This window comes from Prenolepis imparis, unplaced genomic scaffold, assembly GCF_030444845.1.
Source record: "Prenolepis imparis isolate NDT839.2.m4 unplaced genomic scaffold, iyPreImpa1.0 SCAF_14, whole genome shotgun sequence".
Taxonomy (NCBI): domain Eukaryota; kingdom Metazoa; phylum Arthropoda; class Insecta; order Hymenoptera; family Formicidae; genus Prenolepis; species Prenolepis imparis.
In genome coordinates this window covers 9,554,715-9,626,803 of record NW_028141172.1, presented here as the reverse complement: position 1 = coordinate 9,626,803, position 72,089 = coordinate 9,554,715, and the positions used below count along the sequence as shown (strand labels likewise).

At 27.7% G+C, this 72,089-nt stretch overlaps 5 protein-coding genes across 6 annotated transcripts; 4 read left to right on the top strand and 1 right to left on the bottom strand.

The window, feature by feature from the left end:
- The first annotated feature begins 4,103 nt into the window (after window positions 1-4,103).
- LOC145944992 (proto-oncogene tyrosine-protein kinase ROS-like) lies at window positions 4,104-12,567 on the top strand. Its single transcript, XM_083053743.1, has 9 exons — window positions 4,104-4,650; window positions 6,181-6,331; window positions 6,701-6,782; window positions 6,903-7,559; window positions 7,795-9,227; window positions 9,395-9,496; window positions 10,191-10,384; window positions 11,192-11,662; window positions 11,980-12,567. Exons 1-9 carry the CDS (start codon window positions 4,552-4,554, stop codon window positions 12,310-12,312), a joined length of 3,522 nt encoding a protein of 1,173 aa, XP_082909869.1. The 5' UTR covers window positions 4,104-4,551; the 3' UTR covers window positions 12,313-12,567.
- Window positions 12,568-15,397: 2,830 nt separating this feature from the next.
- LOC145945107 (uncharacterized) lies at window positions 15,398-17,131 on the bottom strand. Its single transcript, XM_083053937.1, has one exon. It carries the CDS (start codon window positions 17,129-17,131, stop codon window positions 15,398-15,400), a length of 1,734 nt encoding a protein of 577 aa, XP_082910063.1.
- Window positions 17,132-22,082: 4,951 nt separating this feature from the next.
- LOC145945106 (proto-oncogene tyrosine-protein kinase ROS-like) lies at window positions 22,083-50,618 on the top strand. The gene is made up of 10 exons (XM_083053936.1): window positions 22,083-22,918; window positions 45,304-45,454; window positions 46,019-46,100; window positions 46,222-46,881; window positions 47,118-47,454; window positions 47,491-48,559; window positions 48,727-48,828; window positions 48,980-49,173; window positions 49,437-49,907; window positions 50,176-50,618. Exons 1-10 carry the CDS (start codon window positions 22,811-22,813, stop codon window positions 50,518-50,520), a joined length of 3,519 nt encoding a protein of 1,172 aa, XP_082910062.1. The 5' UTR covers window positions 22,083-22,810; the 3' UTR covers window positions 50,521-50,618.
- Window positions 28,579-32,148, top strand: LOC145944996 (proto-oncogene tyrosine-protein kinase ROS-like). Of its 2 annotated transcripts, XM_083053750.1 has the most exons (4): window positions 28,579-28,681; window positions 28,808-29,458; window positions 29,694-31,120; window positions 32,106-32,148. In XM_083053750.1, the coding sequence occupies exons 2-4, from the start codon at window positions 28,869-28,871 to the stop codon at window positions 32,108-32,110; spliced, it is 2,022 nt and encodes a 673-aa protein (XP_082909876.1). In that variant the 5' UTR covers window positions 28,579-28,681; window positions 28,808-28,868; the 3' UTR covers window positions 32,111-32,148. The 2 variants fall into 2 exon arrangements, with proteins under 2 accessions (XP_082909876.1, XP_082909874.1); XM_083053748.1 differs by lacking the exon at window positions 32,106-32,148 and having other exon boundaries at window positions 29,694-31,149.
- A 6,481-nt stretch (window positions 50,619-57,099) lies between the features above and the next one.
- On the top strand, window positions 57,100-65,691 carry LOC145944989 (proto-oncogene tyrosine-protein kinase ROS-like). The gene is made up of 9 exons (XM_083053739.1): window positions 57,100-57,436; window positions 58,956-59,106; window positions 59,684-59,765; window positions 59,892-60,551; window positions 60,784-62,216; window positions 62,384-62,485; window positions 62,636-62,829; window positions 63,638-64,108; window positions 65,254-65,691. The coding sequence occupies exons 1-9, from the start codon at window positions 57,329-57,331 to the stop codon at window positions 65,596-65,598; spliced, it is 3,546 nt and encodes a 1,181-aa protein (XP_082909865.1). The 5' UTR covers window positions 57,100-57,328; the 3' UTR covers window positions 65,599-65,691.
- Window positions 65,692-72,089: the final 6,398 nt, after the last annotated feature.

Genomic DNA, 72,089 nt, shown 5'->3' with positions numbered 1-72,089 from the left:
ACTTCGTGTGCGTGCGTGAATGTGTATAAATTACGAGTTTTTATATCAGAATATTACTTTGTGAAACTCTATTTCATGATTAATTATAATAATCTTTATGATCGAATTATAAAATAATTGATAAATCAATAATTACTGCATTTTCTTCGATCAAAATGTACGCAGTAAAATGTATGTAGTATATTCAATTGTATTAAAAATTGTTACACACACAGGCGTAATCAAATTTTTTTCGCAATTTTCAAAATCTACAAGTAGAAAAACGATAGAATAAAAAAACAAATAATATATTATTTATAATTATAAATTATAATTATAAAATATTATAATTATAAAATATTAAATTATAATTATAAAGTATTATAATAAAATTGCTTTCTTGAAGCGTAAAAATTCCTAAATTTATTTTGGATAATATAGATATTATTTTTATGCTTTCAATGTATAGTAAACTTACTTCTTATTAGCATATATTTGCATAAATTAATTTATCTTGCAATCCTATTTAGAGAATGAAGCTACTATAGATCGACGTGAATAGAATACCTACAAGCAAACTCAACTTGCCAATTATTTATTGCATTAATTATATTTCGGGACAATATTTGTCCGCATCTTTTAATTTAAACATTTGACCATTAACCCAGCGAGAAATGATTGGTTGAATCGATGTCAATTGCACGATCGATTCAATCACGATTTCTCTGGAAAGAGCATTTTATGATCATTTGCATGTATCAAAAAATCACTTAATGAATTACTGTTTCATTTAAAGAAAGGTCTATGATATGTGTAAGGCTGTATATAATTTTAAATACACCTTATGCACTTCCTTCACTTTTTTCACGAAGATTGTAAATATAAATATATTTTTTATTTTAAATATGAGGCAGTGCAATTGACAAATTAAAACTCTCTGTGAACAGTTTCCACGAATAATTATATTCTATATATATATAGTTTCATGGAAACTGTTCACAGAGAGAAATTTTTTCTTAGAATTTACTCTGAAAATCATGATAATCGTGAGACCATATGGTTTGAAAATAATTTTATGAAAATTTCTTTGATTAATATTTATCACAATAAAAAATAATAATATCCATTAAAATAAAATATAAAATATGTTTGATTAATTTTACTAAAAGGATAGTAAAATTAATCAAGCATATTTAAAAAATTTTTTCATACTATATTGTCTCACGATTACCATGATCTTCTGGGGTAAATTCTAAAGAAGGTAAATTCTAAAAGAAAAATATCTCTGTGTTAGAAAAAGTAACTGTTGGAAATAACATTGATTGTGAGTATCATCGATCATGCAGAGCGTAATGAATCATACAGAGCGCAGCAAATAAAGCACGTCCAAGTTCTCGGACCGACTTCTAGCATCATCAGATTAAAGTTTTATTTATTATCATATTAATTCAGTATCATAGCACGAAAATGACAAACGCTTTTTAATTAGGCCAAGTCAATGCTTTATTAGAAAGTGGTAGAGAATTCCGTACTCCGTAAAACCGCTAGTTGCATAGATGCTATCTAAGAGAAGAATCAAATGACTTCTTGAAAAACGATTCCAACTTATCTCATTATGGCATTGCATGTTTATTTAAAACTTTAAACAGGTAAGACATTTTTTTCTCTATTTTTTCTTTAAGTAAGAACTATTTTTCTTAGTAAATAAATCATGAGAGCTTGACTTTCTTCGATTGTTGAAGGACTTTTGTCTCATAATTCAGTTTTTATATTAGTTTCAAATTAATTAATTAATTTCTTCTGATAAGTAACTCTATCTTAACTTGACTTTCTTTTTCACGAGTGCGTTTGTTATCACTAAAATTTCAATAATGTTTATATTTTAATATATATATATGGTATATATGTATATATTTTTATTATCATTTTCTTCATGATCATAAAAATTTTATAAATTCCTGTATTTAAAAACATCTTATATAAATTTTCTGGAGAGCACAATGCTATAAACTTTTGATTTATGTCTGATAAAAATATGTACATACATATATAACACACACATATATATATATATATATATATATATATATATATATATATTAAGTGATAAATAGTGTATATAAATTCTCACATATAGCAAAAGTGACAGCTTATTGCGCATATTATTCATAGATTGATTAATTGTCCCCAATTCGAAGTTCAATTGCACCAATCTTTCACTTCGATGTTTAGTAGCTGTTGAACATGCGAATTTATTTAACTCAAATTTTCTGATTTTCTATATAAATTTCGTTAAATAAAAAATAATTTACCCTGCAAGTTTTAAATAAAAATTAGTAAATTTAAACATATCTAGAGAAATAAAAATGTTTTAGAAATTACAAACAATTTATGTAAATGTGTCACAAACTTATTAAGTAACAAGAAAGATGAAATCAACGAAATCATTAATTTTTTTAATTCTTTCTTTTAAATCTAACAATTATATTATAATAATACATATTGTTTAAAAATTTTAATATATTGTCTGAATTAAATTAAATTTTAAGTTTTAATTTGATTACATAACATTGATTTTTGAATGTGTGACGTAAAATTAATAAACTTTATATACATTTTTTTAAAAATTAAAACTCTTTAGTTTTACGTATTTTACAGTTTTAATTACATAAATAGTGTATTATCTGCAATATATAACATTCAATTTTCTTCATGAAAAAAATCTTTTATTTGTGTAAAGTATATAAATTAGAGTATACGAGAATACTTTTCTTCGTAACTTCTTGGACCGAAGCTTCAAAGATCCTCCAGAATCCCTAGATTTCCTGACGAAAACGTTATGGTCATTCTCGTTAGCGTTAACAGTTTTAGTAAAACACATAATGTTTGTAACGTTTCTAACATAACAATTTTCTCTTCTTGTAGATATTTTTATACTCGATCGGCTTTCATACGATTCTCGACTATGACCAATGTTCCATGTAATCTTCACAATGATTTAAATACCACTAATCGAATTGATGTTCCTCCATGTATCTCGATAAATTTTGAGTTTTCTCTTACTTAATAAAACTCTTAGTTGATAAAACTATTTCAAGATCGATTATAATGATTTATATAATCAAGCTATAAAACTATATAGTATATTTTCTTCGATTAAACTCAATGTACAATGTAACGAGTGTAGTATATTCGATTGTATCAAAAACAATAATATAAGCGTAATTAAATTTCGCAATTTTCAAAACTTTCAAGTAGAAAAGCGATCAAATGAAAAAGAATATATATTATTATTTTACAACATATTTTACTTTCTTAATATTTTTAATATATTATTATTTCAAAATTTAACTAACAAATTATCGTTTCATTAATATTTTTTTGACAGAAATCAGCTATTTAAGACGTTTATACGGATTTAATGAACGTATCAACGACGCACGAAAATCCAATACCTTAATTATTGATTGTATTGCATAAAAGTATTCAAATGGGATCTGCATTTAAGAACCTACGTTAATCTCTTTAATCATTATTTTAATACGATGTTTGAATTCGCTTGTTCGATAACAGAACACAAAATTTATTGCAATAAAGTAAGCTTGTAGAAGTTTTTGATTATAATAAATTATTTTTATATGTTAAGATCTTTTTTTTATTTCAAACCGGACCCTACTATAAAAATGAGCCTCATATAGGATATATATATATATATATATATATATATATATATATATAGAATATAATTATTCGTGAAAACTGTTGGAATAAGTAACTGTTGGAAGAAACACTGATTGTGAGTATCATCGATCAAGCAGAGAGAAATGAATCATAAACAGAGGGCAGCAAATAAAGCATGATCAGATCGGTCTAGTCTGCGGAGTCAGTTACGATTGCGATTGCCACGAGAAAAGACAATGATGCGCGTTATTTGATTCAAATAATATACTGTCATATAAACATCACACATCAATATGCACAAATAGTGGATTCTAAAAACATGCATAGTATACAGTATACAATATGCATAGAAAAAGTAATCATAATTTTTTATATTTTTAGTGAAACAAGAAATGACAAATATCTCAATGTGGATAATATTTTTATGCTTGAATAGCGGTGAAAGTGATAGAAAATCTAAAATTCTATAATTTTTGCATTGCTTATAAATTGTTCCATTATCTTTTTATTGATTATCTTTTTACGAAATATTAAAAGAAATTACAACAAAAATATATTATTATCTTCGATACAATCAAGTGAATACGTGTTGCTTCGTGCTGTTATTGGTTCCCATCGAAAAATTATAAAAATTACTATTTACTAAAAATTCCTTCATATGATCTAAGATATATATATTGTGATTGATTATAAAAAGATATATTAAAATGTAATATTGGAAGACAGTAACGCGGTTCGGAAACTAGATTCTAAAGAATTCATCGATTCATAATAAAGTATCGAGTCGATTAGATCAAATCTGAATCATCCATAGAATAAAAAGAAAATCAATACTGGTGACTAAAAATTGAGCGCCAACATTCACCGAAGGAAGTAATTATTATCTTTAAGATGAGATTATGCGTTTTATTGAAATGTTTAATGCTGGTGAAAGCAGCTATTGCGATTTTGACAAAGAATCATACCGTCCCGGACAATCTTTTTACGCAAGTAAGAAATTTTTTTTGCCCTATTAAAAAACAATTAAATGTTATTACAAGTAATTGTGCAGTATATTTGAGTAACTCAAACTCATGTGTAATATAATATATTACTACAAAATGTATAATAAAATAAAACTATACATAAAACTAAAAAGTATAATGCAATGAGAAAGGATAAATAAAGCTTGAAAATTTTATTTTGTTTTTAAATGGATGTATAAATATAGTTAAACTTAATTATGACGAAATATTAAAATTTGACTGTATTATGTTTGTGTTTCTATTCCTATTTTTAAGAATAATAATTATTAATATTAATGAGATTCTGTTAATTTTTCACTATTTTGATACATACATTCATACATACACACACACATAAACATATATATATATATATATATATATATATATATGACACTTGAATTGAGTTTCATGTGATTTTTCATCAATTTGTAATAAAAACTAATTTACTTTATTAAATAATTATAATTATTTAATGATATAATAAGACTTGTAAATTAATTCTTATTTAACTAAATTAATTCAAAGTGACAGCGTCATTTTGATGTATCAAGGATAGTTGCATTTGTCCTATATACATATAAAGAAATGTCGACTATATTGGTATAATAAAATTCAAATTGTATCAGTTAACTTTATAGGGCCAATAGTTAAATGGACAATATACGTAACAGCAATAACCAGCTACCCGTGTTTAAATTTATTGATGTATGTATATAATATTCATAGTATATCCATTTATATAGCCATATTTATATAGCCATATATATTCTTATATATCGTGGTAAAGTCAATCGAAAGTTTTTGGTATCAGGTTTTCCAGAATTTGTTTGGGTTAAAAGATAAAACCATAATCAAAAAGAATTTCGACAAGATTTTAAGTACAAAAATTAATATAATTTCTATAATCACACACATGCACATAAATGAAAATATTTTAAACATTTTTATTCTTGAAATACAAACGTTATTATATCGAAATTTTAATTAAAACATACGGATTATTACAAAATAAACTCACTTATTTTAAAAAGTTAACTAACAATCGCAAAAAAACTAAATCATGAACTTTAACTATCAGCAAAATCGCTTCAAGAATCGAAGAGAGTAACATTTTCATATAACATTTATTAAAAAAGAAACAATTATGAATTCTTATTAAATAATCCTTATTCTGCCTATTCTGCGTGAGTTTCTTTTTAATACAAGAATCATGTTTGATATTTCGCAAGAAAATATAATGAAAAATAATAAGAATAAATATTTTAGAAATAAAATTACATAATATTTAACGCATTATAAATGAGAAATGGAATTATAAAATATCAAGCTAAAATTATTACAAAACAACAAATTTTATGCTTATTTTATTCATTTTGACATACGATGTTATTTTTTATGGTAATCTTATTTATATATATTTTTATATATACTATTTTATTTATAATTAATGATACCGTGGAATTTCTGGCCTAGCTGTCTAACTTATTTTTTTTATATGTTATATTTTATTAAGGATATTCCAATGCCCGAAAACAAAAATTATCTCATTTTACAAAATCTCCAGCCGGATCAGAATTATTCTGAAAGCGTGACTATAAGAAGTGAAGTCAATGAAGTAGATGAAGTTACATTTGCAAATATGTCCATGAATCCAGAATCTATTGGTAAGATGCAATGAATATATAAAACATTAATAAAAAATTTACAAAAAATTTACAAGTTGTAAGCAAAATGTAAATTCAAGAGAGAGTAAAAATTATAAAAAAAAAAATATTAAACCATTTTCTAATAACAAGGATAATATAAAATGCATTCTGTCGAAAAGAGAGAAACAATGTAGACTCTGTATGTAAAATAAAGCAAAATTCAGATAACACTATCAATTTCATTATTTTTCTTGTTTGTTTTATATCTTTAATTTTTTTTCTTCTTTCTTTATTTTCGTTGCACGTTAAATTATTATTTTTTTTTTAATTTACCGAGATAATCAACTTCAACATACATATAAATATGTACCATCTTAAAATCTCTAGGAAAAATTCCGAGCGAGCCAAGAACATTCGTAGAGTTCAATGGATTTCTAAATGAAAAAATCAACATTTCTGTGACATTCAGGTGAAGAATCTAAGTTTTTAGTCTATATCCTTTTTTCTCTAAAATTTAACATAGAAATATAAAAATATTGATACTGTTAAAAATTTATTAAATATGAAAAGGCTAAATTTTATCTAACAGGTGGAATCAACCTACACTTGAAAACAAAGTGATACAAGGATATACAGTGCAATGTTGGTTCATCGAGAACCTAAAAAAGATTCAAATCTTTGACGACAAAACTATTTTAACTACAATGGAGTGCACAGAATATAATCTAAAGTCTAATACAACGTACTATTATCGAGTACGAGCGCATACTAAAGCTGGTGCTGGTCCTTATACAGATTTAATGAACGTATCAACGACGCACGAAAATCCGATACCTCAATTATTGATTGCAGTGAATAATACTATTGCAATATGGGATCTGGATTCAAGAACATACGTCAATCTCTTTACCCTTAATAGCAATGTTAATGCAATAGAAGTGGTTTATTCTGTAGCAGAACATAAAATTTATTGGATCCAATTGGATGAGCATGATTATATACTACGAGAGTTAATGATAGGGGATATGAATAAAAATAATATTACGAAAATAACTAGTTTAAAAAAAAATACACACACTCTGTGCATCGATTGGATAGGAAGAAATCTATATTGGATGGAATATGACGTCTCAGGGAAATCCATTATAAAGCTGGACTTAACAATGTGGCAAAATGGCACAATCAAATATGATAAAATTTTGAGCAGAGAAAATTATTTTTATTTTACTGTACAACCGTCTGTGGGGTACGTTAACTTTTATTCACTTGAAAAAATAAACACTTTTGTGTCTTTCACTTAAGAATTTATATTATTTTCTAATTTTGCAATAATATAATATGATTTTGTAATAAAGATATAAAGAATCATAAAATCATTAATTATCATAAAATTGTAAGAACTTAAGCTTATTATTTTTTTAACTTCACGTTTAAAATTATGTTTTATAATACACATATATAATAATATATATATTTTCCAGATTTTTATATTGGATAGAAGGGTTAGATGCAGAGTCATATATACAGTATGTAATAATGAAATCGGATCTTGACGGAAGAAATGTGCAATCTTTTTTAAGAACCGATATGACCTGTAGTCCATACAAAACACCATTTTTTAAAACTTTTTATCAAATTAAGCTTGACATCACAAATACAGAGGAGCCGCTAATATTCTGGAGAAAAAACCTTGAATTAATTGTGGAGAACATTAAAACAAATAAATGCAATTCGATTTCAACTGCTGAAATGGGCGCAAACTTTGTGTCACATTTTATTAATGATAAAACAAACATTTATTTAAGTGGACCTTATGCAAATACATCAGATTTTTATCTTTATATTTTAAAAAAGAAGTATGCACTTGTCGACAGTGAAAAAAACGCATCTAAACACGTGCAAATAATAAACAGCACGGATTACTTTAATCCTCTAATATCGTTTGGTAAATCATCCTCCTTACAACCATATCCTCGGACGGAATGCCTTACGCCTGATGAAAAGAATTATAATATTACAATAGTAAAAATAACAGCGCACAGTATTGTTTTGAACTTTACAAAACCAAATCGCAAGCACAAATGCAAAAACAACATACCTACTATTAAATATATCATCTACGTAAGCTGTTTGTATAATAACCTTAATAACAAGTTCGATGAATTCTATATGCAGACATACGAGCGGCATTATGAAATTCAGAATTTAACACCGTTTACAAAATACAAGCTGAAGCTAGCTGTGAGCAATTTTTACTCTGATCAATTATCGATGGACCTGCAATTCCGATCGGAAGTCATACTAAGAACTAACGAAAGCAAACTCAATGCACCAGAAAATGTGAACGTTCAGGTTCTGACGCCGACTATAGCGGCAGTTTATTGGATGCTACCCACGAAACTGAATTGTGCGACAGTAACTTATAGAGTATATTGGGAAACAATTAACTCGGTGAACAGCACGCAACCGATAGAAAAGCCATCTATTAATAATAAAGTAGACAACAAATTTTTTACTATAATCCAATCGTTGCTGCCAGAACAGAAATACTTTGTATATGTACGTGTGTATCCAGCCAACTTCACCAATCTCTATAATGACAGTTTGACCAAAACCGTGTACACGTACTCGGAACCGAACAATATAACTTTGAGCGGAGTTAACATAAACAATATGAATATTTCGTGGATGCCTAGCGTTAATTTGACGATCCATTACGTACTGGAATACAAAAATGATGTGATGCAAAAGTGGCAAATCGCAGATAATTTTGAGACGAATAATAAGACAGTAACGTATTATATAAAAAGCTTGCTACCGGCAACTTTATACAAGTTTCGTTTAATACTGACATATCCTGAATACGAGAACTTTACATGGCCATCTGATGAAAGATTTATTTTTGAAACACTTGGTAAGCAAATATGATAATATGTAGATATTTTAATATGATCTGTTTATTTTACATACATATAAATGAATTACATAATTTTAAGAATAAAATATTTTTAATGATAAAATTATAAGTAGAAATATTCAAATAAAACAAAAAAATTAATACTATATTTTTATGTAACAAAGGTGACGATTCGATAATTCGAGCTACGCAATATAATCTAACATTGATGTTAAGCCTTGCTGCTATCGTTATTGTAATCTGCATCTCCTACTTTATTTATTGTTGTAAGTATATTTGATACACATTTTTTAAATTACAAATTATGATTAATGTAATAAGTGGAGAGATTTTTCAAAAAACATTAACTTATTTAAAACAAGGTTAAGAATATTTATTGACCAACACTGGCTAAGACTAATTCTTATATTATAAGACTTTATTTTGAGAATAATCTCAATTCGAGATTTATTTCCCGAATCCCCCCTAACCCCCTTTCAGAATTATAGGCGAGAAAAATATAGATCCGAAAGTCGCTGAATCGGGAACCCGAGACCTTTCGCTTGCCGGGCGACTGCTCTCACCAACTGAGCTATTCAGACCCTTCGATTCTATACTTTTCTCTGCCTTGATAAACAATTCCAATCAACAATCAGTTGGTGAGAGCAGTCGCCCGGCAAGCGAAAGGTCTCGGGTTCCCGATTCAGCGACTTTCGGATCTATATTTTTCTCGCCTATAATTCTTTAAGGGGGTTAGGGGGGATTCGGGAAATAAATCTCGAATTGAGATTGTTCCCAAAATAAAGTCTTATAATATAAGAATTAGTCTTAGCCAGTGTTGGTCAATAAATATTCTTAACCTTGTTTTAAAAATTCGACTGGCAAATCACATCTTACATATTAATTTATTTGTTTAAAGAGCAAAATTTAAAATTTGCAATGCATAATATTATTTAAATATATTATAACTTTATATAACAGTATACCGACAACGCAAGGAAGATAACGAGCAAGTTTTGACTAGGATTCTACATGAGGTACTTATCGGAAACGTTCAGCATAATGCGTTATACAGTCCTGCGTTGCATTATAATCCAAATAAATTTATGCTGACTAAAATCAAACGTGAGCAAATCACACTAACGAAACTCCTTGGCAGCGGCGCATTCGGATTGGTAAATTTTTCGTAACGTCATATTTTAAGTCATTAATGTTTAGATGTAGAAATGAGAAATACACATTTCTTAGTCAATCTTACACCGAAAAAATTGTTTTCTTGAAATGCATTAATAAGTCTTCTTAATAGATAAGAATATTTCCATTTTTTAAATTGAGAATATATTTTCAATTTCTTTTGCAACTTCAGCGCCGCAATAAATAAATATAATAAATTAATAATAAATTTAAAATAAAAATTAATAAAATAAAATTATTTAAATTTATAATAAATTTATAAGTTTACAATTAATATTAAAAATAATAACATAATAAGCAAAAATGTGTATTTAACTATGTCAAACACATAAAACATATATTCAATTATATGTGAAACATTTAAATATACATGTAATAAGTAACAAATGTCCATTTGTAAGACTGTTTTTTGTTATATCGATTAATAATTTTAATAATACACGGATAAAAAGACATCTCATCAAGTATATATTCTTGCATGTAAAGAATATCTCTTTAGAGATTTTCTCTCCTAAATTAAGAGGATCTTTTTAGCGCTTATTTTATTGGAAGATATTATAAAGATAAGTGACATATACTTAAGATGAGAATACAATTTTTTCGGATATATAAATCAACTTTTTAAAAGAAATAGTAATACACTAATTTTCATGAGACATACATATGCACTTTATTTTTTATCGTTGAATTATTGAAAATAAATTAAAATATATATGTATAATGTTATATAAAATTAAATTATCTTTTCTTATTTAATAAAAGTTACATTAATTTTCAATATTTCGCAGGTGTACCAAGGGAATGTCAAGGATTTAGAAGAACCGGGATCAGAGACATCCGTTGCCATAAAAATGTTAGAAAAGTGTGCTTCTGTCGAAGAAAAAAAGAAATTCTTGCAAGAAGCTAAGCTTATGAGTCACTTTAGACACGAACATGTGTTAAGATTACTAGCTGTCTGCTTAGACGAGGATTCTCCATTACTCGTGTTGGAATTAATGGAAACTGATCTGCTAAAATATTTGAGAGAGTGTCGAATATTACAACCTTCTGATTTACACGCTTTGCGTCTACAAGACTTGCTCGCTATGTGCGAAGATGTTGCGCGAGGCTGTTGCTATTTAGAAGAGCTGCGCTTTGTGCATAGAGATCTCGCGTGCCGAAATTGTTTAGTGTCTGCGAGAGATCGTAAGAATCGTATTGTCAAAATCGGTGATTTCGGACTTGCTAGAGATATTTACAGAAATGACTATTACCGCAAGGTAGATATAATTAATAAAAAAAGATGAAACTTTTTGAAAGTGTTTTTCTATTGTAATAGCTTTTTATAATATTATATATATCTTTAATAAAATATATATATATATATATATATATATATATATAGAATTTAAGAAAAATGAAGACTATGCATATATTTTTGTATATATTTCTCCAATATATATGTATATAATGTATAATGCAAAAAATTAGTAAACAAAATGTATAATGCAAAATATTAGTTTCTTGCTTAAAAATACTTATTGCAAAAATGGATAATTAGAATAAGATATTTATCTTTGCTAAAATTTTATTTTAGGAAGGTGAAGGTCTGCTTCCTGTTCGCTGGATGGCACCGGAATCCCTAGCGAACGGAATATTTACTTCTCAGAGCGATGTTTGGTCATTCGGAGTACTAATGTGGGAGATTACATCATTGGGTGAGCAACCTTACTCTACAACAAAATCTAATCTCGAAGTGATAAGTTACGTACGCGAGGGAGGCAAGTTGCAGATGCCTCTCGATTGTCCATCCTCATTATATCAGTTGATGCAGCGTTGCTGGGGTGTAGCAAATGCCAGACCAAATTTTAAACTTTGTCTGAACAATATTATAGATCTAAGAAGTGACGCAGAATTGCATCCAATATAAATATTATCTAGTTGGCACAATTAATTAATTATTTGAACATGTGTATATTAAAGCGAAACAAATTTTTGCACATCTATTTGAGATATTTGAAAATATGTCTGTATTATACGTCTGTATACATATTTGCATAAAAAAAATTTTAAACTTTAACATATATTTTGTTTACTAACACTGAAAAATAAAAAAAAAACAAGTAGTTATACCAGTGTTCAAATAGATAACTACTTTTGATTTTAGTTATAAATGGCATTTAGAGATAGGTGAAATTACTATAAAATGTGTAATGTACTAAATTCTATACAAATCACATTTTTTAAAAATTTGTTTTTATATATCTGATCAAAATTCTTCATATCAAAAATATTTTGTATGTCAAACAGGAAATAAAGAAGGACGCGAGAGTGGGTTAATAAAGGTTAATAAAAATTTACATATATCTGTTTCTCTTAGCAAATAAGTCATGGAAAGCCTGACTCTTTTGTTGGATTAGCTTAGTCTAATAATTCGTCTAATAATTATAATTTATATTCTAATAATTTGGTTTACGTATTAGTTTCAGATTACTCAGTTAATTTCTTTAAGTAAAAGTGGCTCTATCTTTATTCAACTTCTTTTTCCATGAATGCGTTTATTATCACTGACACTTTTAACAATGTTTATATTTCAACATTAAACGTTTTTATTATCATTTTCTTTATAATCATAAAAATTTTATTTTTCCGGTATTTAAAAACATCTTATAAATATATTTTAATGTAAACAAATGTTCTGGAGAACACAATGCTATGAACTTTTGAGAATGATATATCTTTCGATTTATGTCTGATGAAAATATGTACATACATATATGACATATATATGTATATGTATATGAATTAAATATATATCTATATATATAATTTTTTTATAGTCAAATCAGTATAGAAGTGGTATTAAATATGCTTATTAATAATGCGTATACTGGTAAACAATTATTTGGCGAGGTAAATTTTATACCTTTTTTATTATGAAATTTTCGTTATAATTACTTATTTTTTATCACAATGTATTACATATCATATATTGTAAATGATATACGTATTTTTCTGTTTTTTTCGGAGATATGTTGTATATCAATATAATTTATGCTAATTATTTAATAAACTCGTTTTTCGTGATAATTAATTACAAAATTTTGATTGATAAAACAATCAAAATTAAAATAATATTAATTTTAGATACGTGAATTTGCGGGAAAAAATATAAGACCCCCATATTTAAAATATAGTATTCACTACAAGTTAATAACACGTTCTCATGAAATGGACGATCAGATGCAATTTTTTCACCGTTTGTTCGAATCAGAAAATCGAGAAGCTCAATACGTATATAATATAAATACAGTAAAACACTCATTTTTATTAAATGTCCAATATTATATCATAAATATTTAAAATAATTTTTTACATATTTTAATGTTTTATATATTTATTATTTATTTATAAATTACCTGTTTCTTACGTGAGCACTTGATTTCAATTATTTTCTTGATTATTTCTAATTATATTGTATTATATTGTAAATGTGTTTAAATGTATTTAATGTTAAATTAGTTTTTATATATTATTCAGTTTTATTGTTTATATAAAAATTAATAATATTTACGTAATGCTTATTATACACATATATGTATATGTATGTGTATATGATATTATGTATATTAATTATACTTATAATACTCTATTAAATATTAATATAAAGATATGTTAAATAATATAATATAAATATAAGATATGAAATTAAATAATATAAATATAAGATAGAAAATTTAATATACATATAGGATATAAACATTAATATTTGATTAAGAGTATTTTATTGACCAACACTGGCTAAAGCAATAATTCTTTTATTACGACGTTTCGACCCTAAATTGGGTCCTCTTCAGGCTACAAAAATTGATCACAATACAGAGTCGTTAATACATTTAGATAACACTTTTGATTTATAGTAGTAATATTGTAATTAGTAATACCTATTCTTTAATGTAACGTGGTAAACCCTATACGCACATGATGTTATGTTAAAATGTGAGTTAAAATTGACAGAATCATAGTCAGTATCAAACTGAGATATGGTGTTTATTTTTGACGTGTATAACTAACAGTAAGTCAGAGACATTGTTTTGAGAGCATTAAAAGTCAAATAATTAAAATAGAAATAAACACAATTACAATAATAAAGCTAAAGGACTCTATAAACCCATAATAGGATATGTATCGTATAAGTAATATTAAAATTGAATAATTAAAGGTAATTTGAATTAAAAATATAATTAAAAAATGCTTTGGATGGGACTAAAATAATTTGAGAATAGTGTCATAAATTGAATTTAAATTTTCCGTGTCCCTTTGCGAATTTATAGAATTCTTTTGCTTTTTAATAAAAATCATTTCGCTTATTTCTCTCTTTTTCAAGTTAGCTTCATTATGTAGGATCGATACATTAGACCAATCGAAATCATGATTAAGCGACGATCTATGTTTACTAATCACCGAATAATTACTTTCATGTTTTTTGATGTTAGAGTTATGTTCTTTTATGCGCGTTTCCAAATGACGTTTGGTCTGCCCAATATAACAGGAAGTGCAATTCTTACAAGAGATCCCATATACGACATTAGTTCTCTTATAGGGATGAAGTTGGTCTTTCCCTTTCTTAATTAATTTGTCTAGTCTGTTAGGAACAGTATATACGACTTCAAGGCCACACTTTCCCAATAATCGCTGTATATCTTCACTTAATCCCTTGACATATGGAAAAATGATTACATTAGATGTGTCAAAAGATTTTTTTCCCCCGGATGGATAATTATCATATGACTTAGATTGTAAAAACTTAAGTCTTCTATTAATGATTGAGTTAATTAAAGTAATTGGATAGCAATTATTGGAAAGAATCCGTTTGACCAACGAAATATTCTGTGAATGAAACTTCCTGTCCGAAAGAATAATAGCCCTATCAGTGAGGCTAAGAATAGTACTGATTTTGTATGAGGATGGTTAGAATAAAAGTTAATATATCTTCCCGAAAATGTAGATTTCCGTTACCAATTAGTTGTTAATTTCTGATTTTGCCTTATAATGGATGTGTCCAGAAAATTAATACAATCATTTGATTCTATCTCGCAAGTAAATTGTAGTCTAGGATGATAGCCATTAAATTGCGATAAAATATTGTCTATCTGATTTCTCGGAACAATAGCGAAGATATCATCAACATATCTGCAATAAACCGACAGTGAAAAAGATAGTGCATTCCGGCAGTATGACTCCAAATCATCCATAACCAGGTCTGATAGAATCGGAGAAAGAGGGGACTCCATAGGCATTCCGAAAATTTGTTCGTAATAACCATTTTCAAAGGAAAAACTCGTGGAGTCAATAACAAATTCCAACGCGTACAAAAATTGATTCAGGTTAATGATCGTATTTTGAGAGATATCTTTCCATCTATCTTTGATTGCCGAAACAACCAAGGATTTAGGAACATTTCTGTATAAAGACTTAACATCCAAGGATATCATGCATTCATTATCTTTAATATTAGCGCTCTTAATGCCTCTTCCAAACGACCAGCTATCCCTTACATGTGAAACAGGCCTCTTAACAGACCGAGATATAATGTCCCTCAAGTATACCGCTAGATTGTACGTAGGACTGCCAATAGAGGATACAATAAGTCGCAATGGAAAGTCTTTTTTATGCACCTTTGGTAGGCCATATATTCTAGGAAGATTCCCATTACTGCAAGCCAAACGCTTGAAGGTCATTTCATCAATTATATCGTTTTGTCGCCATGATCGCATTAAAGAGTTTAAGTTATTAGTCAATTTTTTTAAAGGATCTTTATCAAGCTTCTTATAAGTACTAGTGTCCGCAAGTAAAGATGTCATATTATTTACATAATCAATTCTGTTCAAAACGACCGTGATCTGACCCTTGTCGGCCTTTGTGACAAATAAGTCTTTGTTATTTTTAAGGAATCTATCACATTGTTGGTATTGAAAGCGAATTACGTTATCAATATATTTTGGATGTTTTTTGCTATGCAAAAATTTTTTAATAGAGTTTACAAATCCATTTTTTATAGTTTCCTTAGATTCATCAGATATCTTGTTATTATTCGTTTCAAAATTTTTTATATGTTCTATAGCTACGAAGGCACGATCTTTAGGATTCTGACAATTAAGATTAAGACTAAATTTTTCACCCAAGCACAGTATATTTTGAACAGAATTGGGAAGAGTTTTATCGCTCAGATTTATAAGCCATTTAGATTTGTCAATGTTTTCCAGAAAATTATCCTTAACTATATGTTTGTCTAAAATATTATTGAATTTATCGACAAGTCTGTTTTTCTGAGTATTCATTAGCTGAGATAAACCTTCATAGTTATAAGAGTAAAATTCATCAAGAAAAGAATCAGATAACAAGGATGACAATTCACATTCGATATTATATCGTTTATTTTTTAAAAATCTAATGTTAAGATGTAGATCTTTTATTTCAAAATTTAATAAAGTTTTCTTGTTCTTTTCCATCAGATTATGATTTAATCTAGAGACCCAGTTACTATGAAACGTGAGATTAAACCGTAAATTGCTGATATGCGCCGGAAGAACATCATAACTGCGACATTTTAGTAGGAATTTAAGTTGTTGTTCTGATTCCATGATCTTCCTGTTCGTGTTCATCCAATTTTTTAAACAGATAGTATGTTCCTTTCCATATTTTCTCGAGATTTCATCAAAAAAACTTCTTATTTCAATCAACACCATTATTAGGTCCAGGTGTGTAAATAACAAAATGTAAGATGTGATTGCCAGTCGAATTTTAAAAACAAGGTTAAGAGTATTTTATTGACCAACACTGGCTAAAGCAATAATTCTTTTATTACGACGTTTCGACCCTAAATTGGGTCCTCTTCAGGCTACAAAAATTGATCACAATACAGAGTCGTTAATACATTTAGATAACACTTTTGATTTATAGTAGTAATATTGTAATTAGTAATACCTATTCTTTAATGAGAACATAACTCTAACATCAAAAAACATGAAAGTAATTATTCGGTGATTAGTAAACATAGATCGTCGCTTAATCATGATTTCGATTGGTCTAATGTATCGATCCTACATAATGAAGCTAACTTGAAAAAGAGAGAAATAAGCGAAATGATTTTTATTAAAAAGCAAAAGAATTCTATAAATTCACAAAGGGACACGGAAAATTTAAATTCAATTTATGACACTATTCTCAAATTATTTTAGTCCCATCCAACGCATTTTTTAATTATATTTTTAATTCAAATTACCTTTAATTATTCAATTTTAATATTACTTATACGATACATATCCTATTATGGGTTTATAGAGTCCTTTAGCTTTATTATTGTAATTGTGTTTATTTCTATTTTAATTATTTGACTTTTAATGCTCTCAAAACAATGTCTCTGACTTACTGTTAGTTATACACGTCAAAAATAAACACCATATCTCAGTTTGATACTGACTATGATTCTGTCAATTTTAACTCACATTTTAACATAACATCATGTGCGTATAGGGTTTACCACGTTACATTAAAGAATAGGTATTACTAATTACAATATTACTACTATAAATCAAAAGTGTTATCTAAATGTATTAACGACTCTGTATTGTGATCAATTTTTGTAGCCTGAAGAGGACCCAATTTAGGGTCGAAACGTCGTAATAAAAGAATTATTGCTTTAGCCAGTGTTGGTCAATAAAATACTCTTAACCTTGTTTTTAAAATTCGACTGGCAATCACATCTTACATTTTGTTATTAATATTTGATTTATTATTAATATTTACTTAGTACAGTCAACGTAATAGTTAATATTAATATTAGCAATACTATTTTATATTAATGTTTACAATAATTAGTATTTTATTATTAATATCTTTATAATATTATATATTAATGGTGTTTATTTTTCTTGTAAAATAACGAAAATTTTAATAACGAACTTTAATGTAATTATAATTTCAACATGCCAAAATATATAATTTTACATATATGTTTATTTCGTATTTTCTAAAAAATTTTTCTACAACTCCTTAAATATATCTATGACATTGTGCAATAATATTAACTCCTTTTTCACATTACAATTTTTTAATCATGGAGAAAGATAAATAAAGTAAAATAAGAATGTATAAATGAATAAAATATGTATATGTATATTAATTACCATTAGTGATTTTCTTTTATTTTTTCTAAAGAGGAAGGTAAAATACAAGAAGATAATGAAAAATAAAATTCACACCTTGAATATATTTATAATTAGGTATATTATTTACTATGCGCGTTTTAATAAGATGATTATAGAAAATAGGAAAAAATCAAGATAATATAAAATAAAAAAATAAATCAAATTGTGTGAGTTACTAATTTAACTACAAATTAAATTTCACACATTAAATTTCAAAATTAAAATTGTTTAAGGCTTTAAGAACTAAATGATACTGATTAAATTAAAAAAAAGCTATTATTTTTTTTTAAGAAATTAAATAATTATGTACAAGTGCACAATTTCTAAAAATTCATTGTATAAACATCTCTATTTATGTACATTAATAGAATTGTGAAAAAAATGTTTTATGTTGAAGAAAAAAAAAATCTTTTTTAAAAAAGTATTGTGTTTCAAAATATGAATACGATGTTTAAATAGATGTGTTTTTACTATAAAACTTTTGTACTGCGTAAAAAGGTAATTAAATTGTGTTTCTCATATGAAAGCCACATGGATTTTACTTTACTTGTAAAAAGTTGAATTTTGCATTACTGATTCCGTATCATTAAAACAAAATTTTTAATTCTTCTCACATTACAGTAGAATAAAAATTCAGTAAAAAGATAGAAAAAATGTAAAATAATGTACTTATTTCATACATTATCCAATAAGTTGAAATTCATTGTTAAATATAAATTTTTATTTTTATGTAATTGCTCGTCTACAAAGTTCCAGTTTCCCGAAATAAAATCCTGAATATGCCGCTGCTCCTAAGATAATTTATTTTGATGCAAAACTTCGTATTGCTAAATAATTAATTATAATTTCAGACAAAAATTATCTCACAAAAAAGTCGTTTTTAATTAAGTTGGTAATCATCGATATTTTCTTGTCAATATGAAAACGGATTTTTTAGATACTTAATTATACAAACAAAGATTTAAAAAAATTAGTATTTTAAAAATATGTTTCAATTTTAAAATAGAAATCGTTGAATTTGTAGAAAATCATTCATGCAATATTGCTCGATTGCTATAACTATGAAAGTAACACTAGCTGTTTATTTCGTTTTTTCTATTTGTATTTTGTCTCTATGTGATCTAATTATTAATTTTGTCTTATAAATTCCGTATTGCGACTTGTCTGATTTGAAATTTCTGTGAATTCCAGATTATTTTGACATACGGTATAATACGAGGGTGGTTTGAAAAGTCCGTGCAAAAATGAAAACTACTTAATTTTTCGGGATAAACTTTTTTTATTTTTCAACGTAGTCTCCTTTTAGGCTTATACACTTCGTCCAACGCTGCTCCAGTTTGTTGATCCCTTCCAAATAATAAGATTGGTCCAACTCTGCAAAATAGGCATTCGTTTCCGCAATCACCTCCTCGTTTGAATAAAATCTCTTTCCCCCCAGCCATTTCTTCATATTGGGGAACAAGTAGTAGTCCGAGGGAGCCAAATCTGGAGAATAGGGGGGATGCGGAACGAGTTGGAACCTTAATTCCATCAATTTTGCGGCTACAACTACAGATGAGTGAGCTGGTGCGTTGTCGTGATGGAAAAGGACTTTTTTGTGGGCCAATCGTGGACGTTTTTCTTGCAGCTCGGTTTTCAAACGGTCCAATAACGATGAATAATATGCACCTGTAATAGTTTTGCCCTTTTCCAAATAGTCGATGAGGATTATTCCTTGCGAATCCCAAAAGACAGTCGCCATAACTTTCCCGGCCGAAAGAACGGTCTTCGCCTTCTTTGGTGCAGACTCCCCGCTGGCAACCCATTGTTTGGACTGTTCCTTGGTCTCAGGCGTGTAGTGGTGTATCCATGTTTCGTCCACAGTGACGAAACGACGCTTAAAGTCCTGTGGATTCCGCCGAAACAGCTGCAAACCGTCCTTGGAACACCTCACACGATTTCGTTTTTGGTCAACTGTGAGCAATCGCGGCACCCATCTTGCGGATAGCTTTTTCATGCCCAAATGTTGATGCAAAATATTATGTACCCGTTCACTCGAGATGCCCACAGCACTAGCAATCTCGCGCACCTTCACTCTTCTATCATCCATCATCATATCATGGATTTTATCAATGATTTCTGGAGTAGTGACCTCAATAGGGCGTCCAGAACGTTCAGCGTCATTTGTGCTCATATGGCCACTCCGAAAATTTTGAAACTACTTATAAACTGTTCTAATCGAAGGTGCAGATTCACCATAATGTTTATCAAGCTTCTCCTTAGTCTTCTGAGGCGATTTGCCTTTCATAAAGTAATGTTTTATCAACACACGAAATTCTCTTTCATCCATTTTTTGGAAATCACTCGACTTTCTCGATTCAAACGAACGCCAAACACAGAGAAATAGACCGATCTGGCTGAAACTTGGTGTGTGTTCTTCCAAGAGATGCTACTAACTAAAAATAACCCCGATACGCACCAGTGGTGCCATCTCTCTGACTTTGCACGGACTTTTCAAACCACCCTCGTATACAAATAAGTTGTTAAAAGCGTTCAAATCAGCTGATTAAAGCGTTAATTTGCTAATTAAATTTTAAAATAATAATCTGTTATAAAAACTAAAATAAAAATGTTGTAAATAATATGTTATAATATTTTAAACTCGATTAATATTTCTTTGACAGTTATCAATTAATTTCTGTAAATTATTAATTTCAATTTAATTAGCAAATTAATGCTTGAATCAGCTGATTTCTGTCAAAAGATACACTCGGCCAAAAAAAACGGTACATTTAAAAAGTAGTAAAAAATTGTATTGTGATCTGTTACAAAAGGAAATATTTAAAAATGAAAGATAATAACTTGCAATTCGTAGATTAACTTTAAAGAATTTACCGAATATATATAAAGATTTAATTTTTTGGATATTCAAGTTTTAATTATTGTCGTATTAATTCAGTATACATATTAAAATCACGAGCGCTTTTTAATTATGTAAGGGCTAGTCAATGCTTTATTAGAAAATGATTATGTGTTACCTCAGGAAAGATTCAAATGACTATGAAAAACGATTCCAATTTATCTTATAATGGCATGGCATGCACGTATAATATATAACTAAAAGTATTAATATTAATGGACTGTCACGTACTTCTCTGAAAGAATCCAAAATATATTGCAGTTCCGGTCAGCTTCCAGAAAGCCATTTCACTGTGTTCGGATCTAAACTTTATATTTAAGTAGAAGATTTCTTTATTAAAAAAATTAAATTGCGTAAATCAGTTGACGTTTATTTATCACAATAAAAAATAACAATATTTATTACAATAAAATATAAAATATGTTTGATTAATTTTACTAAAAGTATAGTAAAATTAATCAAACATATTTTTAAAATTTTTTTATACCATATTGTCTCACGATTACTAAATGTGTTTCTGGCGTAAATTCTAAAGTAAATAAATTCTAAAAGAAAATTCTCTCTGTGTTAGAAAAAGTAACTGTTGGAAATAACATTGATTGTGAGTATCATCGATCAGGCAGAGCGAAATGAATCATACAGAGCGCAGCAAATAAAGCACGATCAGTCTAATCTGCGAAGTCAGTTACGATTGTGATTGCCACGAAAAAAGACAACGTTCCGCATCATTTGATTCAAATACTGTCATATAAACGTCACACAACAATATGCACATATAGTGGATCCTAATAACATGCGTAGTATACAATATGCATAAAAGAAGTAATCATAATTTTTTATATTTTAGTGAAACAAAAAATATAGCAAATATCAACGTGGATAATATTTTATGCTTGAATAGCGGTGAAAGTGACAGAAAATTTATAATTCTATAATTTTCGGATTGCTTATATAAATTGTGTGATTATATTTTTATTGATTATCTATTCACGAAATATTAAAAGAAATTACAACAAAGATAAATTATTATCTTGGATACAATCAAGTGAATACGTGTCGCTTCGTATTTATTTTTGTTATTGGTTCCCATCGAATAATTATAAAAGTTACTATTTACCAGAATATTGTGATTAATCATAAAAAGATATATTAAAATGTATTGGAAGATAATAACGCTATTCGCAAACTAGATTTTAAAAAATTCATCGAGCACATAATAAAGTATCGAATCGATTAGATCAAATCTGAATTATCCATAGAATAAGAAATAATCAATACTGGTGATTAAAAATTGAACGCCAACATTCACCGAAATTATTATGTTTAAGTTGAGATTATACGTTTTATTGAACAGTTTAATGCTGGTGAAAGCAGCTATCTCGATTTTGACAAAGAAACATACCGTTCCAGACAACCTTTTCACGCAGGTAAGAGATTTTTTTCGCTTCATTAAAAAACAATTAAATGTTATTACAAGTAATAGTGCAGTTTATTTGAATAACTAAAACGTGTAATATAATAATATTTCATACTGTATAATAAAATAAAACTATACAAAAAACTATAAAGTATGATGCAATGAGAAAGGATGTATAAAGCTTGAAAATTTTTTTTGTTTATAAATAGATGTATAATATAGTCAAAAATTAAACTAAATTAAGACAAAATATTAAAATTTGACTGTATTATGTTTGTGTTTCTATTGCTATTTTTAAGATTAATAATTATTAATATTAATAAGATTTTCTGTTAATTTTTAACTATTTTGATACATACTTACATACATACATATATTTTTAACACTTGAATTGAATTTTATGTGATCAATTTCATCAATTTGCAAAAAGATCTTATTTATTTTATTAAATATTTATAATTATTTAATAATATAAGACTTTTGTAAATTAATTTTTATTTAATTAAATTAATTCAAAGAGTTCGCGTCATTTTGATGTGTCAAGGATGGTTGCATTTGTGTCATATACATATAAAGTAATGTCGACTATATTGGTATAATAAAATTCAAATTGTATCAGTTAACTTTATACGGCCAATAGTTAAATGAACAACATACGTAACAGCAATCTATTCCAATCTAACTAATAAAAATTTATAAATGTATATATATAATATTCATAGTATATCCATTTATATAGCCATATGAATATAGATATCCATTTGAACAGTTATATGTAGAATATGCACATATTCTTATATATCGTGGTAATGTCAATCGAAGTTTATGGTATTTTGTTTTCCAGAATTCTTTTGCGTTAAAAGATATAACCATAATCAAAAAAAATTTCGACAAGATTTTAAGTACAAAAATTTATATAATTTCTATAATCACACACAAACACCTATAAAAGAGAATATTTTAAACATTTTGATTCTTGAAATACAAACATTATTATTAAAATTTTAATAATAACGGACGGATTATTAAAAAGTAAACACGCTTATTTAAAAAAGTTAACTAACAATCGCAAAAAAACTAAATCATTAGCTATAATTATCAGCAAAATCGCTTCAGGAATCGAAGCGAGTAACATTTTCATATATTATTTATTAAAAAAGAAACAATTATGAATTCTTATTAAATAATTCTTATTCTGCCTATTCTGCGTGAGTTTTTTTTTTAATATAAGAATCATGTTTGATATTTCGCAAGAAAATATGTTGAATAATAAGAATAAATATTTTAGAAATGAAATTACATAATATTTAATACATTATAAATGAGGAATGGAATTATAAATAAAAATATCTAGCTAATATTATTACAAAACAAAAAATTTTATGCTCCTTTTAGTTATTTCGACATATATGTTATTATTTATGGTAATCTTGTTCATATATATCTCTATATATACTATTTTATTTATCATTAAAAATACCGTGGAATTACTGACTTAGCTGCATTACTAATTTTTGTTATATGTTATATTTTATTAAGGATATTTCAGAGACCGAAAACAACAATCGTCTCATTTTACAAAATCTCCAGCCGGATCAGAATTTTTCTGATAGCGTAACTATAAAAAATAAAATCAAACAATCAATAATAGGCCAACTTGCGAGCCGAATAATCAAGATGTTAAACAGATTCTTTATTAAGGAATAAATTAAGTTATTAAAAAAATATGTAAACGTTTCGACAGTACAACTCTTTTTCAATACAAAAACTTAAGACATATTATTACCTTGAAAATGACAAATTAAAATTTGTTTATAAAGAGACTATATCTAACTGCTAGATTAATTAACAAATTACTATAAATGTTGAATATATCGCAATGTGACACATACATGGTTATATTAGGTAACAAATATTCAACTGAAACCGGACGCTGATAGATCTAATTTTATCGCTGGTAAACGCATAAAACCGACAATCAGGTTTTTCTCGATGTCACATTTTGAACAACGTCTAATTTTATGATCCGATATTCGTCAGTGTGTTAAACATGTGAAGAGTGTCAAGTCAAGAGAAACTCGCGATTATTATCCTCATTATAATTGTTCTTGTGTAACGTAACTGTTATAGAGCATGATGATAAGTCTAAGGGACAACGCCAACTAATATTTATTTAGTTATTACAAGATTATTATACATATTTCTATGTTATGAAGACTCAGACAATTTAGATAAAACATCAAAATAAGAACTGTCAAGAAGTTCGGTGTCTTTTTTTAAATTAATACTGTTCTTTTGCTCTTTAATGTATAACATTTCTGAAATTAATCTTTTATGATAATTTCTTTCATGGTCTAGAATTTTGGTATTGCCCCAATCGAATGTATGTGTTAAATTTATAATGTGTTCCGAGACAACCGAATGTCTCGCAGAATCCAATTTTATGTTATTCTTATGTTCATTTAATCTTGTGTGTAATTGTCGTTTTGTCTGTCCTATGTAAGTTGCATCACAATTATTGCAACTTATTTTGTAAATAACGCCAGCATTATTCTGAATTTCATCCTTGTCTTTCTGCGTCTTAATGATTCCGTCCAATTTTTTTAAAATTCTGTATCCCACTTTTACATTGGATTTTTTAAGTTCGGAGGCTATTAGATCAGAAATTCTTTCCACGTACGGAATAGCAATAAATTTTTGGTCTCTATCATTACAGACGTTGTCACCCCTCGCTGTGTTGTTTTTTGCTATTGTATTAGATTCATTAGCAATGATATATTTAATTCTACGGTTGATTTCTGAGAATGTTAGATCGAGAGGATAGCCGTTGTTTATTAAAATATTTATGACTAATTCTAAATTCTTTTTGTGAAACATCGGATGAGATAATAACAGAGCTCGGTCTACTAAGTTATAAATAATGCCTGTCTTATGACATCTAGGATGGTTAGAATGAAACGAGAGAAGTCTCCCCGAAAACGTCTTTTTTTGAAACCAATCAATATGTATCACGTTATTAATTATTTTGATTGATAAATCTAAGAAACTTATGCATCGGTTATCCTCTCGCTCCAGCGTAAATTTTAATCTATTGTGATAACAATTGAATCTATCTAAAATGAGTGAGACATAATCTTCCGGAATACACAACAGAATATCATCAACGTAACGGTAATAAAACGGAACCCCGACATTCAGTGTGTTAAGTATTGATGTCTCCAAATCCTGCATGACGATATCAGCCAAGATGGGAGATAACAGAGATCCCATAGGCATACCATGGATTTGCTTATAAACTGTGTTATTAAATGTAAAAAACGTTGAGGATAAAATGAATTTGATAGTCAAGATAAACTCATTTTTGTTAATGTGTTTTTCTATGTGTTCCCATCTTCTGCTGATACCCTCAATTACAAGATCCATAGGTACATTTGTGAACAGCGACATTACATCTAAAGATATTATAGTCTCAGAATCATTTAAACAAAAATCTGACAATGCGTTGCACAATTCAAAACTATTATTTATATAACTCATAGCCTTGGGTAAACTGCCTATTAAAATATTATGCAAATGAGATGCCAAACGATAGAGTGCTGTATTAACAGAAGATACTATTAATCTGAAAGGAACGTTGTCTTTATGTATTTTTGGCAAACCGTATGCTTTAGGAAGGTGAGAGTCGCTCGAGTGCAAAAAATAATATTCTTGCTTCGTGATAATGTCGTTTTTCAACCATTTTTTACAAATATTGTTGAGTTCTCTCTCTAACCTCTTTGAAGGATTATTGCTGACCTTTGTATAATTATCTCTATCATTTAATAATTCTTCGACTTTTTTAATATACATGTCCCTGCTCATAGCTACTGTAGCATTCCCCTTATCAGCATTTGTAAACATAATGTTTGGATTTTGACAGAATCTTTTAGTTTTTTTATACATACCCAGCAATTTATCATGTAACGTGTTCTTCTTATTGTTGTTATTTAGAAAAACAGAGAACTGAGGAATAGCGATGTTGCGTATTCTGGTAAGATTGATAATGCTGTTGGAATTACTTTCTATATCTTTAATGAATTCATGGACTGCTATTTTTTTGTCCAAATTAATAGGTAGACTGAAATTACTGCCTAATTGTAATAAGTTCCTCACCTCGATTGGAATGTCTATGTCTGATAAATTGATGAACCATTTTTTGTTGGTTTGTTCTAGTGGGTTAAAATTTCTATTTCTGAAATTATTGGCACTTATGTGATTGTTAAAGTGTGTATAGCTATTATTTCGTGAGCCATCTCCATTATTAAGAGAACAGAAAAATTCAATAGGTTTAATGTTGTTAAAATATTCTTTTTCTTTTAATTGTACTAACCAATAAAACTTTTTTTTGTGAATATCATGTGACCTGAGGACATATTTATTGAAAAGTGTATTGTGATGTTTGGAAATCTCATGCCAAATTTTAACCGGAATGTTCTGTTTAAGTATCAGTGAATATTTTGTTATGTTCTTGTTAAATGTTTCTATGGATCTGTATAGATCAAATATCTCTATGTTTAGGATATCTAGTCTGAACTTGTGCATCACATTGCTTAATTTTTTCACCGATCTATGATGATAAACGCTGAACATATTATTACAACAATTTGCTAAATGTTTGGGTGTAATATACAAACTCCTGCATTGTTTTAAGAAAATTAATTTAGATATAGCTCTTATCTTACCATAGTTCGCATCTAACCAGAATTTTAAATCTTGGAACGTTTGTTGTCCGTAATTAAGATGTACGAAATTAAAATTAAAACGATGATATTTGTAATGTAGATGATAGCGACGCATTATAAGGCCAGCGTGAAATAAAATTAATAATATCAAAATTAAGATAAGGCTCGTGTATAATTAAAATCAAACAATCAATAATAGGCCAACTTGCGAGCCGAATAATCAAGATGTTAAACAGATTCTTTATTAAGGAATAAATTAAGTTATTAAAAAAACATGTAAACGTTTCGACAGTACAACTGTCTTTTTCAATAAACAAAAACTTAAGACATATTATTACCTTGAAAATGACAAATTAAAATTTGTTTATAAAGAGACTATATCTAACTGCTAGATTAATTAACAAATTATTATAAATGTTGAATATATCGCAACGTGACATGTACATGGTTATATTAGGTAACAAATATTCAACTGAAACCGGACGCTGATAGATCTAATTTTATCGCTGGTAAACGCATAAAACCGACAATCAGGTTTTTCTCGATGTCACATTTTGAACAACGTCTAATTTTAAAATCGTTAAAAGATTAAAAATTTTGTCTTATCGTTTATAAGATATGGTTTATAAAACGTTTGAAATTAATTAGGTATTAATATCGTTGCTTATAATAATCTTATTTAAAAAGTGTTAAAGCATTAATAATTTTTTAGTCAGCATAAATTTATTTGGATTATATTGCAACGCAGGACTGTATAGCGCATTATGCTGAAAGTTTCCGATAAGTACCTCATGTAGAATCCTAGTCAAAACTTGCTCGTTATCTTCTTTGCGTTGTCGGTATACTGTTATAAAGTTATAATATATTTAAATAATATTATGCAGTGCAAATTTTCAATTTTGCTCTTATAACAAATAAGTTAATGTTTTTTTGAAAAATCTCTCCACTTATTACACCTCAAAATCTCTAGGAATAATTCCTAGCGAACCAAGAGCATTCGTAGAGTTCAATGGATTTCTCAACGAAAAAATCAACATTTCTGTGACATTCAGGTGATGAATCAAAGTTTTCAGTCTATATCCTTTTTTTCTCTAAAATTTAACATAGACATATACAATGAAAATATTAAAACTTTTAAAAAATTATTGAATATGAAAAGGCTAAAATTTGTCTTACAGATGGAACCAACCTGAATTTGCAAACAAAGCGATACAAGGATATACAGTGCAATGTTGGTTCATGGAGAACCTAAAAAAGATTCAAATCTTTGACGACAAAACTATTTTAACTACAATGGAATGCACAGAACATAATCTAAAACCTAATACAACGTACTATTATCGAGTACGAGCGCATACTAAAGCTGGTGCTGGTCCTTATACAGATTTAATGAACGTATCAACGACGCACGAAAATCCGATACCTCAATTATTGATTGCAGTGAATAATACTATTGCAATATGGGATCTGGATTCAAGAACCTACGTCAATCTCTTTACCCTTAATAGCTATGTTAATGTAATAGAAGTGGTTTATTCTGTAGCAGAACATAAAATTTATTGGATCCAGGAGACTAATAATGACCATGAGTATATACGAGATTTAATGATAGGGGATATGAATACAAATAATATTACAAAAATTACTAGTTTAAAAGAAAATTCCCACAATCTCTGCATCGATTGGAAAGGAAGAAATCTATATTGGATGGGAGATCGGGAGTCAATTTTAAAGCTGGACTTAACAATGTGGCAAAATGGCATAATCAAATATGATAAAATTTTGAGCAGAGAAAATTATTTTTATTTTACTGTACAACCGTCTATGGGGTACGTTAACTTTTATTCACTTGAAAAAATAAACACTTTTGTGTCTTTCACTTAAGAATTTATATTATTTTCTAATTTTGCAATAATATACTATGATTTTGTAATGAAGATATAAAGAATCATAAAATCAATAATTATCATAAAATTGTAAGAACTTAAGCTTATTATTTTTTTAACTTCACGTTTAAAATTATGTTTTATAATACACATTTAGAATAATATATATATTTTCCAGATTTTTCTATTGGATAGAAGTGTTATCAGATATGCAGTTTGTAATAATGAAATCGGATCTTGACGGAAGAAATGTGCAATCTTTTTTAAGAACCGATATGACCTGTAGTCCATACAAAACACCATTTTTTAAAACTTTTTATCAAATTAAGCTTGACATCACAAATACAGAGGAGCCGCTAATATTCTGGAGAAAAAACCTTGAATTAATTGTGGAGAACATTAAAACAAATAAATGCAATTCGATTTCAACTGCTGAAATGGGCGCAAACTTTGTGTCACATTTTATTAATGATAAAACAAACATTTATTTAAGTGGACCTTATGCAAATACATCAGATTTTTATCTTTATATTTTAAAAAAGAAGTATGCACTTGTCGACAGTGAAAAAAACGCATCTAAACACGTGCAAATAATAAACAGCACGGATTACTTTAATCCTCTAATATCGTTTGGTAAATCATCCTCCTTACAACCATATCCTCGGACGGAATGCCTTACGCCTGATGAAAAGAATTATAATATTACAATAGTAAAAATAACAGCGCACAGTATTGTTTTGAACTTTACAAAACCAAATCGCAAGCACAAATGCAAAAACAACATACCTACTATTAAATATATCATCTACGTAAGCTGTTTGTATAATAACCTTAATAACAAGTTCGATGAATTCTATATGCAGACATACGAGCGGCATTATGAAATTCAGAATTTAACACCGTTTACAAAATACAAGCTGAAGCTAGCTGTGAGCAATTTTTACTCTGATCAATTATCGATGGACCTGCAATTCCGATCGGAAGTCATACTAAGAACTAACGAAAGCAAACTCAATGCACCAGAAAATGTGAACGTTCAGGTTCTGACGCCGACTATAGCGGCAGTTTATTGGATGCTACCCACGAAACTGAATTGTGCGACAGTAACTTATAGAGTATATTGGGAAACAATTAACTCGGTGAACAGCACGCAACCGATAGAAAAGCCATCTATTAATAATAAAGTAGACAACAAATTTTTTACTATAATCCAATCGTTGCTGCCAAAACAGAAATACTTTGTATATGTACGTGTGTATCCAGCCAACTTCACCAATCTCTATAATGACAGTTTGACCAAAACTGTGTACACGTACTCGGAACCGAACAATATAACTTTGAGCGGAGTTAGCATAAACAATATGAATATTTCGTGGATTCCTAGCGTTAATTTGACGGTCCATTACGTACTGGAATACAAAAATGATGTGATGCAAAAGTGGCAAATCGCAGATAATTTTGAGAAGAATAATGATGAGACAGTAATGTATTATATAGAAAACTTGCTACTGGCAACTTTATACAAGTTTCGTTTGATACTGACATATCCTGAGTACGAGAACTTTACATGGCCATCTGATGAAAGATTTATTTTTCAAACACTTGGTAAGCAAATATGATAATATGTAGATAATTTAATATGATCTGTTTACACTGCAAAAAATGGGCGTGTTCGATGTGTGTTCAACGTGTGTAGAAATAAGACATAACACACTTTGCTCACGTGTACTGAACGGCTGCTGTGTTGATACTACACACTTTGAATAGAATATTCGTTTTACAATACACGTAAATGTGTAGTTTTAATATGGTTAGGTGTTATACACACTTCTCGATTACAACTCATTAACAACACGTTAATTCAAACACACTTAAAGCGTGTTGATATAATACAGAAAGTACTATGTTACACATATTGTACGGTACAACACACGTTGATAATAACGCACGAGCGAAACTAACACGGAAAAAAGAAACACATTTATAAGTGTGTAAAAAAAATTAATTGAAAAAAAATACAAAGAACTAAAGAAAATATATAATGACTAACTCTGTAATGGGTGACTAACCATGTAATAAAAATGTATAATATATAAGAACTAATATATAGACCTACCTATATAACATGCTACCTAACTAAAATATATATATGTAAACACAACTCTATACAAATATATGTATAACAAAATATTATAATTTATAAAATCATTAATAATTGATCAGATCAGTATTAAAAGTTTGTATTTTGTGTTTAAATACGTATAAAAGAAATAAAAATTTAATATAAACATATAAATAAATTAATCCTACGGAAAATCCATACGAAAAATGAATCAAAAAAATTAGAAATCCCGCTGTAAAACAATTTTAGGGGTGTTCGACGGCCGTAGAAGTAACGTGCAAAATGTTGTATCATGTACATCGTATACACATAATGCAACGAATACGCGTAAAACGTGTAAAAACAACACGCATAGATGCATACATTCAACACACGTGTGTTCTTATTTTACACACGATGAAACGTGTAAAAAGTGTCTACAGAATAACACGCTTAAAATGTGTAAAAGTAACACACTTGTTTTTGCAGTGTAACACCCCTACAATTTTGGCGGCAATTATCCATCACGAACACGCGTAAAACGTGTAAAAACAACACGCATAGATGCATACATACAACACACGTGTGTTCTTATTTTACACACGATGAAACGTGTAAAAAGTGTCTACAGAATAACACGCTTAAAATGTGTAAAAGTAACACACTTGTTTTTGCAGTGTTGTTATACCAACTATTGCAGCGTTGCTGGTGTGCATCAAATGACAGACCAAACTTTAAATTTTGTCTGAACAATATTATAGCTTTAAGAAGCCACACAGAAGACGCAATATTGAATCCGACGCATCAATGAATATTATATAGCCGGCAATTAATTAATTATTTGTATATGTGTACTTTAAGAAGAAACGATGAGTTTTACATCTATGAGATATTTATAATTATACTGTCTGTATTATACGTTCATTTATATACACATATATATATATATATATATATATATATATATCTGTATGTGAACTGGTCATTGTCATTTCATAATATATTTTTCAAAGATACGTAATAGACTATATATTTATTAGAAGTTCTATAACTGCTCGAATGCAAATGCCTGATCTGTCACAAAGGGAAATCTTAATACGTAAGAGAAAGATATAACTTGCGATTCGTAAATTAGCTTTAAAGAATTTACCGAAAGATAAATAAAATGTATATCATTTTAGAGATTAAAGTTTTATTTATTATCATATTAATTCAATATCATAGCACGAAAATGACAAAGCTTTTTAATTAGGTCAAGTATATGCTTTATTAGAAAGTGGTAGAGAATTCCGTACTCTGTAAATTCGCTAGTTGCATAGATGTTATCTCAGAGAAGAATCAAATGACATCTTGAAAAACGATTCCAACTTATCTCATTATGGCATTGCATGTTTATTTCAAACTTTAAACAAGTAAGACATTTTTTCTCTATTTTTTCTCTAAGTAAGAACTATTTCTCTTAGTAAATAAATCATGGGAGCTTGACTTTCTTCGATTGTTGAAGGAATTTTGTCTCATAATTCAGTTTTTATATTAGTTTTAAATTAATTAATTAATATCATCTGATAAGTAACTCTATCTTAACTTGTCTTTCTTTTGCACGAGTGCGTTTGTTATCACTAAAATTTCAATAATGTTTATATTTTAACATATATATATGATATATATATTTTTATTATCATTTTCTTCATGATCATAAAAATTTTATAAATTCCTGTATTTAAAAACATCTTATTGGGTATTTTTCGCGTATATATTGCGAAAAAAAAAATAGCGCGCGCTTGTGTTGTTCTAGTCCCTTTATAAAAAAAGACATGTTAAGTCGATTCTCGAATGTCTCGAAGTATTGTTGCTTCTTTTCCGCAATGCTGGCTGTCTCAATTCGCGTTGTGCGTTATATTCGTAGCATCGAGATTATCAGCTGATAACTGTCAAAGATATTAACAGAGTTTTAAATACTGTAACATTATTTAAAACATATTTTATTATTATTTTATTTAATTTTATTTTGAACAAACTGTTAAACTATTAATCCTCGCGATGACAACCTTTCGATGCTATGGATATAACGTACAACGCAAATCGAGGCAGTTAATCAACATCGCAAAAAAAGGCAACAATACTTGCGAGAATCGACTTAACATGCCATTTTTAGAACGGGACTAGAACGACACAAGCGCGATTCCTCAATTTTATGTTAAAGAGAATGATACAGAAATCAGCTGATCACTGTCAAAAAATATTAATCGAGTTTAAAGTACTATAACATTATATTTAAAACATACTATTATTTAAATTTTTACAACATAATATTATTTTAAAATTTAATTAGCAAATTAAGTTTCATCAGCTGATGTATGTCAAAAATATTAATAAAGCGTTAATTTGCTAATTAAATTTTAAAATAATAATATGTTAAAAAGATTAAAATAATAATATATTGTAAATAATACGTTATAATACTTTATCTTCGATTAATATTTTTTGACAGAAAACAGCTGATAATTGTCAAAAATATTAAAGTTTAAAGTAGCTGATTTCTATCAAAAAATATAAATAAATCCTTTCGTCAATAAAATCATAATTAATTTCGACGTTGTGATTATCTCGATTATCAATGGATTCTTATAGAAATCCTATTTCTTTGTTCGCACTTTCTGTTTCAGATTTAAATACTGAATTTTTCAAAATATCTGCGCTTCTATTATATTCGCGCGTTTGTACCGCGCGAGACTGACCGCAAGACTCTTAGCAGCGGTATGGTTAAACACAACCCATACATCCGCCACGCTGCGCGTCTCGCGCGAGACTGACGCTGACGATCAGTCTCGCAATAGCAATGTCTCGAGATCGAGAATCAGTCTCGCGCGAGACGCGCAGCGTGACGGACGTATAGCTGCGCTTGGCGATACCGCTGCTCTGAGTTTTGCGGCTTGCGGTCAGTCTTGCGCGAGATATGCAGCGAGATGGATGTGTACAGACGCGCGAATTAAATGGGAGCGCAGATATTTTGATCGAAAGTTTCTTGTAGAAAATTCTATTTTTTTGTTCTCTGTTAATGATTTAAATAATAAATTTGTATGCATTGCATAATTAAGTCACATATTTTTATGCATGTATTGCAATCAATGCTTAAAAAAATATATTAATTAATTATTAAATAATTATGCTGTACAATAAAAATTTAGTATTTATATCATGAACAGATAGTGTTAACAAAGAAATAGAATTTTCTACAAGAATCATTTGATAATCGAGACTAATTACGATTTTATTGACGAAAAGATTTATTAATATTTTTTGATAGAAATAAACTACTTTAAACTTGGTTATTATTTTTGACAGTTATTTGCTGATTTCTGTCAAAAAATATTAATCGAGGATAAAGTATTATCAACATTACTACTTTAATTTTTATAACATTATTACTTTGTAATTTAATTATCTAATTAACGCTTTAGTAATATATTTTGACAGAAATCAGCTGATTAAAGTTAATTTGCTAATTAAATTTTAAAATAATATTATGTTGTAAAAATTTAAATAATAGTATATTTTAAATATAATGTTATAGTACTTTGAACTCGATTAATATTTTTTGACACTTATCAGTTGATTCTGTCAAAAAATTATTATTATTTTAATAATTATTCTTTTTAATATAAAATCGAAGAATGTCGCGCTTGTGTTGTTCTAGTTTATAAAAAATTATATGTATCTATAGTATAATATAATTGAGAATATATGCATTCGCGAGTGTATGTATGCTTGTTTATATATATGTTAATTTTTATTTGCGAGTTCTAAAAATTGTTCGACTTCCTTTGGAAATACGCAGTGCTTTTTAACATTTTTCTAATAACGCAATATATGAATCTGAGCTTAAAAGCTCTCTTTTAAAAAGATCTTCATTACTGTCCCGTTTACTGGATTTCTTCGTGTGATGCTCACGATAATATCTGATATCTTTATTGTAAGCAGCCTCAAGAGCCTCCTTTGAAAGTTGGTCAACGAATAATATATAATAAAAATTTTATTTTAGTCCCTGAACTAAGTTGTCAACATTTTTGCATTTATTGAGCAGTTTATAAAAGTCAATAAAACTATAGTCCATTGCTAAATTGTTAAATATGAATTTTTTTTATGTAATTGCTCGTCTACACCGTTTCAGTTTCCCGAAACAAAATTCAGAATATGCCACTGCTCCTAAGATAATTCCTTGTGATACAAAACTTCGTATTGCAAAATATATGTATAATTTCAGACAAATATTATCTCATAAAAAAGTAGTTTTTAAATCAAGGTGGTAATCATCGATATTTTCTTGTCAATATGAAAACGGATTTTTTAGATACTTAATTATACAAAGATTTAAAAAAATTAGTATTTTAAAAATATAATGTTTCAATTTTAAAATAGAAATCGTCGAATTTGTAGAAAATCATTCATGCAATATTGCTCGATTGCTATCAAACTATGAAAGTAACACTAGCTGTTTATTTTGTTTTTTCTATTTGTATTTTGTCTCTATGTGATCTAATTATTAATTTTGTCTTATAAATTCCGTATTGCGACTTGTCTGATTTGAAATTTCTGTGAATTCCAGATTATTTTGACATACGGTATAATATACAAATAAGTTGTTAAAAGCGTTCAAATCAGCTGATTAAAGCGTTAATTTGCTAATTAAATTTTAAAATAATAATCTGTTATAAAAACTAAAATAAAAATGTTGTAAATAATATGTTATAATATTTTAAATTCGATTAATATTTCTTTGACAGTTATCAATTAATTTCTGTAAATTATTAATTTCAATTTAATTAGCAAATTAATGCTTGAATCAGCTGATTTCTGTCAAAAGATACACTCGGCCAAAAAAAACGGTACATTTAAAAAGTAGTAAAAAATTGTATTGTGATCTGTTACAAAAGGAAATATTTAAAAATGAAAGATAAAAACTTGCAATTCGTAGATTAACTTTAAAGAATTTACCGAATATATATAAAGATTTAATTTTTTGGATATTCAAGTTTTAATTATTGTCGTATTAATTCAGTATACATATTAAAATCACGAGCGCTTTTTAATTATGTAAGGGCTAGTCAATGCTTTATTAGAAAATGATTATGTGTTACCTCAGGAAAGATTCAAATGACTATGAAAAACGATTCCAATTTATCTTATAATGGCATGGCACGTATAATAAAGGTATAACTAAAAGTATTAATATTAATGGATTGTCACGTACTTCTCTGGAAGAATCCAAAATATATTACAGTTCCGGTCAGCTTCCAGAAAGCCATTTCACGGTGTTCGGATCTAAACTTTATTCAAGTAGAAGATTTCTTTATTAAAAAAATTTAATGTTTTTACATATGTTTATTTACATGTATAACTGTAAAACTGTACAAAAAAGACGTTAAAAAATTTTATTTAAATAATTAAAACTGCATAAGCAAAAAACTTGATATAAAAAAGCAGATGTATGTACCTATAAAGTTTATTAATATTACATTTAAAATTGCCACATTTATAAATAGATATTATGTAGTATAAAATTATGCTTTTATAATTATAAATGTAGTCGTATACATATATTAAACGTAAACATAATATATGTTATGAAATTTTTATATTTAAAAATAAGAATTTTTTATATTAACGAGTCCTTACTTCCTAGAAAATTGTTAAAGTAGCATCAATACTTTTAGTAAAACACATAATATTTTTAATGTTCCTGACAACAATTTTCTTCTCTTTTACGCGATTTTTACGAGATTCTCGATTATGAGTAATCAATACTGATCAATGTTCCATGCGATCTTCTCAATGATTCAGATATACTCGAATCGATGTTCCTTCATGTCTCTCGATTACTTCTTTGTAACACGTCAACTTCGTGTGCGTGCGTGAATGTGTATAAATTACGAGTTTTTATATCTGAATATTACTTTGTGAAACTCTATTTCATGATTAATTATAATAATCTTTATGATCGAATTATAAAATAATTGATAAATCAATAATTACTGCATTTTCTTCGATCAAAATGTACGCAGTAAAATGTATGTAGTATATTCAATTGTATTAAAGATTGTTATACACACACAGGCGTAATGAAATTTTTTTCGCAATTTTCAAAATCTACAAGTAGAAAAACGATAGAATAAAAAAACAAATAATATATTATTTATAATTATAAATTATAATTATAAAATATTAAATTATAATTATAAAGTATTATAATTATAATTATAAAATATTAAATTATAATTATATAGTATTATAATAAACTTGCTTTCTTGAAGCGTAAAAATTCCTAAATTTATTTTGGATAATATAGATATTATTTTTATGCTTTCAATGTATAGTAAACTTACTTCTTATTAGCATATATTTGCATAAATTAATTTATCTTGCAATCCTATTTAGAGAATGAAGCTACTATAGATCGACGTGAATAGAATACCTACAAGCAAACTCAACTTGCCAATTATTTATTGCATTAATTATATTTCGGGACAATATTTGTCCGCATCTTTTAATTTAAACATTTGACCATTAACCCAGCGAGAAATGATTGGTTGAATCGATGTCAATTGCACGATCGATTCAATCACGATTTCTCTGGAAAGAGCATTTTATTATCATTTGCATGTATCAAAAAATCACTTAATGAATTACTGTTTCATTTAAAGAAAGGTCTATGATATGTGTAAGGCTGTATATAATTTTAAATACACCTTATGCACTTCTTTCACTTTTTTCACGAAGATTGTAAATATATATATTTGTTTTATTTTAAATATAAGGCAGTGCAATTGACAAATTAAAACTCTCTGTGAACAGTTTCCACGAATAATTATATTCTATATATATATAGTTTCATGGAAACTGTTCACAGAGAGAAATTTTTTCTTAGAATTTACTCTGAAAATCATGATAATCGTGAGACCATATGGTTTGAAAATAATTTTATGAAAATTTCTTTGATTAATATTTATCACAATAAAAAATAATAATATCCATTAAAATAAAATATAAAATATGTTTGATTAATTTTACTAAGAGGATAGTAAAATTAATCAAGCATATTTAAAAAATTTTTTCATACTATATTGTCTCACGATTACCATGATCTTCTGGGGTAAAATCTAAAGAAGGTAAATTCTAAAAGAAAAATATATCTGTGTTAGAAAAAGTAATTGTTGGAAATAACATTGATTGTGAGTATCATCGATCATGCAGAGCGTAATGAATCATACAGAGCGCAGCAAATAAAGCACGTTCAAGTTCTCGGACCGACTTCTAGCATCATCAGATTAAAGTTTTATTTATTATCATATTAATTCAGTATCATAGCACGAAAATGACAAACGCTTTTTAATTAGGCCAAGTCAATGCTTTATTAGAAAGTGGTAGAGAATTCCGTACTCCGTAAAACCGCTAGTTGCATAGATGCTATCTAAGAGAAGAATCAAATGACTTCTTGAAAAACGATTCCAACTTATCTCATTATGGCATTGCATGTTTATTTAAAACTTTAAACAGGTAAGACATTTCTTTCTCTATTTTTTCTTTAAGTAAGAACTATTTTTCTTAGTAAATAAATCATGAGAGCTTGACTTTCTTCGATTGTTGAAGGAATTTTGTCTCATAATTCAGATTTTATATTAGTTTCAAATTAATTAATTAATTTCTTCTGATAAGTAACTCTATCTTAACTTGACTTTCTTTTTCACGAGTGCGTTTGTTATCACTAAAATTTCAATAATGTTTATATTTTAATATATATATATGGTATATATGTATATATTTTTATTATCATTTTCTTCATGATCATAAAAATTTTATAAATTCCTGTATTTAAAAACATCTTATATAATATTTCTTAATGCAAACGAATTTTCTGGAGAGCACAATGCTATAAACTTTTGATTTATGTCTGATAAAAATCTGTACATACATATATAACACACACACACATATATATATATATATATATATATATATATATATATATACATTTTTGCTATATGTGAGAATTTATATACACTATTTATCACTTAATATATATATATATATATATATATATATATATATATATATATATATATTAAGTGATAAATAGTGTATATAAATTCTCACATATAGCAAAAATGACAGCTTATTGCGCATATTATTCATAGATTGATTAATTGTCCCCAATTCGAAGTTCAATTGCACCAATCTTTCACTTCGATGTTTAGTAGCTGTTGAGCATGCGAATTTATTTAACTCAAATTTTCTGATTTTCTATATAAATTTCGTTAAATAAAAAATAATTTACCCTGCAAGTTTTAAATAAAAATTAGTAAATTTAAACATATCTAGAGAAATAAAAATGTTTTAGAAATTACAAACAATTTATGTAAATGTGTCACAAACTTATTAAGTAACAAGAAAGATGAAATCAACGAAATCATTAATTTTTTTAATTCTTTCTTTTAAATCTAACAATTATATTATAATAATACATATTGTTTAAAAATTTTAATATATTGTCTGAATTAAATTAAATTTTAAGTTTTAATTTGATTACATAACATTGATTTTTGAATGTGTGACGTAAAATTAATAAACTTTATATACATTTTTTTTTAAATTAAAACTCTTTAGTTTTACGTATTATACAGTTTCAATTACACAAATAGTGTATTATCTGCAATATGTAACATTCAATTTTCTTCATGAAAAAAATCTTTTATTTGTGTAAAGTATATAAATTAGAGTATACGAGAATACTTTTCTTCGTAACTTCTTGGACCGAAGCTTCAAAGATCCTCCAGAATCCCTAGATTTCCTGATGAAAACGTTATGGTCATTCTCGTTAGCATTAACAGTTTTAGTAAAACACATAATGTTTGTAACGTTTCTAACATAACAATTTTCTCTTCTTGTAGATATTTTTATACTCGATCGGCTTTCATACGATTCTCGACTATGACCAATGTTCCATGTAATCTTCACAATGATTTAAATATCACTAATCGAATTGATGTTCCTCCATGTATCTCGATAAATTTTGAGTTTTCTCTTACTTAATAAAACTCTTAGTTGATAAAACTATTTCAAGATCGATTATAATGATTTATATAATCAAGCTATAAAACTATATAGTTTATTTTCTTCGATTAAACTCAATGTACAATGTAACGAGTGTAGTATATTCGATTGTATCAAAAACAATAATATAAGCGTAATTAAATTTCGCAATTCTTCAAAATTTTCAAGTAGAAAAGCGATCGAATGAAAAAAAATATATATTATTATTTTACAAAATATTACTATCTTAATATTTTTAATATATTATTATTTCAAAATTAACTAACAAATTACCGCTTTATTAATATTTTTTGACAGAAATCAGCTATTTAAGACGTTTATTTGCTAACTAAATATTTATAATAATATTATATGTTACAGAATTAAAAATATTATATTTAAAATAATATGTTATAATACTTTAAACTCGATTAATATTTTTGACAATTATCAGCTAATTTCTGTGAAAAAAATAATAATCCAGGATAAAATATTATAACATATTATTTACAACATATCACTATTTTAACATATTATTTTACAACTTAATTAGCAAATTAACGCTTAAAATTAACATTTAAAAAAACAGCTATTTGATGCGTTTATTTGCTAATTAAATTTTCATATTAATATATTACATAAGTAAAAGTAATGTTTTAAATAATATGTTACAATATTTTGAACTGGATTGATATTTTTGACAGTTATAAACTGATATTTCTGTAAAAAAAGTATTATTCGCGGATAAGATATTATAGCATATTATTTTACAACATATTACTATCTTAATATTCTTAATATATTATTATTTTAACATTTAATTAACAAACTAACGTTTCATTAATATTTTTTGACAGAAATCAGCTATTTAAGACGTTTATACGGATTTAATGAACATATCAACGACGCACGAAAATCCAATACCTTAATTATTGATTGTATTGCATAAAAGTATTCAAATGGGATCTGCATTTAAGAACCTACGTTAATCTCTTTAATCATTATTTTAATACGATGTTTGAATTCGCTTGTTCGATAGCAGAACACAAAATTTATTGCAATAAAGTAAGCTAGAAATTTTTGATTTTAATGAATTAAATTTATATGTCAAGATCTTTTCTTATTTCAAACCGGATCTTACTTTAAAAATGCGCCTCATATAGGATATACATATATATATAGAATATTATTATTCGTGAAAACTGTTGGAATAAGTAACTGTTGGAAGAAACACTGAGTATCATCGATCAAGCTGAGAGAAATGAATCATAAAGAGAGGGCAGCAAATAAAGCATGATCAGATCGGTCTAGTCTGGGGAGTCAGTTACGATTGCGATTGCCACGAAAAAGGAAAATGTTGCGCGTTATTTGATTCAAATAATATACTGTCATATAAACATCACACATCAATATGCACAAATAGTGGATTCTAAAAACATGCATAGTATACAATATGCATAAAAATAGTAATCATAATTTTTTATATTTTTAGTGAAACAAAAAATATGACAAATATCAACGTGGATAATATTTGATGCTAGAATAGTGGTGAAAGTGACAGAAAACCTATAATTCTATAATTTTCGGATTGGTTATAAATTGTTCGTTTACATTTTTATTGATTATCTTTTTACGAAATATTAAAAGAAATTACAACAAAAATATATTATTATCTTCGATACAATCAAGTGAATACGTGTTGCTTCGTGCTGTTATTGGTTCCCATCGAAAAATTATAAAAATTACTATTTACTAAAAATTCCTTCATATGATCTAAGATATATATATTGTGATTGATTATAAAAAGATATATTAAAATGTAATATTGGAAGACAGTAACGCGATTCGCAAACTAGATTCTAAAGAATTCATCGAGCTCATAATAAAGTATCGAGTCGATTAGATCAAATCTGAATAATCCATAGAATAAAAAGAAAAAGAATACTGGTGACTAAAAATTGATCGCCAACATTCACCAAAGGAAGAGATTATTATGTTTAAGATGAGATTATGCGTTTTATTGAAAAGTTTTATGATGGTGAAATCAGCTATCGCCACTTTGACAAAGAATCATACCGTCCCGGACAATCTTTTTACGCAATTAAGAAATTTTTTTGTTTATTAAAAAACAATTAAATGTTATTACAAGTAATTGTGCAGTTTATTTGAGTAACTCAAACTCACACATGTGTAATATAATATAATATTACAAATTGTATAATAAAATAAAACTACACATGAAACTAAAAAGTACGATGCAATGAGAAAGGATGTATAAAGCTTGAAAATTTTATTTTGTTTATAAATGGATGTATAATATAGTACAAAGTTAAACTTCATTAAGACGAAATATTAAAATTTGACTGTATTATGTTTGTGTTTCTATTGCTATTTTTAAGAATAATAATTATTAATATTAACGAGATGTTCTGTTAATTTTTCACTATTTTGATACATACATACATACATAAACACACACCCACAGAGACACATACACACACACACACACACACACACACACACACACACATATATATATGACACTTGAATTGTGTTTCATGTGATTTTTCATCAATTTGTAATAAAAACTAATTTACTTTATTAAATAATTATAATTATTTAATGATATAATAAGACTTGTAAATTAATTCTTATATAACTAAATTAATTCAAAGTGTCAGCGTCATTTTGATGTATCAAGGATAGTTGCATTTGTCCTATATACATATAAAGAAATGTCGACTATATTGGTATAATAAAATTCAAATTGTATTAATTAACTTTATAAGGCCAATAGTTAAATAAACAATATACATAACAGCAATAACCAGCTACCCGCGTTTAAATTTATTGATGTATGTATATAATATTCGTAGTATATCCATTTATATAGCCATATATATTCTCATATATCGTAGCAATGTCAATCGAAAGTTTTTGGTATCGGGTTTTCCAGAATTTGTTTGGGTTAAAAGATATAACCATAATCAAAAAGAATTTCGACAAGATTTTAAGTACAAAAATTTATATTATTTTTATAATCACACACATACACATAAAAGAGAATATTTTAAAGATTTTTATTCTTGAAATACAAACGTTATTATTGAAATTTTAATTAAAACATACGGATTATTAAAAAGTAACCTCGTTTATTTTGAAAAGTTAAAACTAACGATTGCAAAAAAACTAATCATTAGCTATAACTATCAGCAAAATAGCTTCAGGAATCGAAAAGAGTAACATTTTCATATATCATTTATTAAAAAAAAAACGATTATTAATTCTTATTAAATAATCCTTATTCTGCCTATTCTGCGTGACATTCACTACAAAAAATGGCCGTATTCGATGTGTGTTCAACGTGTGTAGAAATAACACATAACACACTTTTCTCACGTGTACTGAACGGCTGCTGTGTTGATACTACACACTTTGAATAGAATAATACGTGTACAATACACGTAAATGTGTAGTTTTAATATGGTTAGGTGTTATACACACTTCTCGATTACAACTCGTTAACAACACGTTAATTCAAACACACTTAAAGCGTGTTGATATAATACAGAAAGTACTATGTTACACATATCGTACGGTACAACACACGTTGATAATAACGCACGAGCGAAACTAACACGGAAAAAAGAAACACATTTATAAGTGTGTAAAAAAATTAATTGAAAAAAAATACAAAGAACTAAAGAAAATATATAATGACTAACTCTGTAATGGGTGACTAACCATGTAATAAAAATGTATAATATATAAGCTAACTAATATATAGACCTATCTATATAACATGCTACCTAACTAAAATATATATATGTAAACACAACTCTATACAAATATATGTATAACAAAATATTATAATTTATAAAATCATTAATAATTGATCAAATCAGTATTAAAAGTTTGTATTTTGTGTTTAAATTCGTATAAAAGAAATAAAAATTTAATATAAACATATAAATAAATTAATCCTACGGAAAATCCATACGAAAAATGAATAAAAAAAATTAGAAATCCCGCTGTAAAACAATTTTAGGGGTGTTCGACGGCCGTAGAAGTAACGTGCAAAATGTTGCATCATGTACATCGTATACACATAATGCAACGAATACGCGTAAAACGTGTAAAAACAACACGCATAGATGCATTCATTCAACACACGTGTGTTCTTATTTTACACACGATGAAACGTGTAAAAAGTGTCTACAGAATAACACGCTTAAAATGTGTAAAAGTAACACACTTGTTTTTGCAGTGTTCTTTTTAATATAAGAATAATGTTTGATATTTCGCAAGAAAATATGTTGAAAAATAATAGGAATAAATATTTTTAAAATGAAATTACATAATATTTAACACATTATAAATGAGAAATGGAATTATAAATAAAAATATCAAGCTAATATTATTAAAAACAAAAAATGATATGTTCATTTTAGTTATTTCGACATATATATGTTATTTTTTATGAAAATCTTATTTATATATATTTTTATATATACGACTATTTTATTTATCATTAAAGATACCGTGGAATTTCTGGCCTAGTTGCCTTACTTATTTTTTTTATATGTTATATTTTATTCAGGATATTCCAGTGCCCGAAAACAACAATCATCTCATTTTACAAAATCTCCAGCCGGATCAGAATTATTCTGAGAGCGTGACTATAAGAAATGAAGTCGATGAAGTCGATGAAGTTACATTTGCAAATATGTCCATGAACCCAGAATCTTTTGGTAAGATGCAATGAATATATAGAACGTTAATAAAAAATTTACAAAAAATTTAAAAGTTGTAAGTATAATGTAATTTAAGAGAGTAAAAATTAAATTTAAAAATATATCAAACTATTTTCTAATAACAAAGATAATATAAAATTTATTTTCGAAAAGAGAGAAAAAAATGTATAAACTGTATGTAAAATAAAGCAGAATTTAGATAACACCATCAATTTCATTATTTTTTTGTTTGTTTTAAATCTGTCGCAAATAATATACTACTGACTTGTGAAGAAATAGGAAATTTTAGAAAAGGGTTTGGCACTTTATTGGAAGGTTTTTCGATTATAACTTAGCAATTACTTTTCTAACATAAGTCTTGAAACACATACACACACACACATACACAGAGGTTTTATGTCATTTCATTATTTTAAAAACTTGCGATGTTAATTTTGAAATATATGTTTATTTTTCTCTTTTTTCTTTATTTTCATTGCACGTTATATTATTATTTTTTTTTTTAATTTACCGAGATAATCAACTTAAACATATTAATATGTACTATCTTAAAATCTCTAGGAATAATTCCGAGCGAGCCAAGAGCATTCGTAGAGTTCAATGGATTTCTAAATGAAAAATTCAACATTTCTGTGACATTCAGGTGAAGAATCAAAGTTTACAGTCTATATCCTTTTTTTCTCTAAAATTTAACATAGACATATAAAAATATTGATTCTGTTAAAAATTTATTAAATATGAAAAGGCTAAATTTTATCTTACAGGTGGAATCAACCTAAACAAGAAAACAAAGTGATACAAGGATATTCAGTGCAATGTTGGTTCATCGAGAACCTAAAAAAGATTCAAATCTTTGACGACAAAACTATTTTAACTACAATGGAATGCACAGAACATAATCTAAAACCTAATACAACGTACTATTATCGAGTACGAGCGCATACTAAAGCTGGTGCTGGTCCTTATACGGATTTAATGAACGTATCAACGACGCACGAAAATCCGATACCTCAATTATTGATTACAGTGAATAATACCATTTCAATATGGGATCTGGATTCAAGAACCTACGTCAATCTCTTTACCTTTAATAGCAATATTAATGCAGTAGAAGTGACTTATTCTGTAGCAGAACATAAAATTTATTGGATCCAGGAGGCCGATTATGAGTTTATACAAGATTTAATGATAGGGGATATGAATAAAAATAATATTACGAAAATAACTAGATTAAAAGAAAATTCCCACAATCTCTGCATCGATTGGATAGGAAGAAATCTATATTGGATGGAATTTGACATCTCATTGTCAGCGACATCCATTATAAAGCTGGACTTAACAATGTGGCAAAATGGCATAATCAAATATTATAAAATTTTGAGCAGTGAAAATTATTTTCATTTTACTGTACAACCGTCTATGGGGTACGTTAACTTTTATTCACTTGAAAAAATAAAAACTTTTGTGTCTTTCACTTAAGAATTTATATTATTTTCTAATTTTGCAATAATATACTATGATTTTGTAATGAAGATATAAAGAATCATAAAATCATTACTTATCATAAAATTGTTATAACTTAAGCTTATTATTTTATTTAACTTCACGTTTAAAATTATGTTTTATAATACACATATATAATAATATATATATTTTCCAGATTTTTATACTGGATAGAAATGTTTGATGCAGAGTCACATATACAGTATGTAATAATGAAATCGGATCTTGACGGAAAAAATGTGCAACCTTTTTTAGAAACCAATATGATCTTCTGTGCATACTATAAATTATTTTCAAGATTTTATCATAATATGATATTTGAGATCACAAATACAGAGGAGCCAATATTATACTGGCTAGATAAACACGGATTATCTGAGGCGAACATTAAAATAAATAAATGCAATTTGATTTCAACTGCTGAAATGGGCGCACAGTTTACTCGATATTTTATAACTGATAATACAAACATTTATTTAAGAGGACATAATTTAAAAACATCAGATTTTTAACTTTATAATTTGAAAAAGAAGTATGCACTTGTCGACAGTGAAAAAAACGCATCTAAACACGTGCAAATAATAAACAGCACGGATTATTTTAATCCCCTAATATCGTTTGGTAAATCATCCTCCTTACAACCATATCCTCGGACGGAATGCCTTATACCTGATGAAAAAATTTATAATATTACAATAATAAAGATAACAGCGAAAGGTATTGTTTTGAAATTTAGTACGACAGAATCGACTCGCAAGCACAAATGCAAAAACAACATACCAACTCCTAAATATATCATCTACGTAAGCTGTTTGAATAATAACTTTAATAACAAGTTCGATGAATTCTATATACAGACATACGAGCAATATTATGATATTCAGAATTTAACACCGTTTACAAAATACAAGCTGAAGCTAGCTGTGAGCAATTTTTTCTCTGATCAATTATCGACGAACCTGCAATTCAGCTCGGAAGTAATATTGAAAACTAACGTGAGCAAGCTCAATGCACCGGAAAATGTAACGATTCAGGTTCTGACGCCAACTACAGCGGCAGTTTATTGGATTCCACCCACGAAACTGAATTGTACGACAGTAACTTATAAAGTATATTGGGAAACAATTAACTCGGTGAACAGCACGCAACCGATAGAAGAACCATTTATTAACAATAAAGTAGACAACAAACTTTTTACAATAATCCAACCGTTGCTGCCACAACAGAAATACTTTGTATATGTACGTGTGTATCCAGCCAACTACAGCAATATACATAATGACAGTTTGAGCGAAACTGTGAACACGTACTCGCAACCGAACAATATAACTTTGAGCGGAGTTAGCATAAACAATATGAATATTTCGTGGATTCCTAGCGTTAATTTGAAGGTCCATTACGTACTGGAATACAAAAATGATGTGATGCAAAAGTGGCAAATCGCAGATAGTTTTGAGAAGAATAATGATGAGACAGTAATGTATTATATAGAAAACTTGCTACCGGCAACTTTATACAAGTTTCGTTTGATACTGACATATCCTGAATACGAGAACTTTATATGGCCATCTGATGAAAGATTTATTTTTCAAACTCTTGGTAAGCAAATATGATAATATGTAGATATTTTAATATGTTCTGTTTATTTGACATGCATATAAATGTATTACAGAATTTTAAGAATTAAATATTTTTAATGATAAAATTATAAGTAGAAATATTCAAATAAGACAAGAAAATTAAAACTATATTTTTATGTAACAAAGGTGATGATTTGATAATTCGAGCTACACAATATAATCTAACATTGATGTTAAGCCTTGCTGCTATCGTTATTGTAACCTGCATCTGCTATCTTATTTATTGTTGTAAGTATTTGATACACATTTTTTAAATTACAAATTATGATTAATGTAGTAAGTAGAGAGATTTTCTAAAAAAAAGTTAACTTGTTAAAAGAGCAATATTTAAAATTTGCAATGCATAATATTATTAAAATATATTATAACTTTATAATAGTATACCGACAACGCCAAGAAGGTAACGAGCAGGTTTTGACTAGGATTCAACATGAGGTGCCTATCGGAAACGTTCAGCTCAATGCGCTATACAGTCCAGCGTTGCAATTTAATCCAAATAAATGTATGCTGACTAAAATCAAACGTGAGCAAATCACAATAACGAAAATCATTGGCAGCGGCGCATTCGGAATGGTAAAATTTTTGTAACGTCATATTTTAAGCCATTAATGTTTAGATATAGAAATGAGAAATACACATTTCTTTGTAAAAGTTATATAAATCAACTTTTTAAAAGAGATAGTAATACAATAATTTTTATTAGACATGCATATGCATTTTATTCTATTTCGTTGAATTACTTGAAATAAAACGAAATATATATGTTTAATGTTATATGAATTTAAATTATCTTTTTTTTTTAAATATAAGTTACATTCATTTTCAAAATTTCGCAGGTGTTTAAAGGGAACGTCAAGGATTTAGAAAAACCGAAATCAGAGACATCCGTTGCCATAAAAATGTTGGGAAAGTGTGCTTCCATGGAAGAAAAAAAGAAATTCTTGCAAGAGGCTAAGCTTATGAATCACTTTAGACATGAAAATGTGTTAAGACTGTTAGCTGTCTGCTTAGACGAGGATTTTCCATTACTCGTGTTGGAATTAATGGAAAGTGATCTGCAACAATATTTGAGAGAGTGTCGAATATTCCAACCTTCTGATTTACACGCTTTGCGTCTACATGACTTGCTCGCCATTTGCGAAGATGTTGCGCGAGGCTGTTGTTATTTGGAAGAGCTGCGTTTTGTGCATAGAGATCTCGCGTGCCGAAATTGCTTAGTGTCTGCGAGAGATCGCGAGAATCGTATCGTCAAAATCGGTGATTTCGGACTTGCCAGAGATATTTACAGGGATGACTATTACCGCAAGGTAGATATAATAAATTAAAAAAGATAAAACTATTTGGAAGTATTTTTCTATTGTTGCGTCTTTATAATATTATTGTATATCTTTAAGTCAAATTGAATTTAAGAAAAATTAACTCTATTTATATATTTTCATATATATTTCTCCAATATTCATTTATGTATATAATGTATAATGCAAAATATTAGTAAACGTTTTTTGCTTAAGAATACTTATTGAAAAAATTGATAATTAGAATAGAAGATTTAACTTTATTGAAATTATATTTTAGGAAGGAGAAGATCTGCTTCCTGTTCGTTGGATGGCACAGGAATCTTTAGTGGACGGAATATTTACTTCTTATAGCGATGTTTGGTCATTTGGAGTACTAATGTGGGAGATTACATCGTTAGGTGAGCAACCTTACTCTACCAGAACTAATCTCGAAGTGATGGATTATGTACGCACGGGAGGCAGATTGCGGATGCCTCTCAACTGTCCATCCTTGTTATACCAACTATTGCAGCGTTGCTGGTGTGCATCAAATGACAGACCAAACTTTAAATTTTGTCTGAACAATATTATAGCTTTAAGAAGCCACACAGAAGACGCAATATTGAATCCGACGCATCAATGAATATTATATAGCCGGCAATTAATTAATTGTTTGTATATGTGTATTTTAAGAAGAAACGATGAGTTTTACATCTATGAGATATTTATAATTATACTGTCTGTATTATACGTTTATATATATATATATATATATATATATATATATATCTCTGTATGTGAATTGGTTATTGTCATTTCATAATTTATATTTATTTTTCAAAGATGCGTAATAAACTATATATTTACTAGAAGTTGTATAACTGCTCGAATGTAGATGCAGCCTGATCTGTCACAAAGGAAAATCTTAATACGTAAGAGAAAAATTTAACTTGCGATTCGTAAATTAGCTTTAAAGAATCTACCGAATGATAAATAAAAAGTATATCATTTTAGAGATTAAAGTTTTATTTATTATCATATTAATTCAGTATCATAGCACGAAAATGACAAACGCTTTTTAATTAGGCCAAGTCAATGCTTTATTAGAAAGTGGTAGAGAATTCCGTACTCCGTAAATTCGCTAGTTGCATAGATGTTATCTCAGAGAAGAATCAAATGACTTCTTGAAAAACGATTCCAACTTATCTCATTATGGCATTGCATGTTTATTAAAAACTTAAAACAAGTAAAAAATTTTTTTTTCTATTTTTTCTCTAAGTAAGAACTACTTCTCTTAGTAAATAAATCATGGGAATGGAAGCTTGACTTTCTTCGATTGTTGAAGGAATTTTGTCTCATAATTCAGTTTTTATATTAGTTTCAAATTAATTAATTAATTTCTTCTAATAATTAACTCTATCTTAACTTGACTTTCTTTTTCACGAGTGCGTTTGTTATTACAAAAATTTCAATAATGTTTATATTTTACATATATATATATATATATGGTATATATATTTTTATTATTATTTTCTTCATGATCATAAAAATTTTATAAATTCCTGTATTTTAAAACATCTTATGAAATATTTTTTAATGCAAACGAATTTTCTGGAGAGCACAATGCTATAAACTTTTGATTTATGTCTGATAAAAATATGTACATACATATATATCATATATCATATATACATATTTATATATATATATATATATATATATATATATATATTAAGTGATAAATAGTGTATATAAATTCTCACATATAGCAAAAGTGACAGCTTATTGCGCATATTATTCATAGATTGATTAATTGTCCCCAATTCGAAGTTCAACTGCACCAATCTTTCACTTCGATGTTTAGTAGCTGTTGAGCATGCGAATTACTTTAACTCAAATTTTCTGATTTTCTATATAAATATCGTTAAATAAAAAATAATTTACTCTGCAAGTTTTAAATAAAAATTAGTAATTTTAAACATATCTAGAGAAATAAAAATGTTTTAGAAATTAAAACAATTTATCTAAATGTGTCACAAACTTATTAAGTAACAAAAAAAAAATGAAATCAACGAAATCATTAATTTTTTAAATTCTTTCTTTTAAATCTAACAATTATATTATACACAGTTGAAAAATTTGTGTTAAATTTAACAAATATCACCTGTCCCAAACGGTACACAGAAATTTTTGTGTTAATTTAACATAATACGGATATGTTAAATGGTGGTACGAATATTGTGTTAATATTTTAACATAAAATAAATGCAAACTTCAAATAAACTTAAAATAAATTTTGTGTAATATTAATATAGTTTTATTGTAAAAATTAACTAAAAAAATTGTTAATTTTACATTTTATCACCCCCATTTATATTATGAAGTAAAATCAACATTTTTTTCTGTAAATTTTAACAGATAAATCTTGTCACTAATAATACGGAACATATTTATTGTTTAAAATAAAAAATAGATATACATTGTGTTATTTTTACACTTTTTTTAGTTGTTTTAATAATTTAACATTTCAGTCCAATTAACATAACAGCAATATGTTAAATTAACACATGAATGTGTTAAATATTTAACACAAAAATTTTAACGGGGACCGTTTTTAACAAGAAAACACATTTTCCAACTGTGTAATAATACATATTGTTTAAAAATTTTAATATATCGTCTAAATTAATTTTAATTTTAAGTTTTAATTTGATTACATAACATTGATTTTTGAATGTGTGACGTAAAATTAATAAACTTTATATACATTTTTTTAAAATTAAAACTTTCTTTAGTTTTACGTATTATGCAGTTTTAATTACACAAATAGTGTATTATCTGCAATATATAACATTCAATTCTCTTCATGAAAAAAATCTTTTATTTGCGTAAAGTATATAAATTAGAGTACACGAGAATACTTTTCTTCGTTACTTCTTGGACCGAAGCTTCAAAGATCCTCCAGAATCCCTAGATTTCCTGACGAATACGTTATGGTCATTTTCGTTAACATTAACAGTTTTAGTAAAACACATAACGTTTGTAACGTTTCTAACATAACAATTTTCTATATATATATATATATATATATATATATATACTATATATATATACATATATTAAGTGATAAATAGTGTATATAAATTCTCACATATAGCAAAAGTGACAGCTTATTGCGCATATTATTCATAGATTGATTAATTGTCCACAATTCGAAGTTCAATTGCAGCAATCTTTCACTTCGATGTTTAGTAGCTGTTGAGCATGCGAATTATTTTAACTCAAAAATTCTGATTTTCTACATAAATTTCGTTAAATAAAAAATAATTTACCCTGCAAGTTTTAAATAAAAATTACTAAATTTAAACATATCTAGAGAAATAAAAATGTTTTAGAAATTACAAACAATTTATCTAAATGTGTCACAAACTTATTAAGTAACAAAAAAAAAATGAAATCAACGAAATCATCAATTTTTTAAATTCTTTCTTTTAAATCTAACAATTATATTATAATAATACATATTGTTTAATAATTTTAATATATCGTCTGAATTAAATTTAATTTTACGTTTTAATTTGATTACATAACATTGATTTTTGAATGTGTGACGTAAAATTAATAAAGTTTATATACATTTTTTTTTTTAAACTTTCTTTTATTTTACGTATTATAAAGTTTTATAATTACACAAATAGTGTATTATCTGCAATATGTAACATTCAATTTTCTTCATGAAAAAAACCTTTAATTTGCGTAAAGTATATAAATTCGAGTACACGTTAATACTTTTCTTCGTAACTTCTTGGACCGAAACTTCAAAGATCCTCCAGAATCCCTAGATTTCCTGACGAAAACATTATGGTCATTTTTGTTAGCATTAACAGTTTAGTAAAACACATAACTTTTGTAACGTTTTTAACATAACAATTTTCTCTTCTTGTAGATATTTTTATACTCGATCGGCTTTCATACGATTCTCGACTATGACCACACTGCAAAAAATGGGCGTGTTCGATGTGTGTTCAACGTGTGTAGAAATAACACATAACACACTTTTCTCACGTGTACTGAACGGCTGCTGTGTTGATACTACACACTTTGAATAGAATAATACGTGTACAATACACGTAAATGTGTAGTTTTAATATGGTTAGGTGTTATACACACTTCACTGCAAAAACAAGTGTGTTACTTTTACACATTTTAAGCGTGTTATTCTGTAGACACTTTTTACACGTTTCATCGTGTGTAAAATAAGAACACACGTGTGTTGAATGTATGCATCTATGCGTGTTGTTTTTACACGTTTTACGCGTATTCGTTGCATTATGTGTATACGATGTACATGATGCAACATTTTGCACGTTACTTCTACGACCGTCGAACACCCCTAAAATTGTTTTACAGCGGGATTTCTAATTTTTTTGATTCATTTTTCGTATGGATTTTCCGTAGGATTAATTTATTTATATGTTTATATTAAATTTTTATTTCTTTTATACGAATTTAAACACAAAATACAAACTTTTAATACTGATCTGATCAATTATTAATGATTTTATAAATTATAATATTTTGTTATACATATATTTGTATAGAGTTGTGTTTACATATATATATTTTAGTTAGGTAGCATGTTATATAGATAGGTCTATATATTAGTTAGCTTATATATTATACATTTTTATTACATGGTTAGTCACCCATTACAGAGTTAGTCATTATATATTTTCTTTAGTTCTTTGTATTTTTTTTCAATTAATTTTTTTACACACTTATAAATGTGTTTCTTTTTTCCGTGTTAGTTTCGCTCGTGCTTTATTATCAACGTGTGTTGTACCGTACGATATGTGTAACATAGTACTTTCTGCATTATATCAACACGCTTTAAGTGTGTTTGAATTAACGTGTTGTTAACGAGTTGTAATCGAGAAGTGTGTATAACACCTAACCATATTAAAACTACACATTTACGTGTATTGTACACGTATTATTCTATTCAAAGTGTGTAGTATCAACACAACAGCCGTTCAGTACACGTGAGCAAAGTGTGTTATGTCTTATTTCTACACACGTTGAACACACATCGAACACGGCCATTTTTTGCAGTGTTCTCGATTACAACTCGTTAACAACACGTTAATTCAAACACACTTAAAGCGTGTTGATATAATACAGAAAGTACTATGTTACACATATCGTACGGTACAACACACGTTGATAATAACGCACGAGCGAAACTAACACGGAAAAAAGAAACACATTTATAAGTGTGTAAAAAAATTAATTGAAAAAAAATACAAAGAACTAAAGAAAATATATAATGACTAACTCTGTAATGGGTGACTAACCATGTAATAAAAATGTATAATATATAAGCTAACTAATATATAGACCTATCTATATAACATGCTACCTAACTAAAATATATATATGTAAACACAACTCTATACAAATATATGTATAACAAAATATTATAATTTATAAAATCATTAATAATTGATCAGATCAGTATTAAAAGTTTGTATTTTGTGTTTAAATTCGTATAAAAGAAATAAAAATTTAATATAAACATATAAATAAATTAATCCTACGGAAAATCCATACGAAAAATGAATCAAAAAAATTAGAAATCCCGCTGTAAAACAATTTTAGGGGTGTTCGACGGCCGTAGAAGTAACGTGCAAAATGTTGCATCATGTACATCGTATACACATAATGCAACGAATACGCGTAAAACGTGTAAAAACAACACGCATAAATGCATACATTCAACACACGTGTGTTCTTATTTTACACACGATGAAACGTGTAAAAAGTGTCTACAGAATAACACGCTTAAAATGTGTAAAAGTAACACACTTGTTTTTGCAGTGCAATGTTCTATGTAATCTTCACAATGATTTAAATAACACTAATCGAATTGATGTTCCCCCCTCCATGTATCTTGATAAATTTTGAGTTTTCTCTTACTTGATAAAACTTTTTCAAGATCGATTATAATGATTTATATAATTAAAACTATATAGTATATTTTCTTCGATTAAACCCAATGTACAATGTAACGAGTGTAGTATATTCGATTGTATCAAAAACAATAATATAAGCGTAATTAAATTTCGCAATTTTTTAAAATTTTCAAGTAGAAAAGCGATCGAATGAAAAAGAATATATATTATTATTTTACAACATATTATTATCTTAATATTTTTAATATATTATTATTTCAAAATTTAACTAACAAATCACCGCTTTATTAATATTTTTTGACAGAAATCAGCTACTTAAGATGTTTATACGGATTTAATGAACGTATCAACGACGCACGAAAATCCAGTACCTTAATTATTGATTGTATTGCATAAAAGTATTCAAATGGGATCTGCATTTAAGAACCTACGTTAATCTCTTTAATCATTATATTAATATGATGTTTGAATTCGCTTGTTCGATAGCAGAACACAAAATTTATTGCAATAAAGTAAGCTAGAAATTTTTGATTATAATGAATTAAATTTATATGTCAAGATCTTTTCTTATTTCAAACCGGATCTTACTTTAAAAATGCGTTTCATATAGGATATACAATACACACACACATATATATGTATATATATATATATATATACAATATAATTATTCGTGAAAACTGTTGGAATAAGTAACTGTTGGAAGAAACAATCAAGTATCATCGATCAAGCAGATAGAAATGAATCATAAACAGAGGACAGCAAATAAAGCATGATCAGATCGGTCTAGTCTGCGGAGTCAGTTACGATTGCGATTGCCACGAGAAAAGACAATGATGCGCGTTATTTGATTCAAATAATATACTGTCATATAAACATCACACATCAATATGCACAAATAGTGGATTCTAAAAACATGCATAGTATACAGTATACAATATGCATAGAAAAAGTAATCATAATTTTTTATATTTTTAGTGAAACAAGAAATGACAAATATCTCAATGTGGATAATATTTTTATGCTTGAATAGCGGTGAAAGTGATAGAAAATCTAAAATTCTATAATTTTTGGATTGCTTATAAATTGTTCAATTATCTTTTTATTGATTATCTTTTTACGAAATATTAAAAGAAATTAGAAAAAAGATTTATTAATATCTTTGATACAATCAAGTGAATATGTGTTGCTTCGTATTGTTATTGGTTCCCATCGAAAAATTATAAAAATTACTATTTACTAAAAATTCCTTCAAATGATCTAAGATATATATATTGTGATTGATTATAAAAAGATATATTAAAATGTAATATTGGAAGACAGTAACGCGATTCGCAAACTAGATTCTAAAGAATTCATCGATTCATAATAAAGTATCGAATCGATTAGATCAAATCTGAATTATCCATAGAATAAAAAGGAAAACATTCCTGGTGACTAAAAATTGAGCGCCAACATTCACCGAAGGAAGTGATTATTATGTTTAAGATGAGATTATGCGTTTTATTGAAAAGTTTAATGCTGGTGAAAGCAGCTACCGCGATTGTTACAAAGAATCATACCGTCCTGGACAATCTTTTTACGCAAGTAAGAAATTTTTTTTGCTTCATTAAAAAACAATTAAATGTTATTACAAGTAATTGTGCAGTTTATTTGAGTAACTCAAACTCAAGTGTAATATAATATAATATTACAAATTGTATAATAAAATAAAACTATACAAAATACTAAAAAATATAATGCAATGAGAAAGGATGAATAAAGCTTGACAATTTTATTTTGTTTTTAAATGGATGTATAATATAGTACAAAGTTAAACTTAATTAAGACGAAATATTAAAATTTGACTGTATTATGTTTGTGTTTCTATTTCTATTTTTAAGAATAATAATTATTAATATTAATGAGATGTTCTGTTAATTTTTCACTATTTTGATACATACATTCATACATACACACACACATAAACATATATATATATATATATATATGACACTTGAATTGAGTTTCATGTGATTTTTCATCAATTTGTAATAAAAACTAATTTACTTTATTAAATAATTATAATTATTTAATGATATAATAAGACTTGTAAATTAATTCTTATTTAACTAAATTAATTCAAAGTGTCAGCGTCATTTTGATGTATCAAGGATAGTTGCATTTGTCCTATATACATATAAAGAAATGTCGACTATATTGGTATAATAAAATTCAAATTGTATCAGTTAACATTATAGGGCCAATAGTTAAATGGACAATGTACGTAACAGCAATAACCAGCTACCCGTGTTTAAATTTATTGATGTATGTATATAATATTCATAGTATATCCATTTATATAGCCATATATATTCTTATATATCGTGGTAAAGTCAATCGAAACTTTTTGGTATCAGGTTTTCCAGAATTTGTTTGGGTTAAAAGATAAAACCATAATCAAAAAGAATTTCGACAAGATTTTAAGTACAAAAATTTATATAATTTCTATAATCACACACAAACACATATAAAAGAGAATATTTTAAACATTTTGATTCTTGAAATACAAACATTATTATTAAAATTTTAATAATAACGGACGGATTATTAAAAAGTAAACACGCTTATTTTAAAAAGTTAACTAACAATCGCAAAAAAACTAAATCATTAGCTATAATTATCAGCAAAATCGCTTCAGGAATCGAAGCGAGTAACATTTTCATATATTATTTATTAAAAAAGAAACAATTATGAATTCTTATTAAATAATTCTTATTCTGCCTATTCTGCGTGAGTTTTTTTTTTTTTAATATAAGAATCATGTTTGATATTTCGCAAGAAACTATGTTGAATAATAAGAATAAATATTATAGAAATGAAATTACATAATATTTAACACATTATAAATGAGGAATGGAATTATAAATAATAATATCTAGCAAATATTATTACAAAACAAAAAATTTTATGCTCCTTTTAGTTATTTCGACATATATGTTATTATTTATGGTAAACTTGTTCATATATATGTCTATATATACTATTTTATTTATCATTAAAAATACCGTGGAATTACTGACTTAGCTGCATTACTAATTTTTGTTATATGTTATATTTTATTAAGGATATTTCAGAGACCGAAAACAACAATCATCTCATTTTACAAAATCTCCAGCCGGATCAGAATTTTTCTGATAGCGTAACTATAAAAAATAAAGTCGATGAACTCCATGAAGCTACATTTGCAAATATGTCCATGAACCCAGAATCTTTTGGTAAGATGCAATAAATATATAGAACGTTAATAAAAAATTAACAAAAAATTTACAAGTTGTAAGTATAATGTAAGTTCAAAAAAGAGTAAAAATTTAATTAAAAAAATTATCAAACCATTTCCTAATATTCTAATAACAAGGATAATATAAAATTCATTCTGTCGAAAAGAGAGAAAATGTATACACTCTATGTAAAATAAAGCAAAATTTAGATAACACCATCAATTTCATTATTATTCTTGTTTGTTTTAAATCAGTCGCAAATAATGTACCTTTGATTTATGAATCAATAGGAAATTTTAGAAAAAGGTTTAGCACTTTATTGGAGGTTTTTTTGATTATAACTTAGCAATTACTTTTCTAACACAAGTCTTGAAACACATACACACACAAATACACAAGTGTTTTATGTTATTTCATTATTTTAAAAACTTGCTATGTTAATTTTGTAATATATGTTTAGTTTTCTCTATTTTCTTTATTTTTATTGCACGTAAAATTATTATTTTTTATTTTAATTTACCGAGAAAATCAACTTCAACATACATATAAATATGTACCATCTTAAAATCTCTAGGAATAATGCCGAGCGAGCCAAGAGCATTTGTAGAGTTCAATGGATTTCTAAATGAAAAATTCAACATTTCTGTGACATTCAGGTGATGAATCTAAGTTTTCAGTCTATATCCTTTTTTTCTCTAAAATTTAACATAGACATATACAATAAAAATATTAATTCTGATAAAAAATTATTAAATATGAAAAGGCTAAAATTTGTCTTACAGATGGAACCAACTTGAATTAGCAAACAAAGCAATACAAGGATATACAGTGCAATGTTGGTTCATCGAGAACCTAAAAAAGATTCAAATCTTTGACGACAAATCTATTTTAACTACAATGGAGTGCACAGAGTATAATCTAAAACCTAATACAACGTACTATTTTCGAGTACGAGCGCATACTAAAGCTGGTGCTGGTCCTTATACAGATTTAATGAACGTATCTACGACGCACGAAAATCCGATACCTCAATTATTGATTACAGTGAATAAGGCTATTGCAATATGGGATATGGATTCAAGAACCTACGTCAATCTCCTTACCCTTAATAGCAAAGTGAAATATATAATAGGTGTCGCTTATTCTGTAGCAGAACATAAAATTTATTGGATCCAGTCGATTAGTAATAAGTATGAGTTAATGATAGGGGATATAAATAAAAATAATATTACAAAAATAACTAGTTTCAAAGAATATATAAGCAATCTCTGCATCGATTGGATAGGAAGAAATCTATATTGGATGGAATATGACATCTCATCGTCAGCGAAATCCATTATAAAGCTGGACTTAACAATGTGGCAAAATGGCATAGTCAAATATGATAAGATCTTGAACAGCGAGAACATTCTTCCTTATTTAACTATACAGCCATCTATAGGGTATGCTAACTTTTATTCACTAAAGAAATTAACACTAATGTGTCTTTCAGTTAAGAATCTATATTATTTTCAAATTTTGCAGTAATTCACTATAATTTTGTAATAAATATAAAGAATCATAAAATTATTAATTATCATAAAATTGTAAGATCTTAAGTTTATAATTTTTTTAACTTCACGTTTAAAATTATGTTTTATAATACACATATATAATAATATATATATTTTCCAGATTTTTATACTGGATCGAATCGTTATATGCAAATTCATATTTACAGTATGTAATAATGAAATCGGATCTTGACGGAAGAAATGTGCAATCTTTTTTAAAATCCGATATGACCTTTTGTCCATACAATCTATCATTGTTAGGATTGCATTTTCAATTAAACCTTGACATCACAAATACAGAGGAGCCAATAATATACTGGCCAGATGAACACGGATTATGTGTGGCGAACATTAAAATAAATAAATGCAATTCAATTTCAATCGCTGAAATTGGCACGGAGTTTCTGGGATATTTTATAATTGATGAAACAAACATTTATATAATTAAACTTAATGCAAATGAACACATTTCTCATATTTATTTTTTAAAAAAGAAGTATGCACTTGTCGACAGTGAAGAAAACGCATCTAAACACGTGCAAATAATAAACAGCACGGATTACTTTAAGCCCCTAATATCGTTTGGTAAATCATCCTCCTTACAACCATATCCTCGGACGGAATGCCTTATGCCTGATGAAAAGAATTATAATATTACAATAGTAAAAATAACAGCGCACAGTATTGTTTTGAACTTTACAAAACCAAATCGCAAGCACAAATGCAAAAACAACATACCTACTATTAAATATATCATCTACGTAAGCTGTTTGAATAATAATCTTCATAACAAGTTGGATGAATTCTATATACAGACATACGAGCAATATTATGATATTCAGAATTTAACACCGTTTACAAAATACAAGCTGAAGCTAGCTGTGAGCAATTTTTACTCTGATCAATTATCGATGGACCTGCAATTCCGATCGGAAGTCATACTAAGAACTAACGAAAGCAAACTCAATGCACCAGAAAATGTGAACGTTCAAGTTCTGACGCCGACTATAGCGGCAGTTTATTGGATGCTACCCACGAAATTGAATTGTGCGACAGTAACTTATAGAGTATATTGGGAAACAATTAACTCGGTGAATAGTACGCAACCGATAGAAAAGCCATTTATTAATAATAAAGTAGACAACAAATTTTTTACAATAATCCAATCGTTGTTGCCAGAACAGAAATACTTAGTATATGTACGTGTGTATCCAGCCAACTACACCAATCTCTATAATGACAGTTTGAGCACAACCGTGTACACGTACTCGGAACCGAACAATATAACTTTGAGCGAAGTTAGCATAAACAATATGAATATTTCGTGGATTCCTAGCGTTAATCTGACGATACATTACATACTGGAATACAAAAAGGATGCGATTCAAAAGTGGCAAATCGCAGATAATTTTGAGACGAATAATAAGACAGTAACGTATTATATAGAAAACTTGCTACCGGCAACTTTATACAAGTTTCGTTTGATACTGACATATCCTGAGTACGAGAACTTTACATGGCCATCTGATGAAAGATTTATTTTTCAAACACTTGGTAAGCAAATATGATAATATGTAGATATTTTAATATGATCTGTTTATTTGATATGCATATAAATGTATTACAGAATTTTAATAATTAAATATTTTTAATGATAAAATTATAAGTAGAAATATTCAAATAAGACAAGAAAATTAAAACTATATTTTTATGTAACAAAGGTGATGATTCGATAATTCGATCTACGCAATATAATCTAACATTGATGTTAAGCCTTGTTGCTATCGTTATTGTAATCTGCATCTGCTACTTTATTTATTGTTGTAAGTATTTGATACACATTTTTTAAATTACAAATTATGATTAATGTAGTAAGTATAGAGATTTTCTAAAGAAAAGTTAACTTGTTAAAAGAGCAAAATTTTAAATTTGCAATGCATAATATTATTTAAATATATCATAACTTATAATAGTATACCGACAACGCAAAGAAGATAACGAGCAGGCTTTGACTAGGATTCTACATGAGGTACCTATCGGTAACGTTCAGCTCAATGCGCTATACAGTCCTGCGTTGCAATTTAATCCAAATAAATTTATGCTGACTAAAATCAAACGTGAGCAAATCACACTAACAAAACACCTTGGAAGGGGCGCATTCGGAATGGTAAAATTTTCGTAACGTCATATTTTAAGTCATTAATATTTAGATGTAGAAATGAAAAATACACATTTCTTAGTAAATTATACACCAAAAAAATTGTTTTCTTGAAATGCGTTAATAAGTCCTCTTAATAAATATTCTTAATGAATAAGAATATTTCCATCTTTTATATTAAATTGAGAATATATTCTTATTTTTTTTGCAATTTCAGCGCCGCATTAAATAAATATAATAAATTAATAATAAATTTAAGATAAAAATTAATAAAATATTATTTAAATTTATAAGTTTACAATTAATATTAAAAATAATAACATAATAAGCAAAAATGTGTATTTAACTATGTCAAATACATAAAAAATATTTAATTATATGTGTAACATTTAAATATACATGTAATAAGTAACAAATGTCCATTTGTAAGACTGTTTTTTGTTATATCGATTAACAATTTTAATAATACACGGATAGAAAAACATCTCATTAAGTATATATTCTTGCATGTTAGGAATATCTCTTTAGAGAATTTTCCTCCTAAATTAAGAGGATCCTTTTGGCGCCTATTTTAGTGGAAGATATTATAAAGATAAGTGGCATATACTTAAGATGAGAATACAATTTTTTCGGATATATAAATCAACTTTTTAAAAGAATTAGTAATACATTAATTTTTATGAGACATACATGTGCACTTAATATTTTTTCGTTGAATTATTTAAAATATATTAAAATATATATGTATAATGTTATATAAAATTAAATTATCTTTTCTTGTTTAATAAAAGTTACATTAATTTTCAATATTTTGCAGGTGTATCAAGGGAATGTCAAGGATTTAGAAGAACCGGGATCAGAGACATTCGTTGCCATAAAAATGTTAAGAAAGGGTGCTTCCGTGGAAGAAAAAAAGAAATTCTTGCAAGAGGCTAAGCTTATGAGTCACTTTAGACACGAACATGTGTTAAGATTACTAGCTATCTGCTTAGACGGGGATTCTCCATTACTCGTGTTGGAATTAATGGAAACTGATCTGCAAACATATTTGAGAGAGTGTCAAATATTACAACCTTCTGATTTACACGCTCTGCGTCTACAAGACTTGCTCGCTATGTGCGAAGATGTTGCGCGAGGCTGTTGCTATTTAGAAGAGCTGCGCTTTGTGCATAGAGATCTCGCGTGCCGAAATTGTTTAGTGTCTGCCAGAGATCGTGAGAATCGTATCGTCAAAATCGGTGATTTCGGACTTGCTAGAGATATTTACAGAAATGACTATTATCGCCAGGTAGATATAATTAATTAAAAAAGATGAAACTTTTCAAAGTATTTTTTTATTGTAGCGACTTTTTATATTATTATATATTTTATCTGTAAGTCAAATAGAATTTAAGAAAAATGAAGATTATGCATATATTTTTATATGTATTTCTCCAATATACAGGGTGTCCCATTTTAATTTCCCCAGGTAAACATCTCGAAAAATATCGAAGATACAGAAAAATGTTTCAAAAGTGGTAGAACTTGAAGGGGGACAGATGATGAAAATGTGGATTTGACCTTGAGTGACCTATTGAAGGTCAGGTCAAGATCATCGATGTTTTCTTAAATGTAACCCCCTATTTTTTATTGCATATTCTTGTAGCCCTTGCCGAGACATTTTCAAAACACTACCTATTGATGTCTCTTACACAAGCCGTTCCCAAGATACGAAGCTTCAAAGTTGGCATATCATCGGCATTCGCATTATCCAATGTACACCGCGGGAAGGTTGTTCAGTCAAATTTGTACATCAAGTGGCCCTAAAAAGGAGACTTTGTGTGTATGTGTGTGTTTGTGTGCTTCTGTAGTAAAACTTTTCTCTAATTATTTTTCTTCTGGTTATTTTAATGTAAGGGAAAGAATAAGAAAATGGTAGAGAAAGAGAGATAAAAGTTTTACTAAAGAAGCACACACACGCACACATACACAATTTGAATGAACAACCTCCCCACGGTGTACATTGGATAATGCAAATGCCGATGATATGTCAAATTTGAAACTTCGTATCTTAGAAACGGCTTGCGTAAGAGACATCAATAGGTAGTGTTTTGAAAACGTCTCAACAAGGCCTACAAGAATATGCAATAAAAAATAGGGGGTTCTATTTAAGAAAACAACGATGACCTTGACCTGACTTTCAATAGGTCATTCAAGGTCAAATCCATATTTTCATCATCTGTCCCCCTTCAAGTCCTACAACTTTTGTCTGAAACATTTTTTCGTATCTTCCATATTTTTCGAGATGTTTGCCTGGGGAGATTAAAATGGGACACCCTGTATATGTATAATGTATAATGGAAAATATTAGTAAACGGTTTTTGCTTAAGAATACTTATTGCAAAAATGGATATTTAGAATAGAAAATTTAACTTTTTTAAAATTATATTTTAGGAAGGAGGAAGTCTGCTTCCTTTTCGCTTGATGGCACCGGAATCTCTAATGAACGGAATATTTACTTCTCAGAGCGATGTTTGGTCATTTGGAGTACTAATGTGGGAGATTACATCGTTAGATGAGCAACCTTATTCTACCAAAACTTATCTCGAAGTGATGGATTATGTATGCACGGGAGGCAGATTGCAGATGCCTCTCAACTGTCCATTCTCGTTATACCAACTAATGCAGCGTTGCTGGAGTGAAGCGAATGATAGACCAAACTTTAAACTTTGTCTGAACAATATTATAGCTCTAAGAAGCGACACAGAAGACGCAATACTGAATCCGACGCATCAATGAATATTATATAGCCGGCAATTAATTAATTGTTTGTATATATGTATGTTAAGAAGAAACGATGAGTTTTACATCTATGGGATATTTGAAATTATACTGTCTGTATTATACGTTTATATATATATATATATATATATATATATATATATATATATCTGTATGTGAACTTATCATTGTCATTTCATAATTCATTTTTCAAAGATACGTAATAAACTATATATTTACTAGAAGTTGTATGACTGCTCGAATGCAGATCCATCGTGATCTGTCACAATGAGAAATCTTAATACGTAAGAGAAAGATATAACTTGCGATTCGTAAATTAGCTTTAAAGAATTTACCGAATGATAAATAAAAAGTATATCATTTTAGAGATTAAAGTTTTATATATTATCATATTAATTCAGTATCATAGCACGAAAATGACAAACGCTTTTTAATTAGGCCAAGTCAATGCTTTATTAGAAAGTGGTAGAGAATTCCGTACTCCGTAAATTTGCTAGTTGCATAGATGTTATCTTAGAGAAGAATCTAATGACTTTTTGAAAAACGATTTCAACTTATCTCATTATGGCATTCATGTTTATTTAAAACTTTAAAGTAAGAAATTTTTTATTAAAAAAAAATGTTTTTGCATATATTAATTTACTTGTATAACTGTAATGTTTTAAATGCATTAACTATACAATCACATTTAAAAAAATTTAATTTAATTTTGTTTTTGATCGAGATATCTTCTTGAATATCATTTTTTCTTTTGTTAAGGAGAAAGTCTTGCAAGAATGAGTTATTAATAAAAGCTAATAAGAATTTACAACTATTTCTTTTAATAAATAAATCATAGGAGCTTGTCTTTATTTGATTGTTAAAGGAATTTTGTCGCATAATTCAGTTTTTATATTAGTTTCAAATTAAAATTAATTAATTTCTTTTAATGAGTAACGATATCTTATCTTGACTTTCTTTTTCACAAGTGCGTTTGTTATCACTGAAAATTTCAATAATGTTCATATTTTTTTAACATACATGTATATATGATATGTATATTTTTATTAACATTTTCTTCATGATCATAAAATAATATATATATATATATATATATATATATATATATTAAGTGATAAATAGTGTATATAAATTCTCACATATAGCAAAAGTGACAGCTTATTGCGCATATTATTGATGGATTGATTAATTGTCCCCAATTCGAAGTTCAGCTGCACCAATCTTTCACTTCGATGTTTAGCATCCGACGGATACTATCCGTTGAGCATGCGGATTATTTTAACTAAAAAATTCTTATTTTCTATATAAATTTCGTTAAATAAAAAATAATTTACTCTGCAAGTTTTAAACAAAAATTAGTAAATTTAAACTAGAGAAATAAAAATGTTTTAGAAATTACATACAATTTATGTAAATGTGTCACAAACTTATTAAGTAACAAAAAATAAAATTATTATAAATCAACAAAATCATTAATTTTTAAAATTCTTTCTTTTAAATCTAACAATTATATTATAATACATATTGTTTAAAAATTTTAATATATCTTCTGAATTAAATTTAATTTTAAGTTTCAATTTGACTACATAACATTGATTTTTGAATGTGTGACGTAAAATTAATATAGTTTATATACATTTTTTAAAAATTAAAACTCTTTAGTTGTTGTATTATACAGTTTTAATTACACAATTAGTGTATTATCTGCAATATATAACATTCAATTTTCTTCATGAAAAAATCTTTTATTTGTATAAAGTATATAAATTAAAGTACACGAGAATACTTTTCTTCGTAACTTCTTGGACCGAAGCTTCAAAGATTCTCCAGAATCCCTAGATTTCCTGACGAAAACGTTATGGTCATTCTCGTTAGCATTAACACTTTTAGTAAAACGCATAACGTTTGTAACGTTTCTAACATAACAATTTTCCTTTCTTGTAGATATAATATTTATACTCGATCGGCTTTCATACGATTCTCGACTATGACCAATGTTCCATGTAATCTTCACAATGATTTAATTTAAATACTACTAATCGAAATGATGTTTCTTTATGTATCTCGATAAATTCGAATTTTTATCTCTTACTTGATTAAACTCTATTTCAAGATCGATTATAATGATTTATATGATCAAACTATATAACTATATAGTATATTTTCTTCGATTAAACCCAATGTACAATGTAACGAGTGTAGTATATTCGATTGTATCAAAAACAATAATATAAATGTAATTAAATTTCGCAATTTTTCAAAATTTTCAACTAAAAAAGCGATCAAATAAAAAAATATATGTTAATATTTTATAACATATTACTATCTTAATATTTTTAATATATTATTATTTCAAAATTTAACTAACAAATTAATATTTTTTGACAGAAATCTGCTATTTAAGAGGTTTATTTGCTGATTAAATATTTATAATAATAATATATGTTACAGAATTAAAAATAATATATTTAAAATAATAATAAGTTATAATACTTTAAATTCGATTAATATTTTTGACAGTTATCAGCTAATTTCTGGGAAAAAAATATTAATCCAGAATAAGATATTATAACATATTATTTACAACATTTCACTATTTTAATTTTTTTAACATATAATTTTACTACTAAATTAGCAAATTAACGCTTAATTAACACTTTTTAAAGAAAGCAGCTATTTGAGGCGTTTATTTGCTAATTAAATTTTCATATTAATATATATTATATTACATAATATATTACATAAGTAAAAATAATGTTTTAAATTATATGTTACAATATTTTAAACTGGATTAATATTTTTGACAGTTATAAACTGATTTCTGTAAAAAAAATATTATTTGCGAATAAGATATTATAGTGTATCATTTTACAACGTATTACTATTTTAATATTCTTAATATATTATTATTTTAAAATTTAATTATCAAATTAACGTTTCATTAATATTTTTTGACAGAAATCAGCTATTTAAGACGTTTATACGGATTTAATGAACGTATCAACGACGCACGAAAATCCAATACCTTAATTATTGATTGTATTGTATAAAAGTATTCAAATGGGATCTGCATTTAAGAACCTACGTTAATCTCTTTAATCATTATTTTAATACGATGTTTGAATTCGCTTGTTCGATAGCAGAACACAAAATTTATTGCAATAAAGTAAGCTAGAAATTTTTGATTCTAATGAATTAAATTTATATGTCAAGATCTTTTCTCATTTCAAACCGGACCTTACTTTAAAAATTAAAAATGCGCCTCATATAGGATATACATATATATATATATATATATATACACACATATAATTCAATTTTAGTATTAATATAAATGTTAATTATATTTATGTAATTTTTATTACATACTCATAAACACACATGTATATAATTTTCTTTATATTAATGTTTATGATAATTAGTATTTTGTTATTAATGCATTTTTATAATATTATACATATATTTATTGATTTAATTTTTTTGTAAAATATTAAAAGTTTTAATAATAAAATTTTATGTAATTATAATTTCAAAATGCCGAGTGCTGAAAATATGTAATTTTATGTTTATTTCGTATTGTTACGTCCTGTGGACTCCACGATTCTTTTCTTTCAAAGAATGCAAGGCGATGATTGAAAAATCACAGGCGTGGGAATAAGACTATGATCTGGCAGGCGAAGCAGCTGACCGGAGACGGTTAATCGTAAAAATAAAAATTAAAAAAAGGAGAGATACATACCAGATGTATCTCGCGGTGTCTGAAATTCTCGCTTTGACTAGTTGACAACTCGCGCTTGAAAAGCAATAAAAATCTTTCTTTTAAAGGAAAATTTTACTTAAAAAGCAATAAAAACTTTTTAGAAGGAAATCTCCACTTGAAAATCAATAAAAATTTAGAAGAAAACTTCCACTTGAAAACGAATAAAATTTTACCAGACTAACAACGATAACCGAATCCAAACAAATGCCGCCTGACAGATCACCGAGATAATCTCGAGAGGATAATAAAAATATAAACCTCAACAAATTCTCCATTGGTCAAAACCTAGGGCCCTAAACAAAAGCCCTGACCAATCCCGATAAACTTTTAAAGTCAAGAGACGCCTCCGGGACTGAAAGGGCGTCATTGAAAAATTTCCTATTCGTCAGGAAATGTTAACAAACTAACGGGAAGGAGGAGCAAGAAGGTTTATATACCCGCGATATCCCTCGAGAGATTAGATTTTTAGTCCGAACTTTCGAGCGCAGTTTGCCGTGTATAAGCTATCCGAGATCATATCTAGACTCTTCGGACCTTTATACTTTCAATTTCGAAATCCGCTTTCAACTCGAATTTCGACGTTCGTTAGAGTGCAAGTGAAGAAAAAACATAGTGGAAGTCCGGAAGACCACACCAGACTAGAACCCTGCAGCAATTAACAACGCACTCTACTAACAGTAAGTCAAGACACACATATATGTATATAACAAAGGAAAAAGATAAAGTACAATTTTCACCCCGTATCAAAATAATTCTTGGATTTAAGATAAAGCCATCTTCTTTATCTCCTTTTGCGCATTTTGTCATATCCAACTCTAAACCTTCTTCTCCCTCTCTCTTTCATCCCGAAAAATCACTCAGGATTTCCCGTGATAACGGCGAGATCCGTGATTTCATCCATCTCCAAAAATCACTCAGGATTTCCCGTGATAACGGCGAGATCCGTGATTTCCTTCACCCCGAAAATCACTCAGGATTTCCCGTGATAACGGCGAGATCCGTGATTTCATCCATCTCCAAAAATCACTCAGGATTTCCCGTGATAACGGCGAGATCCGTGATTTCCTTCACCCCGAAAATCACTCAGGATTTCCCGTGATAACGGCGAGATCCGTGATTTCCTTCACCCCGAAAATCACTCAGGATTTCCCGTGATAACGGCGAGATTCGTGATACCGTTTACCATATCTTTCCCCTATCCAACATTACCCAGTCTCTCTCTCTCTCTCTCTCTCTCTCTCTCTCTCTCTCTCTCTCTCTCTCTCTCTCTCTCTCTCTCACCCTTCCTCTCTCTCTAGAATACTACAAGCGCAAGGAATAAGAAATAAAATTAATAACGACAGAATGAAACGAGAATAGTATTCCAAGAATTATTTCGAAATTGCACTCGATCGCCTCGATCTATTTTTCTTATCGTCCGTCATTCTTAGTGGACGACTTAAGAAAGCGGACTTCGAGAGCTGGAGCAAAGCATGCGCGAAATCGTCGGAATCGACGCCTGAGACAAGAAGTGGCTCGGGCTACGGCCTATTCATTCCCATTGGACGATAGTCCAACTCAAGAATTATTAGAGCGCCTAATTATAGAACACATTAATATAATAAATAAACACCGCGGAAATAGGAACCCTGACACTCCCCTTGACCCTCTGATTTCCTCTCCAGAGCCATCGCACATTCCATCTTCTGCACCTCAGAACCACCCTCCCTCTCCTCGTCTCAATCATTCTCCCTCCCCCTCACCACTTAATATAGAGTGTGACGAAGGTTGCATTTGCCAAGAGGCAGCAGAAATCCCTTTCCTTTATAACGAGGCCTACTCCTTTTTAAGAAGACACATCGGGCAAATTCCATTCCAACGCGAAGACGAATGTTATAGATGGCTCCTTTCTAATTTCCCTATACTAGAGCTCCCACTCCCAGAAGGTGTTTACACCTGCGGGCCAGACGTTCCCGATGAAGAGCAGTTCATGAGAATTGTAGCGGGAAGTCTCCCCGGCGCCCTCATCCCTATGTTTACCCCTATCCATCCCAACCCCATCGGATTCCCCGTCGATATCCTCCGCGCTTTCCTTTTCCCTTCCACCGTCGAAATTACCGAACTTTCTTAACCTAGAATTCTCTCTTACACGCACACTACATGGACACTATTTTTATATACCTATTATCATTTAGATTATTGTAACCACCAATCGGGACCCTAAAATTTAAACAATAACTCTTACCCCTTTCTGCCCCGATTGAAGACCACCGTACTAATGTATCACCCGCGACACATATACATACATTCACTCTTCATTAGCAACTAAGTCCGTCAATAATATTATTATGTATATAAATTCTTTCGTCTTTATATTAGGAATAAATTTATAAATTTCAAAATAAATGATTTTCATTTATTAATAACCCGTTCCCACTCATTCACGTAAACCAGGATCGCACAAGGTCCCATCCTGCGTAAAAGAGATTAAATTCTCTTGCCAAAAAGACCACCGAGCGAACGGCCTTTTAAATAGAGTAAGAGCGACCTTTGCGGTCGTTGACCTATTTGGGCCCAGACGTTCGTTCGGGTCGAACAGGCGGATAGTCTGCCGTCGTTCGAAAAGATAAATTTAGTCACGTCCTTCCTTTCGACTCTTCCTTCCTTGAGTCTGGACGTAACAGTATCTTCTGAAAAATTTTTCTATAATTTCTTAAATATTATGTATATCGTTGTGCAGTAATATTGA

Coding starts and splice junctions, on each gene's coding strand:
- LOC145944996 (XM_083053748.1), top strand. CDS start 28,869: ATGGAGAACCTAAAAAAGATTCAAATCTTTGACGACAAAACTATTTTA. Junction 29,459..29,693: donor ACTGTACAACCGTCTATGGG/GTACGTTAACTT, acceptor TATATTTTCCAG/ATTTTTCTATTGGATAGAAG.
- LOC145945106 (XM_083053936.1), top strand. CDS start 22,811: ATGTTTAAGTTGAGATTATACGTTTTATTGAACAGTTTAATGCTGGTG. Junction 46,101..46,221: donor AACATTTCTGTGACATTCAG/GTGAAGAATCAA, acceptor TTTATCTTACAG/GTGGAATCAACCTAAACAAG. Junction 47,455..47,490: donor ATTTAAGAGGACATAATTTA/AAAACATCAGAT, acceptor AATTTGAAAAAG/AAGTATGCACTTGTCGACAG.
- LOC145945107 (XM_083053937.1), bottom strand. CDS start 17,131: ATGGTGTTGATTGAAATAAGAAGTTTTTTTGATGAAATCTCGAGAAAA.
- LOC145944989 (XM_083053739.1), top strand. CDS start 57,329: ATGTTTAAGATGAGATTATGCGTTTTATTGAAAAGTTTAATGCTGGTG. Junction 57,437..58,955: donor TGGACAATCTTTTTACGCAA/GTAAGAAATTTT, acceptor TATTTTATTAAG/GATATTTCAGAGACCGAAAA. Junction 59,766..59,891: donor AACATTTCTGTGACATTCAG/GTGATGAATCTA, acceptor TTTGTCTTACAG/ATGGAACCAACTTGAATTAG.
- LOC145944992 (XM_083053743.1), top strand. CDS start 4,552: ATGAGATTATGCGTTTTATTGAAATGTTTAATGCTGGTGAAAGCAGCT. Junction 6,332..6,700: donor CATGAATCCAGAATCTATTG/GTAAGATGCAAT, acceptor TAAAATCTCTAG/GAAAAATTCCGAGCGAGCCA. Junction 10,385..11,191: donor GCAGCGGCGCATTCGGATTG/GTAAATTTTTCG, acceptor AATATTTCGCAG/GTGTACCAAGGGAATGTCAA.